The sequence below is a fragment of a genome, unplaced genomic scaffold (genome assembly GCF_019419815.1).
Source record: "Pyrus x bretschneideri cultivar Hongxiangsu unplaced genomic scaffold, Pyrus_bretschneideri_v1 Contig36, whole genome shotgun sequence".
Classification (NCBI taxonomy): Eukaryota; Viridiplantae; Streptophyta; class Magnoliopsida; order Rosales; family Rosaceae; genus Pyrus; species Pyrus x bretschneideri.
The window spans coordinates 1,789,642-1,860,445 of record NW_025999679.1 but is presented as its reverse complement, the minus strand read 5'-3'; the positions used below and the strand labels follow the sequence as shown (position 1 = coordinate 1,860,445).

At 36.4% G+C, this 70,804-nt stretch overlaps 4 protein-coding genes, 1 long non-coding RNA gene, 1 other non-coding gene and 1 pseudogene across 10 annotated transcripts; 4 read left to right on the top strand and 3 right to left on the bottom strand.

Annotated features, from left to right (window-relative positions):
• Positions 1-18,631: 18,631 nt before the first annotated feature.
• On the bottom strand, positions 18,632-24,203 carry LOC103959397 (annotated as a pseudogene).
• On the bottom strand, positions 23,747-23,818 carry TRNAP-AGG. Its single transcript has one exon. It is a non-coding gene; the product is annotated as a tRNA-Pro (tRNA).
• A 9,052-nt stretch (positions 24,204-33,255) lies between the features above and the next one.
• Positions 33,256-35,979, top strand: LOC103959398. Of its 2 annotated transcripts, XR_669045.3 has the most exons (4): positions 33,256-33,406; positions 34,638-34,726; positions 34,936-35,027; positions 35,637-35,979. It is a non-coding gene; the product is annotated as an uncharacterized LOC103959398 (long non-coding RNA). The 2 variants fall into 2 exon arrangements; XR_007261062.1 differs by lacking the exons at positions 34,638-34,726; positions 34,936-35,027; positions 35,637-35,979 and adding an exon at positions 33,792-34,111.
• Positions 35,980-38,005: 2,026 nt separating this feature from the next.
• Positions 38,006-46,336, top strand: LOC103959399 (DExH-box ATP-dependent RNA helicase DExH10). 2 transcript variants are annotated; one of them, XM_009371746.3, is made up of 17 exons: positions 38,006-38,182; positions 38,546-39,577; positions 40,183-40,497; positions 40,634-40,738; positions 40,860-40,928; positions 41,305-41,472; positions 41,561-41,632; positions 41,711-41,827; positions 42,477-42,686; positions 42,802-42,960; positions 43,269-43,358; positions 43,494-43,586; positions 43,769-43,922; positions 44,435-44,583; positions 44,667-44,762; positions 45,234-45,326; positions 45,954-46,336. In XM_009371746.3, the coding sequence occupies exons 2-17, from the start codon at positions 38,615-38,617 to the stop codon at positions 46,062-46,064; spliced, it is 2,964 nt and encodes a 987-aa protein (XP_009370021.1). In that variant the 5' UTR covers positions 38,006-38,182; positions 38,546-38,614; the 3' UTR covers positions 46,065-46,336. The 2 variants fall into 2 exon arrangements, with proteins under 2 accessions (XP_009370021.1, XP_009370022.1); XM_009371747.3 differs by having other exon boundaries at positions 38,006-38,207.
• Positions 46,337-51,891: 5,555 nt separating this feature from the next.
• On the top strand, positions 51,892-58,758 carry LOC103959400 (biotin carboxylase 1, chloroplastic). 2 transcript variants are annotated; one of them, XM_009371751.3, is made up of 16 exons: positions 51,892-52,128; positions 52,731-52,818; positions 53,373-53,698; positions 54,337-54,478; positions 55,198-55,296; positions 55,397-55,453; positions 56,174-56,245; positions 56,500-56,589; positions 56,718-56,777; positions 56,950-57,135; positions 57,235-57,327; positions 57,406-57,487; positions 57,728-57,834; positions 57,933-58,008; positions 58,240-58,349; positions 58,451-58,758. In XM_009371751.3, the coding sequence occupies exons 2-16, from the start codon at positions 52,774-52,776 to the stop codon at positions 58,487-58,489; spliced, it is 1,584 nt and encodes a 527-aa protein (XP_009370026.1). In that variant the 5' UTR covers positions 51,892-52,128; positions 52,731-52,773; the 3' UTR covers positions 58,490-58,758. The 2 variants fall into 2 exon arrangements, with proteins under 2 accessions (XP_009370026.1, XP_048447960.1); XM_048592003.1 differs by lacking the exon at positions 51,892-52,128 and adding an exon at positions 52,364-52,517.
• A 1,496-nt stretch (positions 58,759-60,254) lies between these two features.
• On the top strand, positions 60,255-63,333 carry LOC103959401. 2 transcript variants are annotated; one of them, XM_048591906.1, is made up of 4 exons: positions 60,255-60,732; positions 60,820-60,906; positions 61,738-61,794; positions 63,165-63,333. In XM_048591906.1, exons 1-4 carry the CDS (start codon positions 60,619-60,621, stop codon positions 63,174-63,176), a joined length of 270 nt encoding a protein of 89 aa, XP_048447863.1. In that variant the 5' UTR covers positions 60,255-60,618; the 3' UTR covers positions 63,177-63,333. The 2 variants fall into 2 exon arrangements, 1 of the variants encoding a protein (XP_048447863.1); XR_007261052.1 differs by lacking the exon at positions 61,738-61,794 and having other exon boundaries at positions 60,296-60,732.
• A 628-nt stretch (positions 63,334-63,961) lies between these two features.
• On the bottom strand, positions 63,962-67,881 carry LOC103959403 (FCS-Like Zinc finger 14). The gene is made up of 2 exons (XM_009371753.3): positions 66,844-67,881; positions 63,962-64,460 (listed from the first exon to the last, which is right to left on the bottom strand). The coding sequence occupies exons 1-2, from the start codon at positions 67,392-67,394 to the stop codon at positions 64,301-64,303; spliced, it is 711 nt and encodes a 236-aa protein (XP_009370028.2). The 5' UTR covers positions 67,395-67,881; the 3' UTR covers positions 63,962-64,300.
• Between the last annotated feature and the right edge of the window lie 2,923 nt (positions 67,882-70,804).

Genomic DNA, 70,804 nt, shown 5'->3' with positions numbered 1-70,804 from the left:
AGGTTATCAAGTTCAAGTGGCAGGTGCTTTCAACAAAGAGGTTAAGACAGGTTTGGTATTGCTGTTCTTTGAAAAAAAACTGCTCCTGTTGTGCTGTGAGAATAAGCTCATTTTTTGCTGCTTTACGTTTTCAACTTTTTTTTTTTACCAAAAACTGTGCAAATAAGTTGTTTTAAGTGTTTACCAAACACCTTTTTGAGTTTGGCTTGTTTTTTTATACCCACTTTTTATAAAAACACCTCAGTACCAAACCAGTACTAAGTTTCGATCTTTCTCCGTAGGAGACTTGATCTTAACCATTCGAAGGCATGTTGTCATCACCAGAAAAGACGCACAGAAAGTTCGAAGAAAAATGGGAAGGACTATATGTCCTCACCAAAGTCTCTACCAAGGGTGCTTATTAGCTCTTCAAGGCCAACAGAAAATGCTTATACCCATGCGTCAATGGAACAAAGAAGTTCTACCCCTAAATCGTGCCTAGTGAAACGCTGAGAAGGAAGCTTATATAGCGGATGAAGTAAAGAAAATTCCCTCTTTGAACTACATTTGGCTTGATCCTTCAAAAGGGGCACATAGATAGTCTAGCATTAAAACTAGGTGCTGCCATAAAAACTAAAAATTTCTCGAAAACTGAGGGATGAACTACGTGTGACTTGATCTCTTCGCGGGGTACGTAGATAGTCTAGCTTTATTACTAGATATAGCCGTAAAAAAATCCCAAAACCAAAGGATGAAGATTGGATACAACCATAAATTATCAAAAACATATTCTTCCCGCCAATCGTAGTGCAAGTAAATTGTTGCATAACTATGATCGAAAGAATACATAAATATATCTCATTCATAGTGAGATCAAATTTTAAAGGGAGTTTTGATATGCAAGTTTTCACAACTTAAAAAAAAACAGCCGAAGAAGGAAAGTTTATGAGATGTAAGAAATAATAAGCTCTTAAATTTATTAAAAAACTTCCAAGGCAATCACTTGCAAGTTTCAAGACAATTACTTGCAAGAATAAAAAAAAACTAAGTAAAGTCTTCCACATACGAAGCGTAAAAAAAGAAGAAAATTAACATAAATCTACTCTAACTTGCTGCAAAAAGGAAACAGGGGAGCAATCAATTTTTGAATCTCTTATCAAGCAGATTTTCTCAAAACTTCAGCACGCTCAAATTTTGGGAGCATTTCTTCCTTTGCATTGAGCTTGGATTGACGAAGTTCTTGATCCAGATCATATTACTCCTTTATGGAAGCTTTAAGGTTGTCCATTCGACACATAAGAGAGAATTTCTTAGCATCATATTGTTCTCGAAGCACACAAGCTTGCTCTTCTACTTCTTTAGCAATAGACTCATCAACATAAACCTTATCAACAGCCGGAATAGAATCTGATTGAATCCAAGGCCTTTTTTGCAGCCAAGCATTCATTATGACAACAAATCAGATCGCGAATACGGGAACCTTGCTTAATGGTCTCAGCACTATCAGAAATTTTTGAAGCATACGTGAGTTACTGTGCCCATAACCCACTCAAGCTATGCCTTGCCAGAATCATGAATATCGCACACTTGGCGCAAAACATTAAACACCAAACTCACATCATCTGAAAAAGCAAGAATATTTTCACGTAAGTTAAATGAAGAAAGTTTGACAAAAATACCTTGCACTTCACCAATCATAAACCCGTGTCTAGGGTTGTCCACCTTAGAATTTTCAAAAGTAGACTTCTTGGCATCCGACAAAGGCAAAGAATCCTCAACCCAAGGAGGAGAAATCACATAAGTTATGGGAGAAATATTAAAAGCCTCTTGTTGAGTGACTTATTCACAAAGAGACACATCAACATTCAAAGAACCAGACTTCTCAACACAAACAGGTTTGTCAATATCAACGAAGTATCTTTTCCGATGACTTCCTCAACACCGGAGCTACTCGAAGCAGTGCGCTTCTCATAGAGAGCTCGCTTAAAGTTAACATCCTGAATGCTCACAGAAGGAGAGTGTTTTTGGATTATAGCCCATCATCAACTTGTTTATCTCCTCATTCCCCGGAGCTAGAACTTTAACCTAAGGGAGGAGAACTTGGGGGTAGGTTCTTCACCGAAGCTTCCAAAAGCGGGATAACTTTTCTCAAACTTGTAGAAATCTCTCCTAAATCCGATATTACAAGGGATCTTCTTTTAAGGGTATGGTGCATCAAACCAGTACAAACAGAGGCCACAGAAAAACAAATATATGAAATAGTAAAAGCCATCCACCATCTACAATACAAATAAGTGAGCTGAACAATGCATGTAGAGCGTGGAATATAGAAAAACATCGTTCTATTCCTCCTCATAAGCTTAATTTGTGCACTGAACAACAGTATAGTAACTCCTCTGGGAAACAACAAAGTCCAGCCTATTAGTTGGAATTCCCTGATTAAAACCAAATTGAGGACCAAATTATTTGGGTAATATGGCTCAGTCTAAAGATAACTGTCAACCTCACAGGAAGCTTTGCAGAGCGTGTACAGATCAACATTTCAAACTTGTCATCAGGCAATTGGTCATCATCAACAAAATCCACTTTTCTTCGATTTAAAGGCGGTTAGACGATATTGCACAAGTATGTTGCTTTTAAGGCCTTCTCCAACCCTGGGCTAAAACTCAAATTTCCACTTCTATTATCCCCCCCCAAACCCAACCCAACCCAAGTTAAAAATGTGGCCTAAAACCTAAAACTCAAATGGAAGCCAAATACCGGCCCCTTTTTAGGCCAGAAACCAGGGTGGGCCCCACCCTTGCAAGTGAAAACGGGAGCATGAACGGGCAAGCACCGAAGCCCAGGTGCCCAACGCGCAGGCACCGAATCCAAGCCAGACCCACCCACGTGGGCTTGTCCCCCATGTGCCGCACTGGTGTGGTAGCCTAACGGCTACTTTTGCTGATCCAACGACCAGATTTAAATGGGTCGTTGATTAATCCAACGGTCCACATTCAAATCTTTTTTTTTTAAGTTTTATATTTATATATTTATTGAATACAACGGCTTAGATCGAATATAATCAAATCTAACGGTAAAAAAAAAAAAGATCTAGCGACCCAAATTTAAATCCAACAGCTAAAATAATTAAAAAAAAATTATTTAACTCAAAATTCACCCAAAAACTCTATAAATACCTATGTATTTGTTCAAACATCCACACAAAACTCATTTTTCTCCTACAATTCTTCCAATTTTTCTTTCTACCATTTCTTCTCATTTCCAAAATTTTCAAGATGGCAAAAGAGCATATTAGATATCGTAATTGGACCTTTGAGGAAGATATTGCTTTATGTTTGGCATGAGTTTCTATTAGCGAAGATGGTGTCGTCGGCACGAATCAACTGCGTTCAAGATATTGCTTTATGTTTGGTATGTGCTTCACATGTATTTTGTATGTCTTTCACATGTGTTTTGTATGTGATTCGCATGTATTTTGTGTGTCTTGTGTGTTTCATGTATTTTGTGTTTATACATCTCTATCATGATTTTCATATTTGTCCATAGTGTTTCATGAGTTTCATGTATTGATTTAGTGATTTTTCAATATTTATCAGAATTTAAATATTTTTAGATTAAAATGTTCATAAAATTAATTTATGATAGTCTACATAATTTTTTTTTTAAAGTCAATTTAAGAAAAAAAAAATTAGCCTCAATTCATTCTTTTATAATCTGGGGCTAAAATTTTAGGCCAAAAGGGTTGGAGCAGAAAAGCTGTTTCTAGGCTAAAAATTTTAGGTTTTAGGCCAAGGTTTGGAGATGGTCTAAAAACAACCTTCTTTGAGAAATATACATATCATTCACTAGAAATCCATCATATCTAGCAAGGCGAGGGTAACTCTTGGGAAATACGCTATTAGCATCGACTTGTGCAGACAAGGAAAGTAGCCACTCAGCCAACCACATACTAAACCAGGAAAAAAGCAGAGGATAAGTAAACATTAATACCATGGTCAATAGGCTACCCAAGACCATGATAGAAGTAACACAACAAGGTTGGTGCAAGAGAGACATTTATCCCTTGTGCCATCAAGCTAGCCATGTAAAACATCTCGAGTTTAACCTGTGAACCTTTGGAAGGCATCACCAACCTACTAAGGAAGTAGGTAAAAAAAGCAACTAGCCAACCTTCATCTGATATCTCTGAGGGTATCTTTTTAGCCATGGCATTCTCTCTCGGCCCTGAAGATATTTAGTGTCTACCTTCACCGTAACCTCCGTAAATTATATTGTCATGATAAAAATGTGCAAGCTATTGGTCCTAGAAAACACCTTGTTAACCATAAAACAAACAAAATTGAGAATGAATATTCAAAAGTTCTTGAATTGTCACTGAATTTTTCCCGTGACGTTAATACCCTTGTTCAGAGGAATGAACTCTTCATATAAGACACCTAGAATAGGCAATCCCCCAATAGTTTTCATGTCATACAACGACATCCCCACCTCACCATTATCATGATGCAACGTATTAGATAAGGGGCTCTATAACTCGAGAAAGGCTTTCCAGACTTCCAGAGAATAATCATATGCATAACAAGAAACAACTACTACACCAAACATATCAACTTTAAGCAGCATATCCTTAAAATCATGCAAAATGGCTTCTGTCCATTCCAGCACACCATGACAAAAATCAGCGAGACCTTGAATTCCATTCATTCTTATCTTTGAGCATTTTGTGCAAAATGGGAGGATAATTGTTTTTGCGTCTCTCTTTGGTATGATCATTATCATCATAGTTAACATCGATTAGAGACCAAGCATCAAATCTTTCACATTGGACCTGGAAAACTTTGATAACTCCATCATTCGGAAGAAATTTGAAGTATCCAATGTTCACTTTGGCGTACGTCTGCCATGTAACTCTGTTTTCCATGAGGACGACAATGTTAATAGAGTCCAACGGAAGATATTTGTTATATATTTGGCCATTGAAAAATACTTTTCCCTCTTATCAAAGGCATGATCAGTAAACAGAGAGTTTTAATAAACAGCCCTTGATAAGAGAGGAAGAGTATTTTTCAATGGCCAAACATATAAAAAATCTCTTATGTTGGACTTTATCAACCTTGTCATCCTCATGGAAAACTAAGTTACATGGCGGATGTATGCCAAAGTGAACTTTGGATACTTCGAATTTCTTCCGAACGATGGAGTTATCAAAGTTTGCCAAGTCCAATATGAAAGATTTGTTGCTTAGTCTCTAATGGATGTTAACCATGATAAGAATGGCAATACCGAAGAGCGATGTAAAAACACTTGTCCTCCCCTTTTGCACAAAACGCTCAAAGACAAGAATGAATGGAATTGTGATCTTAAACATCGAGGTCTCGTCAATTTTTCTCATGGCGTGGCGGAATGGACAGAAGTCATTTTGCATGATTTTAAAGACGTGTTGCTTAAAGTTGATATGTTTGGTGCAGTAGTTGTTTCTCGTTATGCATATGATTATTCTCTGGAAATCTGGAAAGCCTTTCTTGAGCTACGGAGCCCCTTATCTAATACATTGCATGATGGTAATGGTGAGATGGGGATATCATTGTATGACATGAAGACCATTGGGGGATTGCCTATTCTAGGTGTGCCATATGAAGACTTCATTCCTACGAACAAGAATATTGGCCGTTGCAGAAAATATTCAGCAACAATTCAAGAACTTTTGAATATTTATTCTCAACTTTGTGCGCTTTATAGGTAACAAGGTGTATTCTGGGACCAGTGGCTTGCACATTTTTACCGTGACAAGATAATGTACGGAGGTTACGGTGAAGGTAGAAACCAAATATCTTCAAGGCTGAGGGAGAACGCCATGGCTAAAAATATACCCTTAGAGATCGGATGAAGGTTGGCTAGTGGCCTTTTTGACGTACTTCCTTAGTAGGTTCGCGATGTCTTCCAAAGGTTCATAGGTTAAACCCGAGATGTTTTACATGGCTAGCTTGATGGCACAAGGGATAAAGGTTTCTCTTGCACTAACTGTATTGGGTTACTTCTATCATGGTCTTGGGTAGCTTGTTGACCATGGTATTAATGTTCACTAAACCTTTGTTTTTTACCAGTTCATTACGGGGTTGGCTGGGTGAATATTTTCCTTGTCTACACAAGTCACATGTTAATAGTGTATTTCCCAAATGTTATCCTCACCTTCCTAGATATGCTGGATTTCTAGCGAATGATATGTATATTTCTCAAGAAATGTTTTTAGAAGCAACGAATGTGTGCAATATAGTCCAACAGCCTTTAAATCGAAGCATATGGGATTTTGTTGATAACGACCAATATAGTCCAACAGCCTTTACAAAGCTACCTGTGAGGGTTGACAATTATCTTTGGATTGATCCATATTACCCAAATAGATTTGGTCCTCAATTTGGTTTTGATTAGGGAATTTCAACTAATAGGCTGGACTTTGTTGTTTCCTAGTGTTGAATATTTTTCAGAGCACAAATTCAGCTTATGATGAGGAATGTAGAGGTGTTTTTCTATATTGTACACTTTACATGCATTGGTCAGCTCACTTGTTCGTACTATAGATGGTGGATGGCTTTTACTACCTCTTATCTTGGTTTTTCTGTGGCCTTTGTTTCTACTGGTTTGACGCACTATACCCTTAAAAGAAGATCCTTTATAAAATCGGATTCGGGAGAGATTTATACAAATTTGAGAAAAACTATCCCGCTTTTGGAAACTTCAGCAAAGAGCTTGGCCCCAAGTCTTCCTCCCCTAAGTGAAAGTTCTAGCTCCGGAGAACGAGGAGATGAACATGTTGATGGTAGGCTATAATCTAAAAATGCTATTCTTCTTAGAGCATTTAGGATGTTAACTTTAAGCGAGCTCTCTATGAGAAGTGTGATGATTCGGGTAGCTCCAGTGTTGAGAAAGTTATCGGAAAAGATACTTCTTTGGTATTGACCTGTTTGGGTCGAGAAATCTGATTCTTTGAACGTTGATGTGTCGTTTTGTGAAGAAGTCGCTCAACAAGAGGTTTTTAATATTTCTCTTAATTTGTGATTTCTCCTCCTTAGGTTAAGGATTCTTTGCCCTTATATGATGCCAAGAAGTCTATTCTTGAAACTTTTGGCTCCAAGGTGGACAATCCTAGACATAGGTTTATGATTGGCGAAGTGCAAGGTATTTTTGTCAAACTTTCTTCATCTAACTTGCCTAAAATATTGTTCACTTCGAGATGATGTGAGTTTGGTGTTTATTGTTTTGCGCCTAGTGCGCAATATTCTTGATTCTGGCAAGGCTAAGCTTGAGTGGTTTATGGGCACAATAAATCACATATTCATGTTTGCTTCAAAAAAAAAAATTGAGAGTGTTGAGACTGTTAAGCAGGGTTCCCGTATTCGTGATCTGATTTGTCGTCATAATGAATGCTTGGTTGTGAAAAAGGCCTTTGATTCAATCAGATTCTATTCAGGATCTCAATAAGGTTGATGTTGATGAGTCTACTGTTAAAGAAGCATAAGAGTGAGTGTGTGTGCTTCGAGAACAATATGATGCTAAGAAATTCTCTTTTATGCATCGAATGGATGACCTCAAAGCTTCCTTAATGGAACAATATGATTTGGATGAAGAACTTCGACAATCCAAGCTCGATGCAAAGGAAGAAATGCTCCCAGAATTTGAGCATGCTGAAGTTTTGAGCAAATCAAGTTAATAAGAGATTCAAAAATTGATTGTTTCCTTGTTTCCTTTTTGCAGCAAGTTAGAGCAGATTTATGTTTAACTTTCTTCTCTTTTTATGTTTCATATGTGGAAGACTTTAGTTAGTTTTTTTTATTCTTGCAAGTGATTGCCTTGGAAGCTTTTGAATAAATTTAAGAGAATATTATTTCTTACATCTCATAAACTTTCCTTCTTTGGCTTTTTTTTAAGTTGTGAAAACTTGCGTATCAAAACTCTTTTTGATAATTTATGGTTGTATGCAATCTTTACGATCAGAATGCCTATGTACCACATGATGGGTGAAACTAAACGTAGTTCATCCCTTGGTTTTGGGATTTTTTTTTTTTTTTGTACTGTTGTATCTAGTAATAAAGCTAGACTACCTACGTACCCCACGAAGGGATCAAGCTGCACGTAGTTCATCCCTTAGTTTTCGAGAAATGTTTAGTTTTTACGGCTACACCTAGCTTTAATGCTAGACTGCCTATGTACCTTTTTTGAGGGATCAAGCCATACGCTGTTCATAAAGGGACATTTCTTTAGTTCATCTTCTTCACAATTTACGCGCATAACTTATTTATAAGCTTTATGTTGACGTACAGGTATATGCATTTTCCGTTGGTATAGGACAACTCATAGGCACCCTTGGTAAAGACTTTAGCGATGATTTATGGTCTTTCCCATTTTGCTTCAAACTTTTCGTGCATTTTTCTGGTGATGATGATGGACCTTTGAATGCTTAAGACCAAGTCTCCTACGAAGAAAAGTCTAAACTTAACCTTTTTGTTGAAAGCATCTGCCACTTGAGCTTGATAAAACTTCGAGTCTTTGTTGCAGTGCAAGTCACTTTTCATTGAGTGCTTCAAGTTCCGCTAGTCTGACTTTTGCATTTTCTTCTGGATCTGTCAGTTGTGTGGCTACTCTTAGGGAAGGTGGTTGAATTTCTAAATGTAGCAAGATTTTTGATCCATACACCAAACTATACGGAGTGCACTTGGTGGACATGCATACAGTACTCTTGTAGGCCCATAATGCTTCGGGAAGGTGTTCATGCCAGTCTCTTTTATTCTTTGCCACCATTTTCTACAGGAGGTTGCACAACACTTTATTGAAAGCCTTTGCTTGACCGCTGGCAATTGGATTGTAATTTGAGAGGAAAGCTTGTTGTATATTGTATTTTTGCAAAGATTAACCATGGCCTTGCATTTGAAGTAGTGAGCATTATCTGAGACAATTTTGGAAGCAACTTTGTAGCGGTAGATGTGTGTTTCTTTATGAAATTTACAACATTTACCACTTTAACCGCTCTCAAATATATTGCTTCTGCCCTCTTTGAGAAATAATTTATGCTTGCTAGGATGTATTGATGTTGGCAAGAAGACTTGGGAGCTATCATGCCTATCATATCTAAAACCCGTGTGTTGAATGGCCAAGACAAGATGGTTGGGTGGAGAGGCATGGATGTTGGTGTATGAAATCTCCATGTAACTGATATGATTAACATGACTTCGCATGCTTTATTGCGTCTTAGACCATTGTAGGCTAGTATTATCCAAGCCTTTTCAACTGAGCTGCAAGTTTTGGTCCAGATTGATAGGCTCCGCAGATGCTAGCATGGGTTTCGAAAAGAGCATAGGTTGCTTCTTTTTTTGATAAACACCATAGTACTATTCCGTCAAAAGACCCCATATGTAGCGTATCATTCAAATACACAAATCGATTGGCCCTTCGTCTTACATCAATTCTACCTTTCAGATCAGTAGGTAACTTTCCAAATTGAAGATAGTCAATCAAGGATTGCCGCTAATCTAAACATTCTTCTACTTCCAGGGTTACAACCGCATCGACTTCTTCAATTTGCTTTAACGCCGAAGGAAGTAGATGACGTTCTCCAATTGTGATTTTAAATTTCTCCTCAAGGAGATTTAGAGGCGTCGCTAGTTTGGCCAAAGCATCAGCTTTATTATTTTCTGACCTCGGAATGTGATCAATGTTGATTTCTTGGAATTGTGACACCAAATATTTTTCTTTTTCATGATACAACGTCAAATTTTTGTTTTTTTTACAATATACTAACCATTCATTTGTTTGACAATTAATTGTGAATCGCCATATGCTTGCAAAGAATCGACATGCATTTCAAGTATGATTTGAAGACCAATAATGAGCGCTCGTACTCCACTACATTATTTGAGTATTAACCCTCCAAATAGTGTGATGAACACAAAACCAAGCTTCACTCCACTTTTCCTTGATGCTCCATTGAAGTAAAGTTGCCATGAAGAAATATCTGTTGAAAATACTTCTTTGTCTAGCAAATAACTTGATAACTCCATGTCGTCTAGAACAAGATGAACGGCTAAGAAATCAAGTAGTGTTTGTCCTTTTATTGCCTTTTGAGAGACATACTTGATTTCAAATTTTGATAGTATGAGAGACCATTTTGCGAGACGGCCAGATGGCACTAGTATCGACATCAAGTATCTGAGTAGGTCTGCTTTGGACATCAAAGCAATGCTATATGAAAGCAAAAAATATTTGTATAGCGAAAACTAAAGCCAAGGAAACCTTTTCTATAGGATGTGATTTTGCTCTGCCCCTACAAGCGTTTGACTTAAATAGTAAAGTGCATTTTCTTTTCCTTCTTCATTATTTTGAGCAAGCATTATCTCCAATGAGTGTTCAAGTGAAAGGTACTCTTTGATAGTACTAAGAGTATTATGAAACGTGTCATCCAACACAAAAGGCACATTTGTTTTTCATCAGCCTTGTGAACGGTTAACATCTCCCAGAGAGATTTGAGATAGACCTTCTTATGTATGCCAATCTTCCTTGTAATCCACGTAGTTCTCGCAAGTTTCGAGGAAGAGGCATTTCCATGATCGCCTTGATTTTGAAAAGATCAACTTTGATTCCTCTGAACCTTACAACAAAGCCTAGTAGTTTCCCCAATGTCACTCTAAGGGCGCATTTTAAAGGATTCTATCTTAAATTGATGTTTTCGGAGTCTGTCGAAAACTTTTCTTAAGTCATTTAGGTGACGCTCTCTTTTTCTTGTTTTGACAACAAATCATCCACATAACATTTAATAGTGTTATGTAGCATATCAATGAAAATGATTGTCATGGCTCTTTGGTATGTGGCTCCAGTGTTCTTGAGTCCAAAAGACATTACGGTGTGACAGTAAACTCCCTTTTGAATGTGAAACGCCATATGTTCTTCTTCTTCAAACACCATTTTGATTTGATTGTACCTTGAAAATCCATCCATGAAAGATAAAGCACCTAGCATCTACCAATAACTTGGTAATTGGAAGTGGAAATTCGTCTTTTGGATATGCGTTATTAAGATCTCTGAAATCTATGAAGACATGGATTTGTCCATTTTTCTTCTTAATTGGTACAATGCTTGCTAGCCATGTAGGATATTGGACCTCTTTAATAAATTGAACGCTTATTAGTTTGTCAATTTCAGCTTTAATTTTCAATTCCAACTCTGGTCGAATGCTATGTAGAGCCTACTTAACATAATGCCTATCTTTTGACACAGCTAATCTGGGGACCAGTATCTTAGGGTCTAAATCGGGCATGTCATAATAGCCCCATGCGAACATATCTCAGTACTCTTGAATAAGACACTTGTAGTTTTATGATTCTTCTTGCATCAATAAAGCACTCACATATATGGGCTTAGGATCGCCATTTGTGCCGAGATTAATTTCTTGGAGTTCACCAAAAGTAGCTTGCCCTCTGTCTTCCATTTGAGATGGTGCTGGTTTAGCATTGTTGACAAACTCCGTTAATTCACCACCACTCTCTTATTTCTCTTCTTCAATGGTAACACAATTCACTTGAGCAATGTCACAATCTTTTTCTGTGCTCGCTTCCTCCAATTCATAAGTTTCACCTTTTGGAAGTGGAAGTGCATTATTGAGAAACCTAAAACTTGTGCAAGTAAGACCATATCCATTCTTCTTTTTTAAGGGAAAAAGGGTGGGAAACCGTGTAGCATTACTAACAAGATCAATTGGCTCATCATAATATTCTTCGGTTCTTTATTTGCTAGCTATCATGCTAACTTGAGAAAAATCTTGTACTTCTTCTTGCACATCCGCACTCTTGTCTTGATTTAGTGCCCATCTTTTGTTGTCTTTTGACTCCCCACCTTTTGTTTCTCTGGGATATCTTGGGTTAAGACCTAGTGATTTTTCCAAGCTGTTGGAAGACAGAAACTTAAGATGGCTTGCTACTTGACTCTTCTTCAATTAACGTTGCTTTTTCGAGATCGGTAAAACCTTAAAACTCATAATCTTCAAACTTCAAGGCAGATGTTTTAGGTATACCATTTTCATGGTGTACTGTGACATTGATGTCATCCTTTTTAGCTTTGCACTTCCTTGCTTTATCTTTAGTTGAACTTTTGATGATGACTCAAGGACTCAATTCTTTTGAATGAAATGATGCGGCCACATTGACCATCATTCCTTTACAAATTAGTTGAGGACAATAAATTGCCCTCAGGAATTGACTGGTTGATTCTATGAAGAGGCTTTGTGTAGTTGGTTGTGAGCGTCTCAAATGTATTTTGGATTTGCACCATTGCTTTCTTGTCCAGTTCTCTTTGATATTTCAGTGAATAACTGAGAACTGCCTTCTAGGATCTCGAAGTTTTAGAAGATAGTGTGATTTTAATTTTTTTTGTTGCTGAAAATTGTGATTCTTTTTGCACCTCTTCAGTCTTTGTTGGTTGCGAAAATGTGGCATTTGATGGTTTGTAGAATTTCGCATTTGCATAATTCACGATTCACCTATTCACCTCTGAATGGATCCGTGTCTACTGAAACCTTCTTAACTTTGGCATTCAATCAAACTTGAAGCACTGATGGAGTGGAAGGAACACACCCTATGTATGAAGCCACAGATGCCCCAATAGAACATTATAGGACTTGTATGCATCAATCATGTGGAAAATAGCGTATGAATACAACTCCCCTATCTCCATATGTATGATATAATTCCTATTGTTTTTTGCCCTACTTGATTGAAGCCTTGGATGGTTAGCATTGATGGTGATAATTGATGGACATTCATCCCTATTGTATGAAGTGTTTGTAGAGGCAAAAGGTTTACTGCTATTCCACAATCAAGCAAAATCTGATTGATTGACATACTTCTAACTAGTCCACTAACGTACGGGTGTCGATTGTGGTATTCACCCCCAAGCACAAGGTCACCCTCATCGAATATGATACTTGCAAGGTAGCAAGCACAATATTTTGGCAATGTTGTAGCCATCTCTGCTAATTCAAAGCTTGTTTTGAATACTTCAAGACTTTTTAGAGCAATAATGAGTGCTGCCCTAAGTTCTTTTGACATTTGCAAGGAATCATACACACTAAGGAGAGCTGGAATGTGTTTAAGATGACCCACAATGTCCATTTGCCATTTTGGGATTGCGGTATGTCTCTTGCATGTTTCTTTGCTATTGTAGTTGAGATTGGTATTTCTACTGTAGGCTGTATTGTATTAGTGATTGAAACCTATCTTGCACTTGTATTATCATAATGGTTAACTGAATTAACTACATTATTCTTTTTCTTGTTAGTCGATTGGATCCACAGATTTAAACAAAGAGTTATTTCATCTACCTCATTATCGTCATAAATTTCACATGAGGTCATGCAAAGTTAGCAAGTTCTTCTTCTCCTTCCTTCGCCATATTTGTAAAAATGTTTGGATGCAGGTAGTCGACAAGGGTTATTGGCACTCTAAAAGGATTTTTGTACTCATCTTCTTGGGAGACGTTAGACCATCTCCAACCGAACGAAGGCCAGAGGGCAAAAACCAAGAAATTAAAATTTTAATGAACAGTGCAGGGCCATATTTCTTACCATCTCCAACTAAGGGCCAAAGGGTCATAGGGCTCATTTGAGCTCTATCACAAAAAATTGTCTCCAACCGAGGGTTAAAGGGCCATAAGGCCAAACATAATTTATTATTTAAATTTAAATTCAAATCCAATGGCAAGTTGATGTCAACATGATGTCAGCTAGCCGTTGGATTTGAATTTTTTTTTTTGCTATAAATAGGATGGATATTGGGTTATAATTCACACACCTTTGAATTCAATCTATTTCATTTCAATCTCTTTCAATTCAATTTCTTTCAATTCAAGTTTACAATGAATTCCAACTTTGGATCCTCTTCGAATTCCAACTAGGGGTCCTCATCCAATTCCGAATTGGAAGAAAAATGGGCGCAGATGAGACAAGAAGATGATTACTACATCACGGCCATCAATACAATATGGGGTATTACTTGGCAGATGGCATCTACCTAAAGTGGGCGACACTTGTCCAAGCAATTCCAAACCCTAAAAGTAACGCCGAAAAGTGTTTTACCTTACACCAAGAGGCATACTGGAAAGATGTTGAGAGAGCTTTTGGTGTTCTACAAGCACGGTGGAAGATCATCAAGGAACCGGCAAGAAGGTGGAGTCGAGAAAATTTAGACTCCATCATGATGTCTTGCATCATATTACACAACATGATTGTGGAGGATGAGCGAGATGGGTATATTGATGGAGAGCCTGATGACGACCAAGAGGATCCAAATAGGTCAAGAAGGGCTTGTGCATAAATATATGATGGGCCTAATTTGCCTTTCAATCCAAGAACTTGTAGTATTTCTATAAATGAGTACATGAGGCATTATAGGATAATACGTTCCCGTGCCACAAACAAGTACCTTCAATAGGATCTTGTTGCACATCTTTGGGCCAAAAGAAGCATGGAGTAGGCTTTTAAGTTTTATGTTGTTAAATGTTTTTTAAAATGTTGTATAAGTTTCATGTTGTTAAATGTTTTTTTATGTTATACAATTTTTATGTTGGTTAATGTTATTTAATGTTGTTTCATATTGTTTAATGTTGTTTCATGTTACTTAATTTAATTTAATGTTGTTTAATGGCTTAGGAAGTTATAGGAAAAAAATAGAATTAAAAAAAAATTAAAAAATTTTGTAAAAAAAAAAAATTCAAAAATAACGGCTAGCTGACGTCAATAGCTAGCTGTTGGAAGTTTGAATCCTTGCTGGGCCGGTTTGCCTTTTGGCCCTTTTTTGTCCAGTGGGGTCCATGAGCCCTCAGTTCGAAACGATTTTCAGGTTATTTTCAACCTTCTAGGCCTCTGGACCCTTCAGTTGGAGATGGTCTTAGGCTTCTTCTTGGTTCTCTTCTTCTTCCTTCCATTCTTCGATGTTAGTCCACTCTAGGGATTTGTCATTTTTTCTTTATTCCTTTCTTTCCTGCAAGTGAGCATCATACGCCTCCAAACCCCCCTTACCTCTCTCTTTCTCCCAAAAAGAAGAACAATACTTTGCTACTTAAAAATGAGTAGGAACTCCTACTCAAAATTTCTCAAAATTGTTTGTTATCTATTTATAGAACTTTGTGTTTATAATCAGAACAATTCATATTATAAATCATCCTATAAAGATCGTCTCCGCAAGAAATCAATTAAAACTAAAGTTGTTTAATCATCAAACTTTAAAAACAAATGAACGGTATTGGTAAAAACATTATAAACCGTCTATATATTTGCAACAATAGATTAACTAAACGACTTTAGTTTTAATTTATTTTTTGTAAAGATAATCTTTACAGTGTGATTCATAGTACGAACGATTTTGATCATAAAGCACAAAGCTCTTTGAGTAGGAATTCATCCTCATCTTTGAGTAGTCAAGTATTGTTCCAAAAAGAAAGTCATCTCAAAGTCCTCGGTTATTTTCTGGGGGGCTTTGGTTCAAAGTCAGGGGAGTTTATTTACTGGGACCGCTTTGGAGCAGCTGCAGTAACTTCCACCAACAAGTGACTTCGACAAAGGCCTCGCACATGAATCATCAATGAAATCCTCTTTACTGGAACCATTTGAGAGGCAGGCTCGAATATGGTGATCTGGGAATGCATTCGGCTTCTTGATGGGGTGGTCGTCAACCTTATTCTTTTTTATTTTTTTATTTTTTGAGCTGATCTCACGGTCAGTGCTTCAATGTTTGATAGTTTTTCAAGCATGGTTTGATCAGCGGAAGCTGGAGTTCCAACAAACGACTTGAATAAGAAAAACTTCAGTGTATAATAGAGACCGCCGCTTCGTCTTGGCCCTCGGTTTTGATCGTGCTCTCTCTTCCAAACTTCTAATTTCCACGAATCTCACAAGCATTAATCCTCCAAATCGCAATAGCCCCTAAACCGTCCATGGCCGACAAGAAGATTGCCTACGATTCCAAGCTTTGCTCCCTCCTCGACGAGTATGGTTAGGTCCTTCTCGTCACCGCTGACAACGTCGCCTCCAAGCAGCTCTAGGTTGGATTTGGCATTAAATCAACATAAGCCTAAACAAAAACAAGAATCAGGGAAGGTTTCTATATTCTAGGGCATTTTGTATAAAACCCCGTCATCTATTAGTATAAATAGATGGCTTTGGGAGAGGTTTTATATGAGAGTTTGAGAGGCAGAAGTTTGTATAGTTGAGAGCACTTTGAGTTTGTGAGTTCTCTTGTATTCATTCGAATTCAGAAAAACTTCCATTGTTAGAGAAGTACTCCTGTATTAGAGGAACTCTAATTCGTATGTTGTGCATTTGTTTATTGCTTGATTGTTTGGTTTAGTTTACAACATCCAGAACATACGAAAGGGGTTGCGCGTTCAGATGGGAAAGAACACAATGATGAAGCACTCCGTCAGGATCCATGCGGCGTACACCTTCCCATAAGCAGAGAAGGTCAAGGAGTATCTCTGAGGACCCAAGCAAGTTCGCTGTTGCTGCTGCTTCTCCTAGAGGTGCTCCAGCCGCTGCTAAGGAGAAAGAGAAGAAGCTCGAGCCTGAAGAAGTGCCGCTGTTCGATTGTACGTTGCTGCTGAAACCACATGTGAGGAAGGAGTCTCTGATGGACTTGGCTGCTCGAGTGAGCGAGCAAGTTGCGAGCAAGTTTACAGAAAGAATGGAGTTATTACGGACATGAAGTCTTTCGGTGCCGTTCAGTTGGGTTATGGTACTAAGAAGCTTGACGGAAAGTAACATCAGGGCCAACTAATGACTACGCCCACATAAAGAGTTCGAAAAAGAAAAAGAAGAAGGGTAGGGAAAATAAAAGCAATCTACGAAAACAATCATCAACAAATCAAGATTAGAAAAAATAAAACGTAATGCAATCTCACCACTTTTCTCGAAAGGACGACGCGAACTTCCAAATCCAAGAGAGAGCACTGCCAAATGATGCCTGCAACGAAACAATCAAGAAAAAATAAGTTGCAAATTCAAATCAAAACAAAGAAAACGAGAAACAAAGGCAGCCGTACTCGGCTTTGTTTCGAATTCTTTTCTTCCAGAAAAGCACGTTTGAAAGAGACGGGAGAAGTTTATGAATTAGTCAGAAGAGCCTCCACGTTTGGAAGAGAAAAGAAGATAACTGAAATAATTAAAAAGAATTTGAAACCTATCAATTCCAACAGCGTTCAAAGACATGGTTAAGAAGGACTCCCAAAGGAAATCCAAATAGTTGCATCACAAGAGCTTTGTTTGAAAAGTGGCGGAGTCAACATGGGTCATTGGTTGTCCTTAATCCCAACAACTTCAAAAACCCCATGTATATTTATTTGTATATTATATTTGACCACTATAAACAGCTAAGGAAACTAAATTACAACATTCTCCTCCTACTTTTTTTTTTTCTAGTATCATATTTGTCTTCCTTTTCTCTCTTCTTGAAAAAAATACTTTACTTGTGCCTTGGCAGTCTTCAGAATTACTGCACAATATCTTGCATGCACCGTTGACAAACCTCTACAAATTTCGACGTATGTCAGAATAAACCTTTGGCATATGTTGACAGGAATTAGAAGGTGCGTACTAGATGGTTGACGAAATGGCTCAATAAAGCCTTTTTTTTTATATTATGACCCCATTATTTGAAAATTCTGACTACGCCACCGCTTTTAACCAACGTGTGTAGGAAAAATCCTACAAAAGATTTACCAAATTAAGATATGATTTAGCACAATTCATCTCTCAACAAAAACAAGTGAGTATGCCAGACGAGATCAAATTTTCTGCACTCAAAACGAGTGTGACATCTCTGTGACCCTAATTAAAGACTAACAAGTATGTATAAACTTAATTTTTCTTAATTTTATTGTCATAAATTTAATATGTGTCAAACAACAATTGAGGTGAAACCAATTGTTGATTTAGAAGATTTGATCTCATGCCGCCTCCACAAAGAGAAAAGTGTCTGGTAAAGCAGGCAAAAGAAGCGCATGACTTTCTTTCAAATACAAAATTCATGTTAACCATAAAGAAGCATAGCGATACCAGCATCAAGTTAAGCTCTGATCTTCTTGTGGACCAGGGCATGTTCAAGATTGTTAAGCACAAATACATCAATTGGTCGTCTTCTCTCGACGCCACAGGTAACTTCAAGTCCAAATCTCTCAAATGGTGCAAAACCACTAAATATCAAACCAAGAACAAATAAATTTCAAAATCGCAATGAATGTCAATTCCGTCAAGGATACGTAAGCAATCTAATACCACATTCTAAACTTGACCGCAAAACAAGAATACCAAATCAAATCCTTGGCTTTTATGAACCAAATTGACTCCAAACACTCTTCCAATAAACCAAATACCTTTTTTTTTTTCTTTTTTCTTTTTTTTTTTTTTTTTTGAGTGATCATTCACTCACTTAAAATTTCAAATCCATTCCAAGAACTACAAGTGGATTTATCCCTCAAAAATGGTACATAAGCAATCTAGGACTCGACTTAGGTGCAACCGCAAAGTCAAACAAACACCCAAATTTCCAAGTTACAATTCATATTAGAATAAAGGGGTTTCCTTTTTAACGAAGGATTGTGATTAATAGACGCATAATCTAGAATGGGTCGAACTCAAATTAATAAAACCCTCCTCGAAAAATGAATGAGGGTGAAACTATGTCGAGTAAATCAGTTGTTATACTTCTTGTACAATTTTTGCTCAACACAGAGAGTGTATCATTCATGGTATCTGTGGGAATTACCCAGCCTTAAGGGAGACGGCAGTCTTCAACTCATCATCATGTCTGGACCAGACGAAGATGATGACAATATATCCAGCAAAGAATTCTGGGGTTCCAGCTCCTCGTGCCAGAGCGGAAGGGCGTCTCCGGGATAATAGTTTCTTGTCACCCCCTCTGAATTTATCTGCAATAAAAGCATACAACACCAGAAAAGATGAGGAAAGATAGAAAAACAACTAAAAATAATGAAAAACAAACCGATACGTACTCAGCAACTTTGGGAACAAAAAAACCAGAAGGTTCGAATTCAATCCTCACAGAACTCAATTAACGTTACTGGAAGGTTTGAGTTCAACAGAGGCACGAGTATGTGCTAAATAAGTAAATAGCTAGATGCAAGCATCATGTACAACTTCATTTCAACTCACAAGAGAACCATGTCACTGCGGTAACAAGCCTTACACTAATGGCTTTGTATTTCCAGAAATCAGTATCTTGAACTAATACGACAGGCTAGAGATAGAAATCAGAAACCCGACAGAATACGGCTGCAGGTACATCAGTGTGGAACTAGGAGATTTCTATTCCCAAAACCATCAAGTAATTGCAGACTAGAGTATAATAAAAGAAAAACTCACAATGACAGTTCGAACGACACCACCACTAGCACCATCTCGAGCAATAGCAAGGGAAACTGCTTTCACCACCAATTGCTGCAGTAAATTAATAGCAGCTGCTTTAAGTAAAAAAATTCAAGTATTATCAGAAAGAAATTAATTTCTATGGACAAGGTGGATGCAATCACGGAACTATACACCGGTACAGATGGACGTTTTGGGGATCCGGAAATATAGCAGTTGCAGATGAATATTCTGGAGATGCGGAAGTATAACCAAACTTTTGAATGGAAAAGGCAGAAAATTAAATATTGGGACCAAACTATTATTTTGGCACTCCAAAAATCTAATTGTGCACTCCTCACAAGAGCATTTTTCTTTCTAAATATAGAAATTTTGGACTGCGAATCTCAATTCCCTATTGGAATACATTCTTATCTTGATATCGATACTCATTAAGAATATAATATCATAAATATTTTAAACATTTCTAGATTTCATAATGATTCAAAGATAAGAACTATGTAAACTATCAATCATTTCTAGATGTCATAATTATTCAAAGACAAGAATTATGTAAACTTAAACCGTTATTTTCAACAATAAGACTGAGATAACATTCAGCTGGAACCAAAAGGAATTTGAGCAAGTCTATGTAATATAACTTTGAGAAAGAATTACAGAGATTAAACAACAATAAGAAAAACCGTTCATATTGCATTTCTTAGTATTAACTATTAAGCAATCATCAAGTAATCCAACATTTAGCAACAGACACAAGCAATCACACACATACATCTTTACCAAAACAATCACACGCATATAACCTGCAAAACATAAGCAAAATAAGATTCCAGGAAAAACGAAATCTGAGTGTTAAGTAGTTGAAGTCATATAAATCCACTCAAAAAGCCATCTTAACAAGTGATCCCTTCAATTATATCGTAAATGTGTTCCTTCAAAGGCTCTGCTACTTCTATCAGGCCACAAACACCACAGGCTACAGCATAGGCTCCACCTTCCAAACAAATTGTTAAATTTACCCCAAAATCATCTGTCAACAGACCTTGGCATAACCCATATAACTACAAACTAAGAACACAAACTCATAGCACTCAAGCTCCTGGACAATGCATATGAAATGTGAACCACAGACTCTTCTATCATCTTGTGCATACATCTTCAGCCACAAGGCACAAAATCATCCCATGTAACATCAAATAATAATTTATAGTCAAAATCTTCCCTTGAGCAGTGGCCACCCTAAAGAGCCATTCACAAGCACACTGAGTCCACATTTCCTTCCAAGAAAATAAACCTATGTTCCATCCAAAATAGTAGCACTATTAAGGAAACCACTTACCACCACACAAGGACCATCCACCCCCACCTTCCCCCTATTACCCTAACTAAAACACCATACAACAAATTAAACATCGTACACAATACTAATAAGCAATTTTGGATCTCATTATCTCTCATTGTCACAATGATGAAGGAATCAAACCTGGGCACATTACTAATAAGTAATATCAAGGAAGCCAGCATTGAAGCAGTACCAAAAGATGTCAGTAACATAAAGACTACATACCTCAGCTTCCTCTTTGGTCATTCCTTCCTTCCACTCTTGATCAAAGAAACCATACAGATAAGTGGAGCCGGATCCTGGATGACACAAGGATCTTGAGAACTTAAAGCCACTAGTTTATGGTAATTCAATAGCATTAAGTGGCAAGAAAAATTGTTACAAGTGCATTTACTCAACTATAAAATTCAAGTAGAGTTGAAAGTTAAATTAAAATTACACCTTAGGATGATACCTTGTCAGAAAGATTTGCTATGAACCCTAAAATATAACCTTATTATGCTCAATGAGAAAGTAGCCTACGAACAAGAGAAATATAGAAATTAACCAACTCATAAGCAAATGCAGAAAACTTACATATGAAAAAAAAAGGAGAAAATTTTTATTTCAGGGAAAACCATTCCAACCATGACAAGGAAACCAAGAAGAGTAAAATAGAAAACAAAATAGAAGATCTTTATGAAGAACATAGGAGAGTTATAAAAAACACACCTCCAATAGCAAAAGGCTGCTCTAAAATTGTCCCTCCGAGTGGCACTCCATATATTTTACCTCCTTCATACTTGTCCAACCACCAATAATCAAGCCAGTTTGTAGCATATTCTACCAAAAAGAATACATAAGGAATACGAAATATACTAGCAAATGATTACATATGAAGGCAGAATCATGACTTAATGATGAAATCACTAACAATATCTTAAAGGAAAAAAGTTACAACTGATATCGGAAAAATTTTATATTACAAAAACTTTAACACTATCAGTTTTAACTTGATGCATGGGTTGTGTAAAGAAAAATGAATACCAGAGACAAACCTTGTTATTGTATGAGAACAACCTGATAAGGTTTGCAGCAACCTTGACTGTTGCAGGGTGGCCCAGCTGTATCCTACACAAAAGAGAAACTTGGACTGATAATTCCAAAAGAAATTTAAAATTCCTACCGCGAGTTTCAAATGTCTACAACTTCAACCTCTAAATCATAACTTTGTAAAGTATTTACCAGGTTACATGATTTCTAATGTATCTTATAGTTTTAAGCAAGAAAATGCAATGTCAAACAAAGAAAATGCATTCTGCAAACCCAAAAAACATATGATGCCACAAAATGAAGTCCAAGATGAACGAAATATCTTGATCATCATAAGTTGGGTGCAACAAAATGCTTCCCAAAAGTACTTCAGCCTGCTTGGAATTATGTCTTTTAAGATTTATTGCCAAAATTCAGCACGTCAAAATTTTACATTTGAAAGCCACTGAAAACATTAACGAAAATAAGAATAAAAAAACTGCACAATTCCAACTACAAAAGGGAAGACAAAAAACAGTTGTTAAAAACCAGAGGTCTGTCACTTACGTGTGCTGATGAAGAAAGTGACGCACGTAATCAGACACAATTTGAGAATCAGCAGCCTGAGAACAGAATGTTAGACAGATCAATGACAGAATAGAGCAACTACAAAGTCTTTTATCAGCCACCCAAAAAAGGGCCTTGTTACTTAGCTATCGAACAATGTTCCCGAGAGATTGAATGATTCAAAAACAAATTAAGCAGGAGTAAAGAGAGATAAAGAATGAAATAGGTAGAAGTGGTTAGGAAGCTGCGTCCGCAAAGGATTCTGTGGATGATATTAGGTCTAGATACAACTAGGAAACATAAGAGAATTCATGGGGTTGATTGTGCTTAGTTTCTTATGACAATCCATGTAACCAACCCCAAATACAGTTTAAGGGTGTGTGAAGTCGAGATATTCTTTTTACTATAACAAAGCCCAAAAGATCTAACCAGCCACCAACCAAGCCCTCAGTTCGCCTAAAAGCCTGAAAAACGTAAGCTTCTACTTCTACACAAACAAGAGTTAAGAGATCTAAACAGATGACATCAAGATGACTTTATCTTACTTAACCCTAAGAATTTTTGTTGTTAGGAAATTGTATAATCAAACTAGTTTTCGTTTACAGATACTTAAGATAGTTCAACTATTTTACTACCAAAATTGGACAAAGTACACTAATAATACAAGATAATATTTTAGCAAGAAAGAAAACAAAACTAACTAATTGATCAAATCTCTTCTTTGTCTTGCCTAAAGCCAACAGCTTCAACGGCGGAACGCGATTTAATCCTCCCACATGTATGCAAACAACAGAAATCGCAAGCATTTACAAAAAAAAATTGACAATAATAATAATAATAATCTGTTTAGCAAACAGAAAAAAGGAACCAGAGAGAGATACCGATCCGGAGCGACACAAGTAGACATTGTCAGTGAGCTGAGTGATCTTATCGGATGCTCGGTTTGCAACATAAACACCTAATAATCATCAACAAAAATTAACCAAATTCCACCGAAAATCAAACACAAAAGGGAAAAAAAAAATCTCTCTAGGGGAATTCCAAAGTTATGTAAAATTCCGCAGAGCTCAATGGCTTTGCTTTATCGAGAGAGAGAGAGAGAGAGAGAGAGAGAGAGAGAGAGAGGGACGATAGATGGTATTTTACCGGTGCTGGTTCGGGAATCGGCGCCGAGGACGACGCCGCCATTGTAGGTGACGCCGATGATGGTGGTGCCCATGGAGTGAGGGGCATTAAGGTCATTCTGTATAGACTGATCCATCTTTCAGGAAAATCGGAACGCCCAGTCGAGAACGGAAGAGAGTAACAAAATAGCTAGAAGAGGAAGAGAGGGAGAGACCAAATACTCCTGCTTTGCTTTCTTGCACAGGAGGAAAAGACAGAAAAAAAAAATTAAATAAATAAAGGAAAAAAAAATGTAACCTTTTGGGGCATTCCGAGAATTGAACTCGGGACCTCTCGCACCCTAAGCGAGAATCATACCACTAGACCAAATGCCCTTCGTTGCTGCTCCGTAGAAACTTCATTTAAATAATTATATATGATACTAATATATAATTATAAAAATATTGTAATTAATAATTCACACAGCGTGTGTCAACGTTCAAAACTTGCAGGCAAAACCCAAACGAAATCCCGGTGCACACTCACAGGTTCTAAATGAAACAATCAAACATACCAAACCCATGGTGGGCTTGGAATATGAACTGTAAAATATTGGGCTAAACATGAACACAAAGATATATAGTGGTTCATCCATAAACGGAGCTACATCCACTTTAGTCTGCCTATAAATTTGCTGAGATTACATACAAAGTGGCTCAAAACCCTCAGTTGGCCTAGTGAAGCCGTGGAGCAAATGCCCCCATTTCACCCCAACTATGTCAACTACCTCCCCCCCTCTGCCTCGCTCCCCTTAAATGGGCAAATAACCTTCTTTATAACGTGTGGTCTCAATGAGAAGGTGACGTGGCCTCCTCTTATCCACCCAATAAATAACTAGTCCAATAAATATCTTATCTTGGTCAACGTGCCTTCATTTAATGATAGTCTAGCTGTAAGGCTTCTTAGGAAGCTATCATATGTGGAGTATCCTCCTGATGGTCTGCCTAGCACTTCATGTCGAGCACTGCTTTGGTTCGTTATTCAATTATACGATGATGAAGTGATAGTTGTACATTCAGGTGTGCATCGCTCTCTAAATGATGGGAGCCGTGCGACCTTCTCGAGCTTAGTTATCCAATTCTATCGATCGAGTATCGTTCCATTCACCTTTACATTGCGTCATAAACTTTGATATCGACTAGTGATTGTCATGTGTCTTGAGTTGACGGTTTGAGTTAGCCTATTCCTTGAGCCTTATGATATAAAGTTGTCAGTCTGTTCACATGCTCATGTTGGTCGGAAAGTACTTTATGTAACCTAGTCGAGCCGAGCTAGTGGCGATCAGCTATAGCACTCGACAAGATCCCTTTTCTATCTCCATTGGCTTTTGGGGTCTTCCTTCCTCTTTAGGCCTTGGTCTTCTCCTTTCCTGGTCCTTAGCGGGGCCATCTCTTGGGCATGTATTGTTCATAGGGATCGAAAAAAGACTCTACCTTCTCCAAGTCTCATCTCTCTCAAATTTTATCTCTGTCAACAACCCAGAAATCACCAAAACCTTCCTTCAACTCAATCCAAATCTGAGCCAACACGTCCCTCAGCCTTCGAATTGAAGAATCGTTTCAAAAGAAATCGATGTTCTTTTTTGTTTCCACAGATCCCCACCTTCAGCGTTTTGGATCCATGATCTAAAGATAATGTACAGTGATCTAAAGATAATCTTTGCTTTTCATTTTCTTGTCCAGAGTTATTATTTAATGGGAAAATCCTTGTAAAACCTCATGCATGGGGTTTTTCTCTGTAAGGAACCGCGAGCAAAACCCAAAGGTGAAAATGTCAACTGAACATAATAGGTCTGAAGTCTGATGGACAAATTGGGGATTTGGGTTTGAATTAGGGGATTTAAAAAAAGGGAATTTGGGGATTAATTTTCAATTGAGGGTTTTAATTTGAGGAAATTAGTGGGGTAGTTAGGGGATTAATTTGATTAGTTTTGTTTCAGGGTTTGCTCTGTTTAAAAGGAAACTAATAAAAAAGGTTCGAAAACTTTGAGGTTTAATGATAAGAACAAAATAAAAGGTAAAGTGAATAGTACCAGAATTGAATTTTTAGTGTAAAAATATAGTTTTTCATTAAAGTAAACAGTAACAGAATCTTTTCGTTAAAGTTCTCTTATTTCAAATCACAACTTCTCTCTCCTTTCGTGAAGCATGTGCAGGCCTTGATCCGTTCAACCATTTCCCCAACTAATTTTGATGATGTAATTGCCGAGTCTGATCATGTGGTAAGAAACTGCTACTAGAGCCGATATGCGGTGAGTCATCTTTATTTCTTCTCAACTTGTCATTTCTTGTTTTAATCTTTGTATCTAACACATCACGAATACCTCCTGCTAGGCCACAGTTTGGATGGAGGCTGCACTCCAAAGTCATACGGACAACATCTTCAAAATGGAGAGGCAGCTGCAGGGGGAATTGCGGAATTGGAGAAGCTTATGGCCAAAGAGAGGGTGACAGAGCATTCCTAGAGCGGTGAACGGGACAGTCTGATTAAGCAATTCTGTTGTAGGGAGAAAAGGGTCAACGAACTTTCAGCGCGGATGACCCGACTTGAGCTTAAGGTCTACGTAGCTGCTGAAAGCAAAGGACAATGCTAAGTGGGTACTTGCAGTGCACATTCGGCCCGCTTTGAAACTCAAAATTCAGTCAACATTGCTTTAATCAATCAATTCTGTTCAAAAGCCATCGGATATGTTGACGTGGATTAAAAAAATGCTTATGTAAAAAATAATAATAAAAAATAAATAAGAATGCAAGATTCAAAGCAGCATGAGTATGCAACTCAGGTTGCTTTGAACTTCTCCCCTTCACTCTTTTTCTAATGACGCGTTTATATAACCGTAATGAAAATAGAATGAGTTGAATTGAAAATGAGTTATAATGCAGAGAAGTCAGAATCAGATTTCTATTGAAGCTGTTTATTTAAATGTTCTGGAATCGGAATAGAAATTACACTAATTCCATAAAGTTGTTTACTAAATCAACAGAATCGGAATATAAACCAGTATGATTACTAAAATACCCTTTGTCCCAATTCAAATATTTTATATACCTTTTTTCTTAAATAAAATTTGAATAATATATAATAATAAGAAAAAATTAAATTGTTTTTTATTTCATAGACACACAAATGCTTTTGTTATTTTTTTTTAATTTAAGTATTTACTTTAATATTTAAATTCTCGCTCAAATTGTAGTTTCTTCTCTTCGGTATATGTATGGAGTTGAGCATAATGTGAATGAGCATGAAGTTGTGCATAATGTGAATAAGGGTATGAGATGAAGAAAAAATGCATTCCTAATTCCCTTACCCTTCTGGAATTCAAATACCTCATCTATCCAGGGAATCTCACTTCTCCAATTTCAGGAATTGCATTCCTTGTTTCAGGTGGGGTCCACTGCACTATTGATTCCCCAATATTTAGTAAACACCGTAGTAATCCGTAATCGGAATTCAATTCCCTTTTTTTATTCTCATTACCCTTATGTAAACGCGCTCCAAGATTGATTTGCTATCCGTAGAATTAAAGCAAATTCCATTATGTGGGTCTGATTTGGATGCACCAGCCTAATCAAGTTCTTTTTTATTTTTTTAGATCTCCGCAACTCAAGCACAACAACCCAAAAATATTCCAATCGTTAATTTCTTCTTTAAACTTAATATTTTTTAGTATTGAATGTTAGCACATAGTGGTGATTTATAATCAAATTCATAGTAGATATTTATAATCAAATTCATCTCCACTACATGTAAACATTCAACATTTCATAGTGGAGATTTATAAAATGATGATTTTTGAGTTTCGGGGCAAAGTGGGATCAAAATTAAGTTCCAAGGGCAAAATATAATCAAATTCGAGTTCTAATTGGCAAAGTGGGATCAAAATCGAGTTCCAAAATGTGTAACTAAAAATAAGCCTATGGTATTACATTTTTACCCGCCCACATCAACAACTTTAACAGCTATTTGACAGAAGAAAAGAAAACATTGTAAAGTTGAACAAATTTTAAGTTTCAGAGATTAAAATAGTGACTTTTGAGTTACAGGATGCAAAGTGAGATCAAAATCAAGTTCCGAGGGGCGTAGCTAAAAGTAAGCCTTCCTATTTCAACAATTCTCCATACTCGTCCGCCGTCTTCATCATGAGAATGATGTATGAGTTTGATTCCTATATAATTGATATCACACTCAATTTTAAGGTGCATTATGGAAGGCCTAAAGCTCATTTTGTTTGTGATAATTCAATTGAATATAGGATCATATGATAAAAGAGATAGATGACAAACTATTACGATTCTAAAACCTCATGGTACAATGTCATAGAACTAAAACTTTGTAACCCATTTAAAAAATAACCTAAAATGTGAAATATGTGTTACTTAATACCACAATCTGATGTTAATTATCTTCACTCGTATATGTCTTCAGTTCTAATCTATATGAATGATGAGTTCGATACCAATTTTTACCCTTTAATGTCAATTTACTGATGTATAATAAAAATGTAGATGTAAAAAGTAATTAGCCTTGTAAAATCTTTGATTTATTGTTCACTTATTTATTTTGTCACATTGAGCAATTCTCAAAACATTATCTATATACTAAAACCCAAACCAAATGCTATTGTTCATTAAAAGTAAAGTGACGAAAATGTCCTCCAAATTTTTTATTGACTTCGCTTTGTTTTAGCTTTTCCACAGTAAAATGGTGATTATGCCCTTCATCTCCAGGTGTCTGTCATCGATGGATATCCTAGCTTTTTCGATTGGTTTTCATCCTTTTCTATGGAATTGTCTTTCCATTATTTTCTGTTCTCTGGTTTTGCCGTCCTTTTGCTCTCTCTCGCTATCTTCTCTGGCGGTCTCAATCGCTTTCAAACTTGATCATTTTCTGGTGGGTTATTCGAATATAGCATCTGGGAGGTTTTTTTTTTTTCCAAATTCCTGCATTTGATTTTGTTCAATTTTAAATGCTAAAATTGAAAGAAAAAAAATTGGGTGAAATTTTTATTATGGTCTAAGAGATTTCTATTTTTCATTTTTGTCAAAGCAAACAAACTAAGAGCAACTCCAGCGTTGCTGGGTGCTCGGGGGACAGGCCAGAGAAAAGGGGCCCAATGCCCTATGGACCGGCTCCAGCGTGAGGGAGCCCGAGTGGAGGTGGAGGCCCGAGCTCCGGGCCCGTGGAGAATTGCCAGCCCTAGAGCCCGAGTGGATGTGACGCCAGCGCTGACGTCAGCATGGCGTCAGGCCATTTTAAATTTTTTTTCTGTCAGGCGCGTGCACCCCACTCGCACGTGGGGGCATGTCGCAGGCACAAAATAAAAAAAAAACAGTGACTTTTTAGTTACCATTGGGAAGCCACGTGGCTTCCCACGGTCCGTTCGATCTCAATGGATCTTTAACTTGGACCGTTCGATCTCAACGATCAAAAAAAAAAATCTTATTTAATATCCACCGTTCAATCTGAGATCAACGATGGATATTAATATGCTTTATAAATAAAAAAATAAAAGAAAAAATGGTTTTCAAATTAAGAAAAGTTACCGTTGTGACACGTGGCACAATCTGGAGTGTTGGAATTCAAATTTTTTTATATCCAATGGTAGAGATTAATTAGTTGAATAAAAATTTTAAAAAGATTGTAAGAAATTCAAAAAAAAATCTGAATTTAAAAAAAAAAAATGTTTTTACTTTTCTATAAATACATTCTCATTATCATCTACCTTACACCACAATTTCATATTTTCTCAACTACTTTCAATCACATTCCTTTCTTACTCTCAAAGTTTCAATCCATTTTTTTTCAACAAAATGACTACTGATGCAGGTACGAATTGGTCGTTTCTTGAAGATGTTGCGTTGTGTACTAGCTGGGTTGAAGTTACTTATAGTTCGCTTACGGGTAATGAGATGCAGTTGCGAGAAATGTGGAGTCTTATTCATACCAATTATCTTGAGAAAATTGGTGGGAAAAGAACCAAAGAATCGATGTCCAGTCGTTGGAAATTACTTAGCCAATCGTTTAGTACGTGGAGAGGCGCAACGAGAACGATTAAAAATCTTATCCGAAATTACAATTAAAATTATTTTGTATTTTTTTATAAATAAAAAAAATACTAATATTTTATTGCCTATTGCCAAGGCTATTGAAGTGTAACGGTGGAGATGCAAAGGCTATTGCCATGGCTATTACTGTTCATTAAGGGCAATTACTATTCATAAGGTGAATTGAATAGTGAATAGCCTGGGGGGAGGGCTCCAACGCTGGAGTTGCTCTAATGGTCTAAGAGATTGCACCACTACAATATTAGCTTTAGGTGGTGGATGATGGTGGCAGATATTAGAAAAATCATGTCAAATAAATTATATCCGACACATCATTTAATTAGTGGCGGTATTAGAAAAATCATGTCGGTTATATCCGACATAAATTCCTGGCGGATATCAAAAAAATACTGCTTTTTTTTTAATATTTTTGACAGATTCTAGCGGTTTTTAAGTTAATGGTGGCGGTTATAACCGATAAAAACTGACTATTTTATTATTTTACTTTCTGGTGGTTATTATTTTAGTATTCTGGCGATTATAACTGACAAAAATGAAAATTTATTATTTTAAAATGTTATATTGATTAAAAATAAATAAATAAACACATTTTAAATTTTTTTTTTTTCACTCATGACCCTAGAGTCTAATGAACTCAATTCCCACAAGCCATAAATTTTCTAAGAGAATAATAACAACAGACTACAATCTGAAGCTCAATCATTTGTGTAATAAGGATTATGCTCCCTCACAGGCAAGCAACAAGATACAAAGAAATTCAAACAATTTTTTTCAATGCGTCACAAAGTACATTGTCTGGCACATAAACACACATGAACATCTGATGTACTTTATCATGTATGATTTTATTATTTTAAAATGTTATATTGATTAAAAATAAATAAATAAACACATGCTTAAATTTTTTTTTTCACTCATGGCCCTGTCGGATATAACCAGCAAGAACAAAGTTGGACCGCCATCAGAAAAACCTCTAATTTTTTTTTTTTTGTGATTTTTTACACATACTATCTCAGAGTATATACAAACATATTTCATGGTTGGATCGTTGAAACTAGTTCCGTTAAATTGTGATTTCTTTTTTTTTTTTTGCGATTTTTTACACATGCTATCTTGGAGTATATACAAACATATTTGATGGTTGGATTGTTGAAAATAGCTTCGTATAATGCGTATCTTATCAAATTGATAGATATAACAAATACTTAAAAGTTAATGTTATACTTTCATTAAGTATAAAATAAGATTTATCCAGTAGTGTAAGTATTTTAAATTGAAAATCGAATTCATTCATTGCATTCTTATGGGATTGAGGAGTGTAGTTGCAAAAAATCATCAAAATCGGAGCTAAAATAACCGTTAAATTGTGATTTTTTTGTTTATAACCATCGAAAACTTTTGTTCTGTTACCTAATCTCTGAATGTTTGTTTTTTGCGATTTTTTATGTATACGATCTTGGAGTGTATACAAACAACTTTGACGGTTAGATCTTTGAAAAACATTTCATAGAATGCGTATTGCATCAAAACGGTAGATTAAACCAACACTTAGAGTTAATGTTATACTTCCCCATCAAGTATAAAATAAGATTTTGTGGTATCCACTAGTGTAAATATTTTAAATTGAAGATTGAATTCGTTCATTGCATTCTTATAGGGTCGAGGAGTGTAGCTGTAAAACAATCATCAAAACCGAAGCAAAAATAACCATTAAATTGTGATTTTTCGTTTATAACCGTCGAAAACTTTTGTTTTGTTACCTAATCTCTGAATGTTTGTTTTTTGTGATTTTTTACGTATGTGATCTTGGAGTATGTACAAACAAGTTTGACGGTTACATCATTGAAAGAAGTTTCGTAGAATGTGTATCGCGTCAAAACGGTAGATTAAATAAACACTTAAGGGTTAATGTTATACTTCCATTAAGTATAAAATAAAAATTTGTGGTATTCACTAGTGTCAATATTTTCAATTGAATATCAAATTTATTCATTGCATTCTTATAGGATCGAGGAGTGTAGTTGTAAAAAATCATTAAAATCGGAGCTAAAATAACCGTTAAATTGTGATTTTTTTTTTTTTTTGCAATTATTTACACATGCTCTTTTGGAGTATATACAAACATATTTGACGGTTGGATCGTTGAAACTAGTTTCATATAATGCGTATCTTATCAAATTGATAGATATAACAAACACTTAAAAGTTAATGTTATACTTCCATTAAGTATAAAATAAGATTTATCCACTAGTGTAAGTATTTTAAATTGAAAATCGAATTCATTCATTGCATTCTTATAGGATCAAGGAGTGTAGCTACAAAAAATCATCAAAATCGGAGCTAAAATAATTGTTAAATTGTGATTTTTCGTTTATAACCATCGAAAACTTTTGTTTCGTTACCTAATCTCTGAATGTTTATTTTTTGCGATTTTTTACGTATACGATCTTGGAGTGTATACAAACAACTTTGACGGTTAGATCATTGAAAAACATTTCATAGAATGCGTATTGCATCAAAACGATAGATTAAACCAACACTTAGAGTTAATGTTATACTTCCCCATCAAGTATAAAATAAGATTTTGTGGTATCCACTAGTGTAAATATTTTAAATTGAAGATCGAATTCGTTCATTGCATTCTTATAGGGTTGAGGAGTGTAGCTGTAAAACAATCATCAAAATCGAAGCAAAAATAACCATTAAATTGTGATTTTTCGTTTATAACCGTCGAAAACTTTTGTTCAGTTACCTAATCTTTGAATGTTTTTTTTTTTTTTTTGCGATTTTTTATATATGTGATCTTATAGTATCTACAAACAAGTTTGACGGTTAAATCATGGAAACTAGTTTCGTAGAATGCATATCTCCGTTAAATTTTTATTTATGTTTTTCAAGTATTGGTTAGACAATATTTAGTTTGTGTGATGATATTTTCATTGTACAATTATTTTTTTGTTTCTTACATACTTTACATGAGTTATTATCTATTAAACCAAACAATTATTTATTTAATTTTTAAAAACATATTATATTTAAATACATATTATTTATTTATTTATTAAACCAAACAATTATTATTTTATTTTTTAAAATCACAACAAAATTTTGGGAGAGGGAATTTTTAGGGATTTTTGCTGCTATTTTTTTTTCTGTCGATTATAACCGACAATAATGAAAATTTTCTGTCAGTTTTTATTTATAAAAAAATGTTTTTCTTGGTTTTATGCTCCAATCCGCTAGACTCGCACTGTGACATCCCACATCGCCCAGGGGAGTGATCCTTAAATGCACATTCTCATACCTACCTAGCACGAGGCCTTTTGGGAGCTCACTGGCTTCGAGTTCCATGGGAACTCCGAAGTTAAGCGAGAGGGGACTAGAACAATCCTATGATGAGTGACCCAGAAGTTACTCGTGAGTTCCCAAAAAACAAAACCGTAAGGGAATGGTAAACCCAAAGCGGACAATATCGTGTTATGGTGGTGGAGTGGGGCCAAGAAGTGATCCGTCTCGGGCTGGGATGTGACACACACCCACTAGACGCTCTATCTCTATCTCTCTCTCTCTCTCTCTCTTTCATTTATTCATTATTCTCTATTCATTTCTTCATTAATTTTCCAGATCTTTCCAATTCCTCATTTGAAATCCCCAACCCCAAACAAGAAGTTTTCGAAAACGAGGAAATGACAAACCAAGAACCCAACCCGCCGGCTCCGACAGCGACAGGGATGATCGTCGACGATATGTACAAGTTCTCGGCTCCATGCTTCTTCGACTTCATAAAGGACGAGAGCGAAGACGATAGACGCAAGGCCGAGCTCTGGTTCAATTGCGCTCTCACTTGTGCTCTTTCACGTACGTCTACTTCCCTAATGCTTCTTTCAATCTTACTTTCCTTCTATTCCAGTTGTGCTTTATAGCTTTATACATGTGTGTTTATTGCGTCTTCTTTGTTAGGGTTTCTCTCAAATCTGTTGATTCCGATGTTAGGGCTTTTTGCTTTTCTTCTCTCAATTGTGTAAAATTTCTATAAAATTATTGGATTTTGAGGGTTTTAATTTTGGTTTCGTGGCCAATTTTGTCACAATTCCAAACGTTTCTTGCAATTGAAATAGATTAGGAAGCGATAACGCAATCTGGATGCTTGCTCTGTTTTTTGGAGTTTGATTATCAAAAAATTTTGCTAGGTTGTGTTTGTTTGCTCACAAAAGATTAAGGGCTGATATCTTTTTTCTGCTAGGTTGTGTTTGCTTGCAGAAAATTTTGATAGAGAGAAAGGATTCTGAGAGAGACCAAGAAAGTTCTCAATTAGGCAACAATCTTTGGCATTTAAGGAAGTTGTTACTTGTTGAAAGGAATTAGATTTAAACTTTCCGGATTGTCGTTATTTCTTTCCCAAATTTGTTGCAGAATTTGAACTAGGTTTTATGGTATGAACTTGACTGGAATTTTCGTTTGACAGAACAATGGATATTCAATTTGTGTTTTTTGGATGATTTTTGTCTTTGATCAATAAGAACAGTGGCAATGTTCTACTTATAATGGGTCGTATATTTTTTTTATTATTAATATATTTTCTGTCGGTTTTATCCGACAAGAATGTTTTATTTATTCTTATTGACAAATTATCTGTCGGTTAAATCCGACAGAAATCCTGGCGGTTTTAGTATTTTCTGTCGGTTTTAGCCGACAGAAATGCTCTTATTTATTCTTTATTAATATATTTTCTGTCGGTTATATCCGACACAATTTCTGTCGGTTTTAGAGTATTTTCTGTCAGAAAATTGATTTCCTATTATATCCGTCACTGCATCTATTTTCTGTCGGATTTTGCTTAAAATCCGACAGTAATATACGTTTTTTGGCGGTTATCATAGCGACGCTAGTAAATGGTTTCGTAGTAGTGTTGCCTAAATGGATCCTAAAATAGTAGAAAAATGCAGAAAAGTTTGAAATCAATTGAGATCTAATATTGTGAGTTCATTATATGTACCATTCATAAAACAGAGGGAGTTCTTCTTATTGATTCAAAGACGAACCATTTCATGAAATTATGATATTCTGAACCAAGAATGTGTGTTTTCAGGTAAACAAGAAGCTAAAGCACATTCAAAGGAATTTTTGACCTATTGTGGTTGAGATGCCAATTTTGTTTCCCAATACTTATCTTTCACGGTAATTTTAATATTTTGTCTTTTGAAACTCTAATGAGCATTTTATAAGCTAGTTAAGGCTCTCATGATTTAGAAGCCTAACCAATGTATTTATTTTGGACAGATTACTTGGACATAGAAAACAATCTGGCTTAATACTCCTATATTTTTGGCGTCAATGAAACAAATAATTAATGGTTATCCGTATTGTACAAATAATTATGATTGCAGTTAACTGACTTGGTAAAGAAAAGGTCCGTTAGAGCAAGGGATGTAAGCAAGGTCCTATGTCAAGATCTGAGTAAACACTACAGCAGGGCAAGGTACATTTTGTCTGCAATTGATCGATCTATAAAAAATATGAGTAGCATAATTAGATAACTTCTACTCCTCCCATGCCTCCATTTATATGATGCCATGCAATCAACAGTAGATGCTGATAGTTTTTTGAGAAAGTTGAGATTTTTAGTTATATTTTCTATACAATCGCAATTGAAAGACTAGAAAATGATTGAAACGATGATTTTTTTTTTTCTCTTAATTTTTTTTCTAGATGCTGTTTGGATTCATATTTCTATTTTTTATGAAAAATGTCCAGAAATCGTAAAGATGATCCTGAAGAATGACAAGCAATGGTTTCCAAAATTTTATTGTAATGTTTTTTCAATGAGAAGTTATTTTCTTTTAGCAGACTTTTTGTGTTGAATGGGAAGCATTCGTTTTTGGTCTCTGTTTTTTGATTTGTTAGTTGATCGGTTCATGCTCTTTATGACAGTTGTTTTGCATATTTTTTGCTTAGATAACGCAATACTATTCAACTTATTCCATTGTTATCATCTGTAATTCAAATCACACTCATATTTTGATCTCTCATTTTTACTAAAATTGTCATTTATTTACATTAACAATTTCCATGTCCTAATTTGTAACAGTGAAATATAAACACCACATGTGAGAAAAAAGAAGGAAATTCTGAACTGCCGATGAGTGAAGAAGAAACTTCTACTGCTGATTAGTGTTGAACTGCCCATTGTCCAAACTATTCTAAGTACCGTTCTAAACCTCACCCTTGGACAACTATTTTCTTATCTATTGTAAATAGAGTTATAACTTATAAATAGATTTTCACATGTATGTAAATAGTATTGTCTATTGTTATATATTTAAAACTTTTAACATGTTTTATACAGTTTTAAAATCTGTAGCATCGCGCCGGCATATTTGCTAGTATACACTATTTTTTTAGAATGATAAATAGACACCTTTTTTTATGTTCTCAAACTTCTATTTAGTTTAGTTCATTGTTTTCGTTTGATTTATTTAAGCCAACGGTAAAAAATAAAGAGAGTATGAAATTACCATTTTAAAATTTTTTTTTCCCTAATTAATAATGGGGTGGGCATTTGGAATGGAAAATTGAAACCAAAACATGCACCAAACCAAACTGCACCGAATGGTTCGATTTTGCGGTTTTGAAACCAAACTGCAACATGGAAAAACCAAAATTGAACTACACTACAAAAATTAAATAAATATATAATTAAATACCAATATTAGGTAATTTATATTGTAGGCTTTCTTTGTGTTTTTCTTTTTTTTCAATTTGTTTTGTTGCTTTTGTAGGCTTTTTAAAGTTTATAACAACTACTACAAATTATATTGGGTAGATTTGACCAATCTCTCTTACTCTAAATCCACAACCACAACAAGAAGCTCCAAGGTAATCTCAAGCTTCTAGTTCACAAGATTCAGTAGCTTCTCATCTATTGGTGTTACTTTCACAACGTCCAAAGTCTTCCAAGTATCGCGTTCTCAAGCCCGTTCACAAGCTCAAAGGTCTCCTCAACCTTCGAAAAGTAGGTGGCAAAAGGAAAGGAAAGGAGAGAGTGACTTTAAAGTTGAAGCACCAAAACCTTTTAGCTGAATGTATGCACAATTTATTTGTTCGGGTTGTACTGCTAATGCTAAAGCATTTCGATGTTGAAGTTTGTTTGAACTACTAAAGTAAGGTCATAAGGCTTCTGTGTTTTTTTTTTTTTTTGTCAAAATCATAAGGCATTTTGAAGTTGAATTTTAGCGTGGTGATCATGAATTATTTTTCAATTAGGTTGTATTAATGGCATAAAGTATTTAGGGTGTGTTTGTCTAACATTTTAGCTCTTACTGGACTAGACTGGACCAACAGCAGCAAATGTTTAGCTTTAATGACGCTAGCTCAGACTCGCTCGACTCTGGGCCTCGCTACCTGTCGTTAGCTAATCCTAACCAAAATAATGGTATTAGCTAGGACTAGATGTTGCTGCCTTCTTGTCTCCCCAAATCCGTCTCAAGCTGCCTTCATCAGTGACCGCAACCTTCTCGACCTAAAAGCTTAGAATCTGGTAACCACCTATAATCTGATTATCACTCAGGGAGTTGGACGAGAAAAGAGGAAGAGGGAAGAGAGAGAGGGACTTGAACGGAAAAACAAAGGGAAGAGAGAGGGAGACGAACAAGAAAACTCATCATGATTGCCATTGAATTGGTGATGCTAAGCTTGAGAGGGAGGAGTTGGGTTTTTTTGGGGAATCGAGAATTTGGGAGGCAAGTCTCTCTTTTTTATGATTTTAATTCAAATTGTGTGTGCAGAGAGAAAAAGAGCAAAGCAACTTGGATACCAAAGGGAGGAAAAGATTGGAGGTTAGATGGAGAGGGGAGCGAGACGGCGGAGAAAAAAAAATGAGAGGTTAGATGGAGAGAAAGATGATTGACCTGATGTTCTACAAAATAGGAAAAAGATCAATTAATAATAGAAATTAATAATAAAATATTATAGATATAGATAAAATAATATAATATTATAATCTTACTTCTTTGTCTATTCAAACATTTCATTAAATCAGTTTAGTTTAATCTAGTCTAAACCAGTCTAGTTTAATCTTTGAAGTTAGTTCAGTCAAAGATTGTTCGGTGTAAAAAACGTACCCTTAGTGTACGAAAATCTCATGTACGGTTCTGTAGAGTGGCAGTAAGGGTGACTTATCTGTCAACTTTTCCACTATCACCCCCAAAAAACCAAACTCTGCCTTACGTAAAGTTGCCAGAGTACGCTTAACCTCTGGATTTCGAACAGCATGAAAGTTTTGAAATCAAAACCTAAATCATATAAAACCGAACCGCAACCAAATGGTTTGGTTCCATTTCTATTTACAGAAGGGGCTAAATATGATTCAAACTTGCATTTAACGTGAATCGAACCTAAAATGCTTGCTTACAACATGAATACTATTAAAGCAAAATACACTTTGTTTTTTATTTCGTAAAAAATAGGCGCTGTTATTTGGATACCACCTGCAACTGAAGGTGAAACCCTAATTGCCTACAATTGGATCTTCCAATAAAACCCTAACTTTGATTTGAACAGTTCTCCTATATTACCGTACACTATATGTCAAGCTAGGGCATTGGCTAACTGGGAAATCTCCGTTTCAGCATTCAGGTTCGCCAATTTCAGAGCAGAATTGGTTGCTCTCTCTCTCTCTCTCTCTCTCTCTCCCTATTTTCTTGTAATTTCTCACAGTTTTCATAGAATTTGGGTTTAACTTAAATGCTTTGAATCTTTTTGGGGAACCTAACTGACTCTGGTCATAGGTGCAATGGTTGTTCATACCTGAAATCCAAAAGTAGTTCTTTTCAAAAATAAAAATTAAAAAATCAAGCTTTTTGTGTAATTTTGAATATTTGTGACGATTATATTCTGCAAGTATTGGGTTTTATTAATTTTCCTCCAGTAAAGAAAAAGAAGATTGCTTTTCTGTTGAACAAACGACATTTTGATTCATGTTTGGTGTTTTTGTTGCAGAAGGAAAGCTCAACATTATTAGTAGGAGAATTTTGTTTGGTTTAGCTTGGAAGCGGAATAGTTTTAGGGATGGAAGAATCTCCAACACCTGCGAAACGAAAAGAACCTGAAGCGTCAGAGATCACAGAAACTCCCACAGATGAATCTTCCCTGAAGCGAAGGCATTTGACTCGAACATGTGTGCATGAGGTTGCAGTTCCCAGTGACTATGCTTCGACCAAGGATGAGTCGGTTTATGGAACCCTTTCGAATCCTGTGTATAATGGCGAGGCGGCCAAGACATACCAATTTACCCTTGACCCATTTCAGCAGATTTCTGTGGCATGCTTAGAACGGAAAGAGTCAGTTTTAGTCTCCGCCCATACTTCAGCAGGTAAGACTGCAGTCGCGGAGTATGCAATTGCCATGGCTTTTAGAGACAAGCAGAGGGTTATATATACTTCGCCATTGAAGGCTTTGAGCAATCAGAAATATAGAGAGCTCAGCCAGGAGTTTGAAGATGTTGGATTGATGACTGGAGATGTTACACTCTCACCTAATGCTAGTTGTTTGGTTATGACAACTGAGATCCTTAGGGGAATGCTTTACAGGGGTTCCGAGGTTTTAAAGGAAGTCGCCTGGGTTATCTTCGATGAAATTCACTACATGAAGGATCGTGAAAGAGGGGTTGTTTGGGAAGAGAGTATTATATTTATGCCTCCTGCTGTTAAAATGGTTTTTCTTTCAGCCACAATGTCCAATGCGACTGAGTTTGCAGAGTGGATTTGTAATTTGCACAAACAGCCTTGTCATGTGGTGTACACAGATTTTCGACCAACTCCTCTGCAGCATTACGTTTTTCCAGTGGGTGGGAACGGGTTGTATCTTGTGGTCGATGAGAATGAACAATTCAGGGAGGAAAATTTTGTGAAGCTACATGATACTTTCTCAAAGCAGAAATTGGGTGATGGTCACAGGAATAACAAGGCAAGTGGGAGACTTGCAAAAGGTGGGACTGCATCTGGGGGTTCTGACATATTCAAAATTGTGAAGGTGTGCTCTTCATTTTAACTTTCGTTCTTTCTTCTTGAAGGTTTGCTCTTCCTTCAAAAGGTGGTTTTTCTTATATTTTAAAAACACCATGAAATGAATATTTCATCTTTTTACCTATTATTAGTACTATGATTGCATGGTGTTTTTTCACTTATGGAAAGTTTAGACCATGTTTGGCAAAGATGATTCATGAAAATACTAGCGGTAGCATTGAGAATCTGGATGGCAGTTTTCTTGTCGAATAATTATTCTTGTCCAGAAAGTGATTTGGTCACTGTTTACAGTACTGAGAGCAGGACATCTAAAGGTTATACGTATGTAAACAAAGAGAAAGAAAGTAAAGTGAAAAGTAGAGTATAAAATGATCTCAGATCCTAATGTTTTCTTTAGTTGCCTGTTTGGCAAGTTGCCTAGAGGCTGTTCATCACATGGATTGTTAGAAACAAGGCTGCTTCCCACATTGAAGGCTCTTAGCGCAAATACTTCTATATTTAATATTTATCCACTAACATTGGTGCTTTATTTAATCGACATCACACATGTGCTTATCTTTCTTTGTTCATTCATTTATTTATTTAGTTACGCTTTTCTGCCCTGAGTTTCAGATGATTATGGAACGGAAATTTCAGCCAGTTATAATTTTCAGCTTCAGTAGAAGAGAGTGTGAACAACATGCGATGTCCATGTCTAAGCTTGATTTTAACAGCCAAGATGAAAAAGATGCTGTTGAACAGGTTTTTCGTAATGCAATACTCTGCTTAAACGAGGAAGACAGGGAGTTGCCTGCTATTGAGTTAATGCTGCCACTCCTTCAACGAGGAATTGCCGTTCATCATTCTGGCCTTCTACCTGTTATCAAGGAACTGGTAGAACTTCTTTTCCAAGAAGGCCTTGTAAAAGCCCTTTTTGCTACTGAGACAGTAAGAACATTTCTTAAACACCTTTTCTCTCCTGTTTCGTTTCCTTTTTCATATATTTAGTTTACAGCTGTACCTTATTTATCTAGCTTAGATGATAAGATGGAATAACTTTTCAATATCTGTACTTTGTGAACAGTTTGCAATGGGCTTAAACATGCCAGCAAAAACTGTTGTTTTCACAGCTGTTAAGAAGTGGGATGGTGATAGTCATCGATATATCGGATCTGGTGAGTATATTCAGGTAAGTGAAGATTTTGTTGCTTTTCTTTAAGAGAAATAATAAGTGAAAAAGACACATGTTTGTATATTTGTGTGTGGATTATTTCTTTTTCTGATTATTAACTATTTCTTAATTGCTCTAGATGAGTGGAAGGGCTGGGCGTCGTGGCAAAGATGAGCGGGGTATTTGTATCATAATGATTGATGAACAGGTGATGCTACTAGTAGTCATCTCTCTTTAGTGTACAAGTGCCACTCACTAATTTCTGTATAGATTCAAAATTGATGAATTTATCATTATTCATTACACATCAACCATTGGAAGTCCTTCCACATATTGAGGTCTTCCATTTAGTCACCTTGAGTTTTGACTGTTTGTTTGCTTTATTATGTTTTATTGTCTTATATTTTCAGAGGTAAATTCATATTTATAAAGGGTAAAACAGAATGATCCCTTTTATTTTATTTTATTTATATTTGATTATATCGCTTGAATTCTATCACAACCCAAGGTGATGTTGAACAAGCAAGAAAGCCATTTACCATCTTAAGTCATGAAATTAATTCGAAATTTGTTACTTTTTACAGATGGAAATGAACACACTAAAGGATATGGTTTTGGGTAAACCAGCTCCTCTAGTTAGCACTTTCAGACTCAGCTATTACTCAATTTTGAATTTGTTGAGCCGTGCGGAAGGCCAATTCACAGCTGAACACGTGATAAAGAATTCATTCCACCAATTTCAGTATGAAAAGGTTTCTACTGAATCACATATTTTACTTGTTCCGCACCGGAATCTGGTGCATAATGACTAACCACTCCGGATCTTTCTCTATGATTTAGGCTTTGCCTGGTATAGGGGAAAAGGTTTCAAAGCTTGAGCAGGAAGCGGCTTTGCTTGATGCATCAGGAGAGGTAGTCTTTCCCCATTGATCTTAAATATGTTTTTTCTAGTTATTGTTACATGCTTAGAGTTTAATGTTTTATGTGCAGGCTGAAGTTGCTGAGTATCATAAGATAAAACTTGATATAGCTCAACTTGAGAAGAAAATGATGTCAGAGATAACGAGGCCTGAAAGAGTTCTGTATTTTCTTCTTCCTGGCCGCCTGGTATGTGCTGAGAATGGTCATGCTGTTTGGAATTTTTTGTAAACTTATCCTTGTTGATTTCTAATAACATTTAAATTGGATAATGTAGTCTCTTAGTTGAAATTTGGTTTTAATTTGTATAGGTGGATCTTTAAGAGCATTGGAACTGAAAATGCGGTCTAAAGTTTTTTCTTCTAATTTCTGTTTGATACTTGTTTCTGGTTGTAGTGCTATTCTGCTAGATACAGTGAGAAAAAGGGTGGTGCTATCCAAACACCCTTTTTTACCTTCCACACACCCCCTGTTAATTTCTATCCTTTGATCCTCTTCAATTGGTTCAATCCGACGGCCGGAAATTGAGAAAGGTGTTTGGAAGGTAAAATTGGGTGTGTGTATAGCACCACCCTACGAAAATATTTACTGTTTTACTTGTCGCACTGATGTCTTACAACTCTTACCTAATCATTTATTGATATTAATATTTCATTTTATGCCTTGTCCTCAAGCTTCTATGCTAACTTCGATTATATTGTATATAAACTCGCTTAATACCAATGATTGTGTCATCTTGATTGCTTGTTAAACTTAGAAATGCAGATGTTGATTTTCCAATACAAGGGTTGTAAGTCATGTATTTGCCTGTTCTCAGGACGTGTTTTTCTTGTCGCAGGTCAAGATTAGGGAAGGTGGTACAGATTGGGGCTGGGGAGTTGTAGTTAATGTGGTAAAAAAGCCTTCATCCGGGTTAGGCACACTGTCCTCGCGTGCTGGTGGGTATATAGTGGATACTTTGCTCCACTGTTCTCCTGGTTCAAGTGAGAACAGTTCACAGCCAAAGCCTTGCCCTCCTCGCCCTGGAGAAAAGGGTGAAATGCATGTAGTAAGTTCATGCACTTGAAGCAACTGAATTTTAAAGTTCGATGTGGTTCATTAAGTTTTTCAAGTAGTTAAATTGGTCCTCTGGGGTTCTGATATTTCTTTCGATCTGTTTTAAGGTCCCTGTACAATTGCCCCTGATTTCTGCTCTAAGCAAACTCAGAATATCTATTCCCTCTGATTTGCGGCCGTTAGAGGCAAGGCAAAGTATTCTTCTAGCAGTTCAGGAGCTGGGAACTCGTTTTCCACAAGGTCTTCCAAAGCTGAATCCTGTAAAGGTAATAATGATCAACTGTCTTTGGTACATTGGGGCAAAGACTTTTTTCAACCATATTATTGCGACAATTTTCTGTTGTCAAACTGTAATGTTTTGGTTGTAACTCTTTAAAATATCACTGGTGTAAGGATTTAATCTGCAAGTCTGCAACTTAGCAATCTGTTCTATTTAAGGCCCTATTTCCTTGCATTAAAAAAAAAAAAAAGGATTATATCCCTTTCACTAAACCATGTATTTGTATCGATATCTGCAACAATACCATCTTTCCTATTTTTCCTATGTTTTTCTCAAAGTTCATTTTGATTTTAGGATATGGGCATTGAAGATCCTGAAATTGTTGAGTTAGTCAATCAAATAGAGGATCTTGAACAGAAATTATACGCACATCCACTGCATAAGGTTTGTCATTTGTTTAAAATACTGTGTTCGATAAAACAAATTATTAAGGAACTCTACCGTCTGGAGAAAAATTTCTTTTCTTGATGGAATTTACCTCACTATTACCCTTTGTGCTTACTATTTGGTTTGCTGCAGTCTCAAGATGCGAACCAGATTAAATGCTTTCAAAGGAAAGCAGAGGTGGATCATGAAATTCAACAACTTAAGTCCAAAATGCGTGAGTCCCAGGTATGCCTCGTCTTGATACTTCTGTCATAAACTGTTTTAACGTTTGCAAGAAGTAGAACCATGATTTGTATGGGATGATGAGTCAATGTTACGCTGCATGTATTACAACCTTCTGATGTTGCATGTAAAGAAATTTGCAAAAGAATATGCATATTCAACTTTAACTATAATTGATTCTGCAGCTTCAAAAATTTCGTGATGAACTTAAGAACCGTTCACGGGTCTTGAAGAAGCTTGGTCACATTGATGCCGAGGGTGTTGTCCAGTTAAAGGGGCGGGCAGCCTGCTTGATAGACACAGGAGACGAGCTCCTTGTTACTGAACTGATGTTTAATGGTAGTTATCTTGCACTTCTCTTTTCACGTTATTACTTACGACCTGTTACAAGACAGACTATTGTGATGAATTTGGCCAATGCAAGACCAGTAGAAAGATGGTATCCAATTCGATTGGAGTACAGAATATCATAACATAATAATGGTAGAAATTGAATCACTTTTCGTTTTGATATTCTATACAAAATTCCATAAGTCTAAGTAGAATTATCAATTCTGTTGCAAATTCCAATTTTAGTAAAAAAAATTATCCTTAATCCTCCGTTCATAAGTATTATTTCATATACGGAGTTAGGTAATAAGATATTGGCTACAATTGAAAAGGTTTTATCAATAAAATTTCGATTGATAAGATAAGGAACTCCTGAAAGCTAATATAGCTGATTTTGGCCTTAGCCAAGCCCACTGAGCCAGTGAAACTGGTCATATTATTTATTTAGAACGCCTTTGCTCTTCAGCCATCGCATCAATACTGTTCAGCTTTCTGTAAGTATAAATGCTATATGTGATCAGGTACATTCAATGATTTGGATCATCATCAAATTGCGGCAATCGCAAGTTGTTTTATTCCAGTAGATAAATCAAATGAGCAGATACAATTGAGGACGGAGCTTGCTAGACCATTACAACAACTCCAAGAGAGTGCTAGAAGAATAGCAGAGGTCTTATAATTTTTAGCTTCACACTGTTCATACGTACAAATTTTTATTTTTTCTATTCTGTAACTGTTGCTACATGACTGCAGATACAACATGAATGCAAATTAGATGTAAACATTGAAGAGTACGTGGAATCAACAGTGCGACCATTCTTGATGGATGTGATTTATTGTTGGTCAAAGGTTAGTTTGTTATATTTTTGTGTAATTTGTTGCATGTGGGTGATAGAAACTATAATTTGCCAAAGGTGGAAATGTTTTACAAGATAGAACATGACAGATTTTTTCTTCATCTTTGCTCATGCAATGGTTTTAAAATTTCCTGCTATTATCTCATTTCTACCAATTTGTTTTCGCATCTACAAGTTATTTATTTGTCTGTTGCTCATACTGCTCTCATTTGACAAAATCTTTGTTTTGTTTTTGTTTTGTAAATCACTGTATGGGTTTGCCTACTGTAGTATGTTGGTTTACTGGACGTTGTAATGTCTGGAGGGTTCAACTTTGTTAATGTTTTTTTGTTAGAGGTTTCATCTTGTAGCCCTTGGATTTTTCCAAGCCAATAAGAATGTAAAAAACCTTTTGGATTGTTTTAGCAATGACTTTTTGGACTAATCTTTCCCTATTTCTTTTTTCTAATAAATATTCCATCAGGGTGCAAGTTTCGCAGAGGTTACACAAATGACAGATATATTTGAGGGTAGTATCATCAGAGCTGCTAGAAGACTTGATGAATTTTTGAACCAGGTATTGTTTGGGAAGTTGAACATTATATCTCGTAAGTTGGTTTTGCAATCATTCAAGGGCCTCTTTTACTATGTTCAGAACCATCGGAAGGTTATTCGCCCAATATAACGCTTGTGATAGTCAAGGAAAATTAACATTTAGGATTGGTAGTAGTATAATAGATTCAGTCATAGTCATTTGATAAGCATAGAGGTAAGAATAAAGTACGCAAATCCATGTTTACTGTCCGCGTCCTTGCTATAATGACCTTAATGCTAGGCTAGCGTTTTGGGCTTAACCTGGCCTGGTCAATTTATGTCCCAACATGTTATTAGCTTTTACTTTTAGTTATTGTGATTTGAGTTATGATGAAATATAACTTCTCATGGCACAACTGGTATTCAATTTTGAAAAGTGCTTTCCGAACGCTGAAAAAGGGAGTGTAGCCTATCCATGTTTGTATAACATGCTGAAAATCTCCTACGGTAGGTGTAGTCTTTTGTTCTGAACACGGATTAGATATGCACGGAAATTTCTGAACCACTAATTTTTAGTTCTGAGAAATGTGCCCTAAACATTAATTGCTTGAGCACTTGAGGCAGCACTTAAATTATCAAGTGATTCTAACTGACTGGCCTTTATTTTCAGTTGCGTACTGCTGCTCAGGCTGTGGGAGAAGTTGCTTTGGAAGAGAAATTCACTGGAGCAAGCGAAAGCCTCCGGCGAGGTATCATGTTTGCAAATTCCCTGTATCTGTAGATTTCTTCCTGCAGGCCATCTCAGGCATGGTGGAGACAAAGGTTTCCGTCACAGTAGTGATGACTGGTTGCCTAGGCTGATATGATAAGTTATGTTTCTATTTGTTCCCTATAATTTTTGTTACTGTATCAAGTTTCTTCCGTTGGCCCATAATTTAGACTTGTATTCTAAGATTGCTTTTCTTCAAGCTCTCAGAGTTACTCGCATCCTTCATTGTAGAACAAGATCCTAACCACTAAAAGCACAAAATGTGGAAAAAAGATTATTTTTCATCCTCGTTCTGTAGATCTTTAATTTGCTTGATTCTCTGATAAGAGAAATTTTGGTAGTGGAGAAATTTTGGTGTGAAGGTATCATCGGAAAATATGTGGGGTGTATTAAGATAAATTTTTATTTTTAAATGCATAAGCACTTAATTTGTTTTTTCTTTTTACCAAACATTGTCAAAAGCGCTTTTGGTGATTTTAAAATGTTTTTAGTTATTTTGAAAGCACTTGCAAGTAATTTCAAATGCTTGTTTCGAAACTTCTTGTTTTAATCATGAAATAAAATTTTGCCATCAAATCATTCCCTTCTTGTTTAATCTACCACTTGTGAACCACCTACTTTTTTCACTCATGTCAATCTTCTCCACCCCTAGAGGAGCCTTCATGTCAAAATTTGACACAAACTTTGCAATCTCAAGGCATTGACAACCGATCGTCTTATTACGTTTGGTATCTAAGGATGAAATTGATTGGATAAATCCTTGGATACCAACTCCCAAGACACTTTGAATATATTTTGAGTGAAGAAGCGGATACCAATTCTCAAAATTGTATCCTATTAAAAATAGAAGATTAATTAGTCGTGAAGAAAACTCATACCATGATTAGGTTTGAAGTTTTCTTCGCAACTAATTCATCCCCTACCCTCAATTTGGACACAGTTTGGAAGTTGGTATCACTAAGTCATTCAAGATACGTTGAATCTAAAGAGTTTGTCCTATCCATTCCAGTGCTAGACAACAAACAAGGCCTTTGAGAACGCTAGGGCCCGTTTATTACGACAAAATGTTTTATCTTCGGTGGAGGATTATGATTTATGAAATGAGATGGATTAGGGTAGTAAGTATGCCTTCTTTCATCCATCCAAGTTGTAAATTATAGTCACTTAGAAGAATGTCTTGCCACAAAGAAAAAAAGAATTAATTGATGATTTAGAGACAAAATGTATCGTGTTATCCTTTACGCCGACGACTTCTCTGTGCTTTAGGCGGAAGAGGTCATCATGGACGTGTAATGTATAGTAACACATTACACGTGACTTACCAATCCACGTGTTAGAGATACTTCGACTTTCATGGCATCGGAACACCGCCACTGCGGCCGAAAACTTAGCATCATAGACATGTGACGCGGCAGTGGCGGCACAGTAGCCGTGCAGTCTAACTAGCTTTCCTCCGTCAGCCGTCCTCCACTCCTCTTCCTCCCATCACCTCCCAGCTCACCCCACACTCCTTCATTAGTAGGAAGGAAACGATTGGCCGTGGGGGACACTCGAATCGGCGAGAAAACATGCTACCGTTTTGAGCCCCGCGCGCAATTGGATTTGAACCTCCTCATGGTTACAATAGGAAGATCGAGTAAAACCACATCCATAAACCCCTAAATTGTAATCATGACTGTTGAATTTTAGTCGTCGAAAGAATCTCAAATTTGCTCTAGGAACGAATATTTCTTACTCGATTTGCCCCCCAATTACGAACACATATTACCAAGAACGAATCAACAAAACCGATTAGCCAAACAGGAATCAAGCAATTGTGCTCGAAATTCCCATTTGGAAACCATACCACCAACCCGAATTTTTTCATTGTCATTGGAATTAGGTTAATCTCATTTATTCCCTTTATTTTTAAATTATTGACTATTTTTATACGAAATTATTATTAGCACTCCAAACATTCTATAATTAGAAAAAAAAAATACACTTGCGAGGAGTGCATAACTAGATTTTTGAAGTGCTAATAACAGTTTTCTATATCGTTGGGTTTATTTTATTGTTAACTGTTGTAAGGCAAAACAATTTGAGAGAAGGAGATAATTTTATTAGAGAATTTTTTTAGTGCGTTACCAAGTGAGGCATAGCCACCTGTTGTGGTGTGGCTATCCTAGTAAATTACACAAGTACCCTTATTTCAATAGAGAGAATCAACTGACTAATCAAGTAAAGAATGTGTGAAATCCCATCCCCGGATTTTACTATTTAAAATTACGTATTTCGTATTTGCAATCTTAGTTTTGACGCGTTTGTATTTGCGGCGTATAATTTTTTCGATAAGTAAAATGACGAAAACGCCCTTAATGGACTAAACGGGATTTTTTATGGACGTATTTGATCCTTTCGTGATTTTACATACGTCTTTACATATTTGGATAGTACTTGTTGATACAAATACGTGAGTGCAAACGAAATCTTATTTGGAGTTATAACGAAGAAGTTATAAACGAACAAAGTTGAAGGCAAGATGGTCATTTGACCATTATCTGGAAGGCTCCAGATTTGCTAGAGCAAAGATCTATGAAGCCATGTGTGTGGCTATGATGGAAAGAAAATGAGAGAAATGAAGAGGGGGGAAATGGACCAATCAGAAAAGAAAGAAAAGAGGGGAAATACGGGAGAGAAGAAGCACAGGATCCTTGACCCGTTTCCCTTTTCCTGACCCAACTTGGTCCCTTTTGTCTCCTCCAGCAGTTTTTCGTTAGTTTTTTTGGCGAACCACGGCATCTAACCACCTGAAAAACGCTCGACGACTTTCCTTCTACCAATTTCACCCAAAATTTGACGAAATTTGACTCGGGTTCACGAATCCGTCAATCCTGTTGTTAACTCCATCCATTACGACCACCAATCTACTCCCCTAACCTCAGGAACAAAGCCCAAGCAGTGGTTGAGGAGTCGAAGTTCATTTTGAGATCGAATCGAGAGCACCCATTTCAAGGGTTTTCGATGGATCGAGGGTGATTTGAGGGGTTTTTCGCCCGAATTGGACTTTTTCCTAGGTATGAAAGTTCTTCCCCTTTATGAGTTATACATTTCTGTAAAATTTGGTAGTTTTTAGAGTTAGGCGGCAAATTGGGTTTCCATTCGCCAGAAACTGCCACCTGCGGCGGTGCGTGGCCAGTGGGCCGACGATGCTATTTTAAGCTAAATTAGATGTCCTGATTTTAGATTCAATATCCACTTGATGTGATTTGATTGTTTGAACCCATTTTTATTATAATACGCCACTTGATCATTATTTGAATCGACGATCCGACCGTTGGATTGTATAGTGCCACTGCAACTAGGCCCATATCCCCATAGAACGTAATATTTGAGGATATTAGAAACTGACGGATCGGGAATCTGACGTACAGATCTTCCCAAATTGAATTTCTAAGTTTCTAAAACCAAACGTTGACCGCCACTTGAATTTGTGATTGGCAGAGATCCGACTGTCGGATTGCAATGCAATTTTAGTATGTTGTTCTATGAGCATAATGAGGACCTTAGAAAGTTATGGATCTAAAATTAGATGTGTGGATCTTCCAGATCAAATTACCTAGGGTTGTGGACCCCATTGTTGATTGAGAGTTGACTTTTGGTCAACATGTCTTGAATCGTTTTAAATACTAAAATTAGTACTACATGAGATTAAATGAAGTCTAGTGGGCCTATATTGGTTAGTAAGTGGCTTGAATATATGTGATACGGTTACTACATGCTATCGTATTTAGCATTCTTTGTGGTTATCACTTGATTTTATTAAATGTGATTTGACTGTGTATTGAAAACATTTGTGAAATGTGATTGACGTGCATATTTGATATGTGGTTTGATTTGCATGATTGGTATGATGCGATGAAATGTAAGGGCTAGTAGTGGAACGTTAACCTATTGCCATGTGGTTTGTTGCTTCGGAGCTTGTTTCATATCCAGTTTCATTGTTTCATTTCTCGCTTCGTTGAGCCGTTCTAAATTCAGTGCATGTGCTTTGTTTCATTTCGTTGAGTCCTTTGTAATTGAACACTTGATTCATGTTTTGTTTCTTCGAGCCATAGTTATGTTCCTTAGACTTCCGCTGGGTTCCGTTGAGTGGTCCAGTTCCCTGCTCTGTCTGGATTCTGTTAAGTGGTCAGGAATCGTGCCTTGAATTTTAATTTTATTGAGTGGTTCGATATCCATTATACTCCGCGATTCCGTTAAGTGGTTTAGAATGCTATCCACTCGGATTCCGTTGGGAGGTTCAGAATCCCTTTTACTCTGCGATTCTGTTGAGTGGTTCGAAATCATATCCTGGTTTGGATTTCGTTAAGTGGCCTAGAATCCCGCTTGGTATTTTGGTTCTGTTGAGTGGTTCGAAGCCCGATGTTGTTGGATTTTGTTGAGTAAAATTTAGTAAAGAATATGAGCTTGTTTGGAAGTGTTTTAAAATAGCTGAAAACTCTTTTGGTGAAATTACTTTTGAAATCAATCCTAATAAAAATAAAAATGCAATTAACCATAAAAAATCATTTTATTGCTTCATGCAAAAAGCACATAACTGATGTTTCTTACATGAAACACTTTAAGTACCAAAATCATTTTATCTAAAAACGCTTTTGGTCATTTTAAAAGTACTTTCAAATAAGCCAGTAAGTGCTATAGCCATAAATAAGCCCAAAAAATTGAGGTAAATATCAATTTACTACTCTCATGTTTCGTAGTTTTCAACATTTAGTACATCAAGTTTTTTTCATCTCAGAGTCATACCTAAAGTGTTAATTTTGGAATAGTCTCATACATCCGTTAGTCAAACTGTTAAATTTACCGTTAACTGATGACGTGGTGCCTATGTGGACAATGACTGGGCACCACGTGTCTTTAAGGGTCCACGTGGATTTTTTTTTTTTTTTTTGAGAAGGGGTTCAAAAAAAGAAAAAAAAAAGAAAAAAAAAACCGAAACAAAGCAACCTACCTTCTCTCCTCCTTCCTTCTTCCCTTCTCACTTCTTCTTCCTTGTAAAATCCTAGTAACAAAGCAACTCTCAGATCTAGAAACCAAAAAATGGAGAAAACCCAAGATTTGCTCTAGCTGAGATGAAGAAATCAATGGCAGAAAGATCTTCTTGCAGGGTTTGTCCAAGGCGGACTCGGGCTCTAAGAAACCAGGGCGCTATCGAGGAACATCACGACGGTGGGAAATGGGTGGTGTAGCGGAGAAGATCGGGTCGGGATCTCTTCAATAAACCCTAGAAATTGCAGAGAAGATCGGGTCAAGGTCGGGGTTGGTACCAGAAACCCTAGAAATTGCAGAGAAAGAAGGAAATATGCTTTCTCTCCTCCGTATTCGAAATTGGGAAGAGATTGAATCTTTGCTGGATTGGAGAATGGAGGGAGGTACAGAGAGAGGAGAGAGGAGGGAGAGGTAGAGAGAGAAAGTGGAGGGAGAATGGAGGGAGAGAAGTGCGGGGGTAGAAGACGTGTTTCGGTTTTTTTTTTTTTTTTGAACCCTTCTCAAAAAAATAAAAATCACGTAGTACTTTAATGACACGTAGTGTTCAGTTATTGTCTACACAGGCGTCATGTCATCAGTTAATGGTAAATTTAACAGTTTGACTAAAAGATATAAGAGATTGACTCAAAATTAAGATATTAGGTATGACTTTGGAACGAAAAAAACTTGATCTACTAAATATTAAAAACCACAAAACATACATGAGGTAGTAAATTTATATTTACCCAAAAAATTATGTTGTCAATACGACATACACTCTTACGTAACCATTATACCGTGTTCATTTGAATCGTAACACTGTAACGTGGCTTACTAATCCACGTGTTAGTGATACGTACACTTTCATGGCATCGTAACACCGCCACCGTGGATGAAAACTTAGCATCATTGACATGGGAAGTGGCAGTGGCGGCGTAGTGGCCGTGCAGTCCAACTAGCTCTCTTCCGTCAGCCGTCCTCCACTCCTCTTCCTCTCATCACCTCCCAGCTCGCCCCACTCCTTCATTGCCACGGTCAACAGCAACAGTAACCTAAAACCATTCAGGTCAGTCAGTGAATTCAATTTAATGTTTTGCTTTTCGTTTTATTTCTCTGTTTTGGGGAATATGGATAGAGAGGAATGGAGGGCCGCCGGGGATGGGGGAGGGCGGCGGCTTCCAGGGCTGGCGGTGGTTTTCCCATTTCCTTGTAGGCGGAGATTTCAATTACTCACTCCCCTCGTTTTCATCGACAACTCTACTCTCTTTATATATACCCTCGGTCCTTCCCACCTTCCCACCTTCCCACCTTCCCACTTCGCATCTCTCTCTCTCTATAGACCTCTTACCTTCCCACTTCGCATCTCTCTCTCTCTCTAGACCTCTTGGGTACCAAAGAGGCTTCCTTTTCTTGTTCTTCATCCAATCTGAGCTTGATCTGAGCCAATTGAGAAAGGTATTTCCCTGTTCCAGTGTCAAATTTTAGCATTTGAATCGTTTCGAAATGGTAGCAACTTCCCCTTTTTTGGGTTGTGATTTAATTCTATGATAGAATTAGAATCATTTGAATGGTTGATTCCTGCTTAGCTTCTTCTCGATTTTGTGGAAAGAGAGTGTTACAATTTCTAACAAATTATGCTGTTTTTCTGTTGTTCTTCTGCAATGGCAGTGACTGGGATATTTGGTGTAACGCATATCGCTTTGTTTTGAAAATGGATGCCATAATGCCCATCTGCAAGACTGTCACGCCAACTCCGGTAAGTACCTCTGTTGCCCAATGCTTATTTCGTTTTTTAAATTGGGTTTGGGTTTCAAATGTTGCGTGGTGTTCTGATTAATTTTAATTGGAGTGGTTAATCAATTGATCTTAGTTCAGATATGATCGGTGTGATAGTGAGTTATTCAAGCTATATATATATTGAAATGGATCGACCTTTCAAATGCGTGTTAGTTAGTTTGAGGTTTGGTTTAATTTCTTAGGTACTTCATTGGGTCTCTTTTTATAACTATATAGACCGAAGAATGTGGCTTCATAGATAAGTACCTTCCAGTGCTGTGGAGAAGCTCAAAACTTTACCTTGCTTATCCAATGCATTAAAACTGAAGATAATAGAACGATTATAACTCATTAGGGGAAAGTAACATATTGGAATTCCTAGATAAATAGCGTTGCAAAACAGGTGAGGTGTGATTGTTATATGTTCTTCAGAATCCTGTTTGTTATTGCTTCTGTTATGGTCTTCAGACATGCTTTGTGGTTTATTCGCAATTTTCTTTACATTTGTTTTTCATTTTCTTCTGTCAACGGAAGGGCTTATTTTTTGGGAGAACTAGAGAGATCCGGAGCTCCCAATGTAGCTTTATGGTGGGAAATAAAGTCAACTTTTTAAGGCAGAGAGCTCAGGGTGCTCAAGTTAGTATTAAATCCAGGAGGCATGGGGGAGCTCTTCATGCTACATGTCGTGCTGAAAAAATTCTGGTGGCAAATAGAGGGGAAATTGCCGTCCGCGTTATTCGAACAGCCCATGAGATGGGAATACCTTGTGTGGCTGTTTACTCAACAATAGACAAGGATGCACTTCATGTGAAATTGGCTGATGAATCAGTTTGCATTGGTGAAGCAGCAAGCAGTCAATCGTAAGTGGTTGATCAGTTTAATTTCTTTTTTACGCTGTTCTTTGTCCTTCTCCCCCCTATCATAACTTTCAAAAAGGAATCCTTTCTGAAAACCATTTAAGTTCAGGTGTTAGGAATCCAAAGGGAACCATGATTTTTTTTTTAAGTATTCCATGTACAGTAACTAGGAGTAACATGATCATTCATTACAATTCTTTTTGTATCTCACTTAGTAACAGTTTATTATAAAGTTAATCTTAGTTACTAAGATGTGGCTAGTAAGATTACAAATAAGTGATGATTATTATTTTTCTGTTAGAAAGAAGTCAAGGATGAAAGTAAACACATAATAACATCGTTGATAGATAATCATTGTTTATAAGGATGTGCAATAAAGAAACTGCAAACAAAGATTGTAGTTGTAATAAACCAATGGTTTTAAATGCCTTATGCCTTTTGGTTAGCGTGGCATGACAAAGGATGTGACCTAGCCCCTCCATGCTCATTTGAATTGTGCCGTGCTCAAGCTGGCCAGCCCTGTTTTACTACTTTACCTGTGAACTACATTCTTTATCTTAAGAACATAATAATTTTATGTCCCAGTTTCTGTTACAGATGATAATGATTAAACTTGGCCATTTTGATATATCTTTCTGCAGGTACTTAGTTGTTCCAAACGTTTTATCTGCTGCCATCAGTCGGAAATGTACAATGTTGCATCCGGGATATGGTTTCCTTTCTGAGAATGCATCATTTGTTGAAATGTGCAAAGAACATGGAATCAATTTTATTGGGCCTAACGTAAGTACTTCAAGTAAAATAAAATAAAACTTTAAACACTTCAAGCTAGGAACTGTTCTCTTAATTCTAATTTTTAGATTTAAATTAGGTGCAGACAAAGATGGTGGCTTCAGTGTGTGATAGCCCCATCCCATTTCAAGGGAATTTCTTTTTCTTTTTACCTCTCATTTCAGCCCTCTCTCTTTTTCCTCCTCTCATTATCTTATTTAGTTCCAAGGCTCAGCTCACCCCATTGTGAAGTTCTGGGTTCGTGCCATGTGAACATGATAAGCTAGAGTCCTGTTCTCTTGCTAACCTGGTGACTAAGGATTCATGGCCACATACCATTGGATTTGATATCAAGGGTGGAGAATAAATGGACGTGCTTTTAATGTTTTAATCTCAACCCTTGATATCAATTCCAAGGGTGAGTGACCAAGAGAACGTTTCTGTGATAAGTTCATGCGATATATTAGATAGCTTTTTGGTTATTAATGAAGATTTTTCAACTTGAAAAAAATTTATTTTTTCCCTTAGACAAAAATGATTTTTTTTTTTTTTTCCTTGAGATGTATTTTATTCGGTTTTATACAACGTATTTCACTTGTTCCCAACATCTTAGAGTGAACAGTAATTGATCCATTTAGGTGTATAGAAGCATTTGGTTATATTTAGTTGCTTATTAGTTAGTTCATCTTCTCATGGGGGACAAAGTTTGAAAATCTGATTACAATTTGCAGCCCGAAAGCATCCGTGTTATGGGTGATAAATCGACTGCCAGAGACACAATGAAGAAAGCAGGTGTTCCAACTGTACCAGGAAGTGATGGATTAATACAGGTATCTACTTTAACCTTAGGTATTATAAGTTTCAACACCTCCAGGAATGGGTAGTCATATAATTGATTTTACGTTAATTGTAATCATTTTTCCTTCACAGAGCACAGAGGAAGGAATCAGGCTTGCGGATGAGATTGGTTTTCCTGTTATGATCAAAGTAAAGTATCTTGTCCTATTATGTTTTATGATAATTAAAACTCATTGTACCTTGCTGTGTCATAGAATTTACAGTGCTCACCTTTTAATGTTAACTGTGAAAGTTCAAAAGTTAACCGTATTCCTAATTTACCAAGTTTCTTTTCCCGTTCTATAAAAAGGAAACTAATGATTTAATATAGTAGAATTATTTCTTTAACTTTTTTCAATTGTAAATTGAAGTTAATTGAGAGGAACACATGCCTATTACATAGAATAGCTGCTCACAAATTGTATCTGTTTGACACTACCCAATTTCCTTGTTATAACGCTAAGCTGTGAAGATGTACCAACTCAATGAAGCTAGAAGAAAAGTTTTGCAGGTTTTAGTTTTGAGTTTGAGTCAAGCATGGAGTTTCTTACAGAAATTTAAGTTTGTTGCTTAGTTCCTAGTAGTTATAGTGAGTTGTAACTGTTACCTCCAATCTTTGGATGAGGCCGTTTCATCATTTGGTAAAAATAAATCTAAACGATCTCAGTTACTAGTGAGCTATATTTAAATTCTAATGAATCAGATGTAAGACTTGAATGAACCAAAAATAAAGTTTCATGACAGGAATGGCTATTTAGTATTCTGGTGTTTCATTAATATTTTCTTTCAAACTCTGAGTTAAGGAGAGCCAATATAGAATTTTGTCTGTTATTGTTTCTGTTAAATGATAAGCATGTTTTGCTATTTAAGGCCACAGCAGGAGGTGGAGGACGTGGTATGCGTCTTGCTAAAGAACCTGAGGAGTTTGTGAAGTTGTTACAGGTACTGCACCCAATGCCTTGTCTTCTTATTTTGTTACTTCGCTGATTCCTTCTTTTTTTGTTTGTCTTCTCTAAAAGTGTTTCTTCGTTCATCTTCAGAGATATGGTTTTGTGTTAAATAAAGTTATCACTATAAATTGTATGGTTGGGTTCTTAGTTTAGTTGGTCTTGTTATCTTTAAATGAATATTAAATTTTTGTAATACATTGCTGCTTCTGTCTTCATATTTTTCTGCCTCAATTTGATTGTTTGCAGCAAGCAAAGAGTGAGGCTGCAGCTGCTTTTGGAAATGATGGAGTTTATTTGGAAAAGTACATCCAAAATCCTAGACACATTGAGTTTCAGGTAATGTGCTTGTAAAAGTTCCTGATATTGTTTATGGTGATACATCGTATGTTCTGGATTATTGTTAGTATTCATTTTGACATTTGATGCCAACCTGCAATCTCTTGATTTCTCCCTTGTAAAAACAGGTTCTTGCAGATAAATATGGCAGTGTTATTCACTTTGGAGAGCGGGATTGCAGCATCCAGGTACTTTATCCAGCCTTATTAGTTGCATGAATCACTGTGAAAGTTTATTTCTATTATTAGAATACAGCTGTCTTCTAGTTATTATCCATTTATCCTCTATTCTTTTCCGAGAAATGCAAAACTCAATGACACCTGCCAAATTGTTTACATGTTTTGAATGTAACATTCACAGAGAAGGAACCAAAAGCTTCTGGAAGAAGCACCTTCCCCTGCATTGACCCCAGAACTGCGGAAAGCTATGGGTGATGCAGCAGTTGCAGCAGCAGCATCGATTGGCTACATTGGTGTTGGAACCATTGAATTCCTTTTGGATGAAAGAGGTTCCTTTTACTTCATGGAAATGAACACTCGGATTCAGGTTAAACTAATCATTATAAGTTTTGAGGATTGCTTTGACTGGTATTAAAAGTTTGCGTAGCTATGCTAAACTAAAATATTTTTGCCCATGGAACCACAGGTTGAGCATCCTGTGACAGAAATGATTTCCTCTGTTGACTTGATTGAAGAACAAATTCGTGTGGCTATGGGTGAAAAACTCCGATACACACAGGTAAGTATGGTAGTGTAGTTTTTGAGACAGATTTGATGCTTTCTGTTCAATGTCTGACGGAGATGATTCCATCTACAGGAAGATATAGTGCTCAGAGGACATTCAATTGAATGCCGTATCAATGCAGAAGACGCTTTTAAAGGATTCCGACCTGGGCCAGGTATGTCCTTGGTTATTGCTTAGTATAGCATGACACTAATGCTACATTTGGTCTTTTTCATTATTCTGTATTGGCTGGCTCTATGTGATACCGCCAAACCCTGATGATATAGGGTTCTAAGTTAGTTCAGTACTTAAAGAATTCCATTAATTTAACTCGGGTTGCGCATGCACAGGATTAACAATGACATTATGTAGTCATTCTATTTTTTAATACATCATCTTCTGCCTTTTTTAACAGGAAGAATAACAGCCTACTTACCATCTGGAGGTCCCTTTGTTAGAATGGATAGTCATGTTTATCCTGATTATGTGGTTCCTCCAAATTACGATTCCCTTCTTGGAAAGGTTTGTGGCCCATATACATCAGCAATATGAAATTATAGCTTTCAGGTTTATTGATCCAAATTCTAGTAACTGAGGCAATTATTGCTCCCTTGGTGTAGCTTATTGTTTGGGCACCAACAAGAGAAAAGGCAATTGAGCGAATGAAGAGGGCTCTTGACGACACTGTCATAACAGGTAAATAGTAATAAAGTTAATTGGTGAAATCATTCATTATGAGTTACTTTTTATGTCAGCATGATTGAACTTTGTGTAGAAAAAACAGTGTGTGAGCCAATTGAATTTAAGCTGTGATATTAATAGAATCAAGGTTGAAGTTTCAGGTTGCTTTAATTCATGTTGTAAATCTAGAACATTCCTTTTTCATTGTTCATGGCAGTTGATGTAGTTATTGCCTTTGTTCCACAGGGGTTCCCACAACCATTGAATACCATAAACTTATCCTTGATATAGAGGATTTCAAAAATGGCAAGGTCGATACTGCTTTTATTCCAAAGCATGAAGAGGAGCTACAAGCGGTAAGAAGATAGTCTAACCCGGAACACAAATTTACTGGCAAGCCTTCGATTTTCCATCATGGGTTCTCATATTTACTAATGCCTCTTTCATGTGCCAACAGCCCCAACATTTGGTGCCTGCAGCCGCTGCCAAGAACTAGCCGGTGCATCTGCTTACATGGATGGCTTTCGAATTGCTACTATCTGGTCTAGTCGACAACATTAAAACGGATAATCTTTTGCTTTTTTATATTTGAGTTATTCTAAATTGTGGCATTCTTTTACTTGATGGAACTAGTAACACTAGTGACATGCCTGGCATGTGAGTATTTCATTTGAAATTTTGACATGTTCATTTGTTCCGGTTGGGTACACAAACTTGTATTGGGTTGTGCAAACTATTTATATTAAGCAAGATCCTTTTTCATAATTTAGGTTGAATCCTAATACCATTTTTAAGGTTTCACTTTTTGCTGGATTTTATTTTTCATTTTTGAGAGAGGTGAAGACGAGGCATTGATATGGAGTCTCTCTGATTACCCAACTAAGCAATTTGTGAACGTCTAAGGAAGAGTGTTAAAGAACATTTGAGTCCTTCCACTAATTGGTGTAACTGTTGTAATGCGTAGGCCATTGATTTCTCGTCTGAATAGGTCATTCGTTCTTCAATTGATTAATCAGTTGATTCTCTCTATTGAATTAAGGGTATTTGTGTAATTTGTCAGGACAGCCACGCCACTACATAAAAGTGGTTATACCTCACATTTTAACACATTCTCTAATAAATGAGATTAACCAAATTCCAACAACAACGAAATGAGGGGAAAACTAGGGTTAGTGTTAGGGTTTCCGATTGGGAATTTGGAGCACAATTGCTCGATCCCCGTTTGCCTAATCAGTTTTGTTGAGTCGTTCTTGGTAACATGTGTTGGCGCTTGGGGGGGAAAACCGAGTAAGAAATCTAGAGCTAATTTGAGATTCTGTTGACGATTAAAATCCAACTATCATGATTACAATTTAGGGTTTGTGGATGTGGTTTACTCGATCTTTCAATCGTAATCATGAGGATGTTCAAATTCAACTGTTTTCTCGCCGATTCGCGTTGCCTTTGCTTAGGCATAGCTATTGTGTGCAGCATTATTGACGATGCACAGACGTTTGAGAGCCCCAAGGCTCGTGGCAAAAATGAAAATGAAAAAAATAAATTGTCATAAACAAATTCAAGATGTACATCACAATTTATTATGGGATTTACATGTTAAAATAACAGTGAACTCATTTCATGTAGCTTTTATTAATATAATCGATATTTCTTGTTTAAATAATTGAAATCAAACAAAGAGAAAAAGTTGCATAAATCGATTTATACAGAGAATCTAAAACTTCAAAATTACTATCCTCAAAATCACTATCCTTCCCTCAAAAAGAGATTATTTTGTCTATGATGGCGACTTGATGTTTTAGCCAGAATAGTACGTAGGAGAAAAATTGCATGATAAGAGTTTGATTATTGGGGTGTAGGTTTATTAATAAAGTTTTAGTTTTATTGTTAATTTAATCCTATATTTAATGGTCGTTATGTAATTGGGGGTGGGTTCGGTTTCATTTGGTTGGGTTTAGTTTTCTTTCGATTTTTGGTTTGTTTGATTCGGTTTCGGTTTTTTATTTTATAAAACTTGATCTTTCTTTAATATGAAAATTAGAAAAGACGCTTGCATTTGTAGACTAATAATAAGAAAATAGGAAAAGTGGAAAGATAGAGTTGTACATTTACTTGATCATATAAGCCAAACATATTCTATCAATAACTTCAATTGCAAAGAAAAATGATCACCATATCCATTCCAAAAACAAACAAATAAAGAAGTTCTTTTAAGTTCCAAAGTCCTCCAAAACTTTCTTTTATAACCAATCGAATATCGTCCTAATTGAATCAAGTATGCTCCTTAAGAAAACCCTAGTCTTAATTTCAACCTCGGCAACAAAGATTAACAAAAGAAACATCATAGATATACATTCATAAAATGTAAAAAGATTCAATTTGGTTTGATTCAGTTTAGTTTTTGAAGCTCTAAATTTGAAACCGAACCAAAAAAGTTCGGTTAGGTTTTTTTTTTATTTTTATTTTTTTTTTTTTTTTTTATTCCGAAATATATTCCCCGTTTTTGGATTGTGATTGTGGATTTCAGAGATTCATATTCCTTGCTGCGTTTCATTTGATCAGCGCACACATAGCGCTCGTAAGATTTCAGAGATTCTCGAAGCCCTAAAAGGAAAACCAAAAAGAAAGATGATACGAACTCGTTTGGTCTGGTTCGGTGTTGGGTTTTCGCTGACAGGAGCTGCAATTTCTCACCTCGTGTGGAAAGATCTTCTCGTCGACCGTTTCGCTCTTTCCTCTGATGTACGTAACCCATCAACTCTCGTTGTCTCTCTCTCTCTCTCCCCCTTTTCAAAGGTTTCATTTTTTGTTCTATGGGGGATTTTGTAGGTGAAGCAAAAGTTTGATGCTCTTGAAGGTAGAATTGTGAACCTTGAGCGTTCTTTGTCACCAGACCCGAATCATCATCCCGCTCAGGTATTAATATTTATTTACTTTTAATTTCGTTGTTTTAATCTAATCTATTGTATCTGTGATTTGGTTGAATTTCTGATAGTTTTATACATTGGCATCCGACCCCTTCATCGCAATTATTTTCAGAAATGATTATTACCCAATACCCATCTCAACAATTTCAAAATTATCGCAAATGATTATGATATGTTCAATTTACCAATGTCAACGATTTTCTATGTGGGTTTTGGTCATAAGTGCAATTAAAAGAAGCAAGTTTACATTTTTGACATGAATTTCGGGAGTCAATTGCAGCACATCGTGACGTTACTTGGGTCTGTACAAAATGGGAATAACTGAAAAACCAATGTAGATTGTTCATTGTTATGATCTAGGCATGTGAGGATGTGGGCAGTTGTCCTACATCGAAAAGTTAAGGGACTTTTGCATGGTTATATAAGGAGTTGGGCTACTACTATTGCCAGTTGGTTTTAGGGTCGAACCTCAACCCTTTTAAGCCTCTTTCCAGGCATAGAAAGGATGTTGGCCTTGGTTATTTATTCTTTTCAACAAAACTAGGCAGAAAATCTTTATAATATGCATTTGCTGATATAATAATTTATAATGGGGTGTGTGTGTCAGTGAGTAAGTCGATCGGAACCTAATGGAGCCATAAAGTAGATTTCTAAGAGGAGCATTTTGCAGAAAGTTATGGATGGAAGATTTTAGTGCTATGTGAACTCAGAGCGTAGTTAGAGAGTAAAATCAAAGAAATGGAAAAAGTTATGACTATAATTCCATGCTTGGTAGATATCTGAAGTTTGAACTAAGAGAAATAATCAACACTACTGGCAGGAAAAGAGCTTTGATGGGCTTAATAGTGGAGATTGGACGCACATGAACTTTGGAAGGGTAATTGATGTTTATAAAAGCTCCTAGTAGACATGCATATCACTACCCATCTTACTCTATCTTATAATTGGTATTGGTGTTTTCATTCTATTTTAAAAAAGCATATCTGTGAAACATCAACAACAACAAAGCCTTTATCTGTGAAACATCAAATAAAGCATTTCATATAATAATTCATTTTGACTATGAAATTGCGCTTCCCGTAGCTGACCACTTATGCAGTGATTTGGAGTCATATTTCTGTTGTGTTCCATTTGTATCATGGTTTATGAGTTCTTAAAATGGGGATGTGGGTTAACTGATATCAGATGAACAATCTGTCGTGTCTGGTTAGCTTCCACGATATTGGATGATTTTTTCGTATTAGAGGAAGTGAAGTTGCATGGTCATAAGTAACCTAGTGGTTTCAAGTTGTCTTCTCTATGCAGTGTTAGTATATGAGCCATGTCCTGCTGACAGCCTCGTGGGGGTGGGAAGGCTGATAATTTGGCGCAGTTGAGAGGAAGTAAATATATGGGATTCACTTGGCATAGGCTTAATTACTGCTTCCAGAATTAACGAGAAATTTGTTGGGTTTTTCCAACCATGATGAGTTGTCTAAGTCTATTAGATTTATAGTCTTAGAGGATTAAATTGTTTACCCAATTGGAGTTGGTTTCCCAATTGAAGTTGTTTACCCAGTTTAAATTGTTTTCTCATATTAAATTGCCTACCCAATTTTAATTGTTTACCCAATTGAAGTTGCTTACCCAATTGGAGTTAGTTTCTCAGTTAGAGAAGGATTCATTACTAGATTCCAATTAGGACTAGTAATCGTTATTGAAAAAGACCTTTATTATGTCTATATAAAGGGGCTGTTTCACTAGTTTTGAATTGGAGCAAAACAATAAGTTGTGTACCGACTCAAGGTGTCAAAGAGTGAGAGATGGGCAAAGTGTGTGCAAAAGAAAATAAAGGAGATAAGAGTGTACTAGTATCTTGTTCTTGTCTTTTAGGTTTTTCGTCAAGTCTAATCCTAGAGGCTTGGCAAGATTATATGTTGTACTCATTATTGATATAGTGAAAGATTGTTGTTGTTGCCCCGTGGCCGTAGGCATATATAGCTAAGCCACAGTTAATTCTTGGTGTCATTTGTCATGGTTATTTTGTTTTCAATTTCTGAGTTTTTTCGTCTTCTATTTTTCCTTCTTAAACGCGATGTTCACAACAAAATTTAATAGAGAATCTTATTATTTCCAACATGGTCACCAATTGTCATCTGATTCTTTGAGAGTGCTCATAAAATTGATTTTTTGGATCCATCTTCTAGTCTAACTTTATTATTTTTTGAACAACTGATTTAGTGATTGCATTTGAATACTATTTGGCAGGTTGAGGACTAGATTTTACTTGGAGCTCGATGAAGTTTTCGCTTGCCTCTTTGTTGTTGATTTTCTTTGGTTTTTTATGCTAAGTTGAACTTGATTCATAGAAAACATCACAATGTACTAGCTCCCGACGTCGAAGTCTAAATGTGATTGTTTTACTAATTGCTGCTCATTAACTACAATGCAATTCATTATTTGTTAAATTGGTGACAGCGTTAAATGATTCAAATTTAGTGGTCAAAATTTAGCAAAAACTTGGTCGATTAGTGTTTTATGAAGAACACATGTCGTCTTATTCATGCAAGGATGAGTCTTTGTAGAATGAGAAGTTATTTTTAGGTTTTCGGGATTAAAAGAATTCGATTGGAATTGACTAGTAATTTGAATTGGTAAAGAGTACGTAGCTGGGTTGGTTCGTTACAATGAATTTCTTCCGTGTCGTGTTTGACTCTAAAACGCTTGTTGACAAGACAGGATATTTCGGTTGGCAGAGTTGTCCAATAAATGGACTGCAAATTGGCTGGACTTTCACTGGCTTAAATATTACCATATAAATAGACTAGGCCGAATCATGTCCACAGAAACTAGCAGATCATCCCAAAAAATGGGGTGGCCTCAATATTACATATCGTTTAATGTTGTAAGTATTTTAGCTGTTAAAAAGTTGATTGTCACATCTGTTAAGATATATTGTTTTCAATATCAATCATTCATTTCCGCATATTTCAATGCAATGTAGTTTTGAAAAGACTTCTAAAATAAAAATGATACAAAATCCATACGATTAAAACAATACTTAATTAACACTACGGTCTAATGACGATCTTCTCCATTTCTAGATAAGAAGTTTCAAGGATAGCGAGTTTGAAACATAATTATTATAACTGACTCAATGCATGACAGACTTAACTCCAAATCCCCCATCTTCAAAGTTGGTAAAAATCTCCCCCTCAGGTTATATGATTTCCCAATTTCTCAATACAACTTGTCCAATCCTTTCTTGCAAATTGAATTGTAAAAAAATTCTTGCAAATTGAATTGTAGACTGTATAGAGTGCCTGCTTGAACCTTGTCCCAATTTATTCGTATCATCTTTCCCATCCCTTCTTGTATTATTTACTACATAGGTATTGGTACTTTCATGCCACAGCAACCCCGGATAAGAAGACGAGCGGACCGGAGCAGGGAGACACCGAGTACTCAAGCGATTTCAATGCTTCGGATCTGCACTTCTCTTTATGATCATCGCTTCGAATGTGCTTGTCACGGCACTCGGCGCTGCAAAATGCTTTCTCACCCCTGAAGAAAGAATCTAAGTTACATCAAAGGATATAGAAGATGCCAAGCATATTGCAAAGACCCATCCCCCATTTTCAAATTGACTAGTTCATAGCCCTACCATTCGGAAAAAACAAAGTCAACACCAGATGCAGTAGCAAACAAGGACCACAATTCTGAAATAAAGTTCTTTCGCTATCTATCGTAAAATATCTCAATTACGAGATCTAAATACTCAGAAATTGAAACAAAAACAAAACCAGCTGGAATTTTCTCGATCAATAATTGCATCAAAATATCTCACCAGCATGGAGTTTGGAATCTTTCTCCAATAGTGTTCTCTCTATTAACATAATGCGTATGTCCTTTCGGAAAGCTGCACTTTCAGGATTCTAAGACTTTGAGAATTTTCACACATAATTCATCGATGAGCTTTCTATGAACTGTGAACTAAATTTCCAATAGAGGCTCATCCGATTTCAAAAGATATCGTAAGATATTACACCATCTAAGGCAATTTCTCACAGCGTTTGTGCAGGAAAAAGAAGAATTTAAGTACATAAGAGAAAGCAGTAGAATTATTAATTGTTAGTACGATTCTCCAAATTATGAATGCTACACAACTGAAAGGCCACTGATTCTCCAACTTTTGCTCAGAAGTTAAGAAGAGAACAACTTTGCTCACTACCTTCAATTAATGTACAACTTCACCATCCTACTCAATGCTATCTACGTGTAACTAGCATGGTTTTATTTATTACAAAAAACTTAACCATACACTATGTATAATAGGCAGACCCGTTCTCCAAGACCACATGGTCCAAGGAAATTGTGGTCACCCAACGTTTGATCTTAATCCAACAATCGGTGGTCATTTAACTTTTGTTGTTGTAATTTCTCCTCCACTGTTGGAATAAGATCAAACGGTGGGTTACCTCAATTTTCTTGGACCATGGGGTCTAGGGGAACGGTACTTGTATAACAGGTGGATCCATTAAGTAGAGTGGTGATCCTACACCATGGTAAAAGCAGTGACCAATTTTTTTATTTTTTTTCCAAAGGAAATGACCACTTTCTTATAGGAGTACTAGTAAGAAAGTTATAATAATTAATATATACGCACATATTAACTCGACGGAATCTTTAATACTATAAAACCAAATGACTGCAATCAAAGATGTAACTTGTAAGTGTTCATTAAGGAAACAGCTTGGAGCTGGCATTCCATCCTAAGTTTCTAAAGATGCATGTTCCAATGAGTCTCAAGAGAAAACAAACATGGCATTACTTCTTAAGCATGCAACAGTCTAATGACATCAAATTAACAAACTAATGATTGGTGTACAGCCTGGCATAAATAATTATACTGATATATTCACAAGATCAAGACATTGTCACTAATGATTTTGCTTAATTTTCTGAAAATGAATCGGTTTCAATACAATCAACGAGAACCTAAGTTAAGGACTTGAGAGCGAAAACCAATCCACAAGCTACTTATTGATGCTAGAGTACTTAAGTCCAACAGAGAATGACCGACTTAAATTACTTTTCCTGGCATACTTGTATCTTACTCTTCAAAAGCTTACTGAGAGTACCATTACAAGTTGGCACAACGACAACACCAGAAATGGAATATCAGCTTAACCAAGCTGTACATTTCGTCGAGGACAATAGAGAGAACACAACAATCACATAAGGATTTCCAGTAACATTCTGAAATAATACTTAAAACCTAAAATTATTCTCAAAAGAAAACAATATTTGAACATCTTCTGCATGAATTCAAGCACACAACGTAAAGGACCAAAGGAGATGACCTAATACGGGAATAAAGTGATTCAAGTACCATTCAAGGACAAACCATAACTTAAAACAGTTAAACCTCAAAATCATGCCACGAAAGGTAACCCTCTACTCAAAAGAAAAGATTACTAATATGGGGAGAAATGATAAAGCTGCTGATGCAGATCCATGAGTAACATCCTCCTGCCTAGACCGACAGCTTACCATAGATCAAAAATTATGTAAAGGATTGGCCAGTTTGTTCAGCATCTACGGTATCATTCTTGAACTTAAAATCTACTTGTAAACTTGAACAAAACCGATGCATCATACATCTCCAAGAATTGGTCAATTCATCCATGCTAATAAAACAACCATCAGCCTAAGTTCAAATCCATTCAAAACACAATCTCCCACTAAGACAACATAATCAATATGCCAAACATTAGCCCGTAATCAAAACCATCAACATGGTTCAAAATCCACAATTTCCTAAATCATGCTTCACCGAAATGAATAATCAAAAGGGATTTAATTCATAACAATACATCAAGAGAACTTAAATACATATGTAAGTATATATGTGTGTATGTATGTATGACTTTTGTTTTTCTTTTACCTGTACATGAAAATGTCCAGCCCATGAAGCTGCTTCTTGCAAAGATAACAACTACTGAGAAAATCCGAGGCCCAAAACTCTCTTCCCACTTCACCAACACTCAGTGGAGAAACATAGAACACCCCAGAGGCCACCACCACGCCAGCATTAGGATCATCCACAACCCCACTCGGCTCATCATCGAAATAAACCTTTTTCGATGTCAAATTGTTTCCGAAATGCGAAATCACACATGTATAGCTCTCGGACAATTCATCCACCACAGCCCCTGCCCTCTCCACACAAAATCCACCTCTGAAATTAGCTGCAGGCTTAGCTGCAGAGACTATGGGGATTGGGCTCGACCTAGGCGACTTGTCAGACAAAGCCACTTCATTGGGTTTGCCCAAATCAGTCATGGCAGCCACTATTCCAAGCCCAACAACCCCCTCTTGGAAATTTCGGGGGGATTTGATTGAATTGGGGCACTTGTCAGAGGAAATTGACTCGGAAAAAGTAGTAAAAAGTGAGAGACTGATTGTGGGTCGCTTTTTCCCGGAAATGTTCTCCATTTTCCGGGAAAATCTGCAACTGGGTTATGTTCAGATTCCCTTATTTTTGCTAAATTGAATGATTTGTGATTTTTTTTTAGCTGAATTAAAGGTGGGATTGTCGAAAAAGCAGAGGAAGACCGAGTGCAGAGAAAAGGGTTTTTCTTGACTCTTTAGGAAACCAGGAAAGATTGGAGATCTTAACAGAGAGAGAGAGAGAGAGAGAGAGGGTTTTCTGCAAAACTTAGAGGGAGTGAAGTAGAAGCAATGGATTATCCAGCAAGTAGGAAAGGGATTTTTTTTTTATATATATTTTTTGCCAAATTCAGTGCAGCTTTGGTGAGAAGTACTTCCTATCTCTCTCTCTCTCTCAAATCTAAAAACTTGAGTGTTTCTAGAGAGAGAAAGAGAGGGAGAGAGAAAGAGAGGGAGAGAGACAGATGCAGAGGAAGATCACCTTTCAGGTCTCTTCTCTCTGGTCTTCTCTAACGCCTCCGTGGTTTCAGAGGAAAGGGCAAATATAAACACTTTGCTCTACCATTAATAAATTTAATTTTTTTTATTAATTTTGCGAAATAATACAGAAACAATAATTTTCCTTTGTTTTTTTTGGGCAAACATTACAGAAATAATTGACCGCGGACTTCCACAGTATGTAATAATTGGTGGTTGTCACTTTCCTTATTCTTTCTTTTTCTGTTAAATTGCCCCCTCCATGTTTTGGTTAATGAATTATGGCCCTTGAGTTGTTAGATTCTTTTGAAACTTTTTCATTTGTGTCCACACAGAAACGAAATTCAAAATGACTACTATATTTTTTGTTTACCAAACAGTCCATAATATTTGTGAGTGAGTTACTTCAAAAATGAGTTTCGTCCTGTTTGGTTTTTTTGGTTTTTTTTTGAAAATATTGTTTTACGAAGTTAAGCGACAACATTATTTGATAAAATTTTTAAAATCAATGACCTTTAGTTAAAGGTTCAAAAGATTATTTAACTACTGAGAATACGACTCTCGTTTTCTTTTTCTTAAATAATACACAACGTTACAATAGAAGGACTAATGCTTTACATTTTGTCGAAATCAAATTTCAATTTGATGAATTTTTAATTAATTGACCAAATCTAAGTTAAGTAATCATTCGAAATAATCCAATTTTCTTTAAAAAAATAAAAAGAGAGAAGAACAAATGTTACTTTTTCTTGACTATTCTTATTCTTTGTAGCAATTATTGATTTCTAAATTTTAAATATCTCTAGTGGTAATTATAAGTTAATACCACTCTATCTCTTATGAATGACACCTTCTTTGTAGCAATTATTGATTTCTAAATTTAAATATCTCTAGTGGTAATTATAAGTTAATACCACTCTATCTCTTATGAATAACACGTTCGATAATTTGGCTTACCAAGCATTATTTTTTACTCTAGGAAAACTTGTACTTTGAATTGGCTTTTATGTTAGAAGAAAACGTATCAAATCAAATTAAAGATTTTAGGAAGTTTTAACAAAAAATCTACGGTACTGTTCACTTTAACGAAAAACCACATGTTTACACTAAAAAGTCAATCATGGTACTATTCACTTTAGCCTTTATTTTGTCCTTATCATTAAAACTCAAAGTTTTCAAACTACTTCATTAGTTTTCCTAAGATTTTAATGCTAAGAGATTCTCTTAGGTCCCCTAAACAAAACAAACCACCCCCAATCATATCAAATTAAAGACTGATTGCCAGAGGGAGGAAGTCCAGCGTTGGCTGGCGAGCGAGCCCGAGCAGGCCCGAGCTCCAGGCCGGTGGATTCCTGCCAGCCCGAGCGCCCGAGGGCTGTCTGACGTGGGCTGACGTCATACGCCTACCGAGTGAATCAGAGGGCCACCAGACGACTGTACGACCTCCTGAACATCGTCGTTGTCATCCTCTTCTTCGTCATCGTCGTCATCTTCGCCCTCATCCGCGTCGTCATCCTCGTCGGTGTCCTCCTCTTCTTCGTCTACGCTGTCGTCGGATTTGGACTCGGACTCGGACTGCGACTCGTACAGCTCCAATTGCTCGGCGGTCAAAGGCTTAACTTCTTTTTCCTCCACAACTTCCTCCATAGCCTTCATCCTCTCAAAGCTCACACAAATTTGCAGAGAAAATCTCCTCTTTGTATTCTTGAGAAAACGAATTGGGATTGGATTTGGGAAAGTGAATGAGACAGAGGGAGGGAGGGACGAGAGAGGAGCTGCCAATTGGGATTGGATTGCAAATAAAATTATTTTATAAATAAATAAAATACTAATATTTATTACCAATTACCGGGGCTATTCAAGTGCAACGGTGGAGATACAAAATGATACTGTTTATTAATGGTAATTACTGTTCATGAGGTGGATTAAATAGTGAATAGCCAGGGGAAAGGGCTCCTACACTGGAAGTGCTCTAATGCTAAGAGATTCTCTCAGGTCCCCTAAACAAACAATCACATTTGGTTGCATTGGATGAGAAATTTTCTGACCTTCCCTTGAATGACACTTTTCTCATAATAATTCGTCTTTCAGGACACATTTTATTTTTATTTTTTGTGGTAATTGTAGGGTTTGATTTACTCGAGTATAACTCAAGTTGAATACTTTGGGCATGTTTGTTGAAGTTTCGTTGGACTGGCTAGTCAGTGAAATCCCATGTTTGTTTGCAGGGAGGATTAGGTTTAATGAGACCAGGGGACTCGTCCAGACTAAACGCCTCACTAGGCGGTCTTAGCGAGGCTCCTGGAAATTGGACGGATTGCTAAGACCAGCTCCGCTTTGCCCCTCCCTTGTTCACCCCTTCGCAAGTTCTCCACTTCGTATTCGTATCTGCCGACTCCTATTTTTTTTTCTTCCCAGATAACTCCTCTTCCAGCAAAGCCGCCATGGATCCCATTTCCCAGAAAACTCATTTTCTCTCAGAAACTTGTGATCTGAGAAAGCCATTCCGTGGAGTTCTGTAAACCCATTTCGTGGAATTTTGCAGCCTATTCCTTTTCAAAACCAGATTCAACTCCCAAAATTTGAACCGAGAAAATCCAAAAAAGTCAGAAACCCAGAAAACCCAGAAAAGCTACAAACCGAGAAAACCCAAAAACCGAAACCAGATTCAACCCCCCATCTCCCACCTTCAAGCCAATCCCACATGCACCCCACCCAGAATCCTAAATTTTCATTCTCTTTCCTGCTCTTTGGTTTGATTTTAAGATTTGCAATGTATTTGTTAGGAAGCGAAGAGGCCAAGAGGGAGATTGCGAAGAGGCAGAGAGAGAGAGAGCTTTGCAAATTATCTGGGTTCTCATCTTCTAAAAAGAAATCGGCAAACTTTTAGGTGAAACATTAAATAGGGTTCTAAAAATTAAATAACTACTAAATTATATTTTATAATATAAAATTTGTTTGTTTATTGTTTTTCAAGG

Excerpts from the sequence above, each read along its gene's own strand:
- LOC103959399 (XM_009371746.3), top strand. The coding sequence starts at position 38,615 with ATGGAAGAATCTCCAACACCTGCGAAACGAAAAGAACCTGAAGCGTCA. Across the intron at positions 41,828-42,476 it reads TTCTTCTTCCTGGCCGCCTG|GTCAAGATTAGGGAAGGTGG; the intron begins GTATGTGCTGAG and ends TTCTTGTCGCAG. Across the intron at positions 42,961-43,268 it reads CAAAGCTGAATCCTGTAAAG|GATATGGGCATTGAAGATCC; the intron begins GTAATAATGATC and ends TTTTGATTTTAG.
- LOC103959400 (XM_009371751.3), top strand. The coding sequence starts at position 52,774 with ATGGATGCCATAATGCCCATCTGCAAGACTGTCACGCCAACTCCG. Across the intron at positions 55,297-55,396 it reads GAAGTGATGGATTAATACAG|AGCACAGAGGAAGGAATCAG; the intron begins GTATCTACTTTA and ends TTTCCTTCACAG. Across the intron at positions 56,246-56,499 it reads AGTTTGTGAAGTTGTTACAG|CAAGCAAAGAGTGAGGCTGC; the intron begins GTACTGCACCCA and ends GATTGTTTGCAG.
- LOC103959401 (XM_048591906.1), top strand. The coding sequence starts at position 60,619 with ATGATACGAACTCGTTTGGTCTGGTTCGGTGTTGGGTTTTCGCTGACA. Across the intron at positions 60,733-60,819 it reads GTTTCGCTCTTTCCTCTGAT|GTGAAGCAAAAGTTTGATGC; the intron begins GTACGTAACCCA and ends GGGATTTTGTAG. Across the intron at positions 60,907-61,737 it reads CGAATCATCATCCCGCTCAG|GAAAAGAGCTTTGATGGGCT; the intron begins GTATTAATATTT and ends CACTACTGGCAG.
- LOC103959403 (XM_009371753.3), bottom strand. The coding sequence starts at position 67,394 with ATGGAGAACATTTCCGGGAAAAAGCGACCCACAATCAGTCTCTCACTT. Across the intron at positions 64,461-66,843 it reads CTGGACATTTTCATGTACAG|GGGTGAGAAAGCATTTTGCA; the intron begins GTAAAAGAAAAA and ends TTCTTTCTTCAG.